At 36.1% G+C, this 60,948-nt stretch overlaps 1 protein-coding gene across 1 annotated transcript; it reads right to left on the bottom strand.

Annotated features, from left to right (window-relative positions):
* Positions 1–10,746: 10,746 nt before the first annotated feature.
* ATG7 (autophagy related 7) lies at positions 10,747–58,682 on the bottom strand. The gene is made up of 18 exons (XM_086470068.1): positions 58,505–58,682; positions 58,246–58,300; positions 55,872–55,989; positions 54,459–54,536; positions 53,735–53,851; positions 52,488–52,637; positions 51,514–51,602; positions 50,276–50,397; positions 49,186–49,276; positions 46,687–46,831; positions 45,908–46,066; positions 40,002–40,196; positions 35,495–35,698; positions 35,127–35,242; positions 34,317–34,392; positions 31,279–31,359; positions 14,880–15,002; positions 10,747–10,788 (listed from the first exon to the last, which is right to left on the bottom strand). The coding sequence occupies exons 1-18, from the start codon at positions 58,680–58,682 to the stop codon at positions 10,747–10,749; spliced, it is 2,139 nt and encodes a 712-aa protein (XP_086326194.1).
* Between the last annotated feature and the right edge of the window lie 2,266 nt (positions 58,683–60,948).

Here is a 60,948-nt window from a genome sequence, read left to right as displayed (position 1 = left end):
CTTTAGAATACCGCCATGACTGCCTATAATGATAAAGCTAAACTAGACCACCCAGCAGCCATTCACATACGAAAGCTACAACAGATGTTCTCTAATTCTTTATCTGAATGAACCTCAGTTATTTAGCTTTCACAGTTCTTTCTAGTATTTCTTATAGTGAGCCAAAGTCATGCAAAGAGGCTTCTTTTGGAGGCTGGAAAGAAAATCTTACTTTGCATTTGCCCCTTCTTTGTCCATTATCTTTTTTAATTCTACTGAGAATTAAAATCAAGCCTCAATTTCATGATTGTCTGTCCCCGAAAACATGTACAAGATACCAGAATTTATTAGATTTAAGACTATTGCCTGTGGAGAAAGAGATTAAACTAGTTTCAGTGACTGATACACTCTACCTGCCAACTCTATTCTTCCAAAAATGTGAGCACAGTAAGCATAGGTATAGCAGTATTACAAGTATTTTGGTATGCACCATATGTGGCAAAAGGCAGATCCAGAGATTAGTAGACATAAATCACTCACCCAGGAAGAAAAATTGCCAGCTAAGACAACCAATATGAAACGCATGTTTTTATAAGGGGTATTCAAAAAAATAGTATTTGTGGGAAGAATGAGCCATAGTATAGCAAACTGCAAATACTACAGTTACTCAAAGTGAGAAGGCAAACGGAATCAGAATTTAGATGATTTTTTTTTAAATAATCAAGAAACATTAGCAAAACCAGCTGTTGCACTGCAATAATTTTAAATAGCTTTGTTATGCCTTCATATTCTCTTCCAGCAGTAGTTTTCTCTTTTTCTTTTTAACTTGCATTTTGGGTTTGCTGTTGCTGGCACACTGTCTCAGTAGACATGAGATAAATAAACTTTTCAACAACATAAACCCTTTTAAAACTGTATCTCTTAACCCCTATCCCCTTGAGATGTTGGAAACTAATTACTTAATTCTCTACAGGTTTACTCATGCATCCCTTCTCTATTTCTGTGACTTTTCTTTCTACTTTAGTTAAAAGAAAATAAATAAGCACCTTAGTAGTTACCACCATCTAAATCACAGTTTGTATCTTTTCCTTAACAATGTGGGTTTTGTATTTATTGATTAACCTACATAATTTCACAACTTCCAGGGGATCAAATTCATTGTTAGATAGGCTTGAGTCACCACTTTAAAATTACAGAAATTTATTTCATGTATAGTAAGTACTTAAACAGAATCTGTATTTTAAGATGACAAAGTACTAATGTGCTTGCACATATAGAGTATTTCTCCATAATTATTTCATTAGTCTCACTGCTTTAAGTTAATTCCAAATAGACTAGTTTTATTATCTTTACTTTTTTGTTTTAACTGGAATAGAGTCAATTCACCTCTTGTCTTAATTTGCTAGGAAAGTTATGTGCCATTAAATAATCATTTTGCAACATTTTACACTTCCATATTAAGACAATATCTGCATGTATACTTTCATACACAGAGATTTCAGCGTAACTGCTACACACAGCCTGAGTCCCCTGGGCTCACGGAAGGACTGAAACACACACTGGTACACAGTGCTTCAGCTGAGGACAATGCTGACGCATATATCCGAGGCGCGTTTGAAAAGGATTTTCATAGGTAAGTTACGGACTATTTTTAATAAATTTATTTTATGAAAACTGAGTCTGATTTACTTTTCTTTTCCCGCATTACAGATTCACAGTTCTATTTCTTTTACAAGAATCTCTCAGATCCCTCCACTTGTTCTCAGGCTTTCTTTAACTGGGCACAGACCTGTGTGCTCCCCTTCTCCCTGTGATCTGCGAAGTGATTTCTCCAGTCCCCTCTTTTAGAGCTAATAATAATTGTTCCTTCCAGATCTCTGGAACCTGATATATCTGCTTATTTTGATTGCTCTATTTGTTTAAATAGCAGACATTTGGCTCTGTGAGACTAAAGATAGGCAGCTCACAGAATCACAGAATGACTAAGTCAGAAGGGACCTCTGGACGGCATCTTGTCCAACCTCCTGCTCGAGGCAAGATCACCTAGAGCACACTGGATCATGCCTAGACAGCTTTTGAGTATCTCTGAGGATGGAGAGTTCACAACCCCTCTGGGCAACCTGTGAATCTAATCTAAAGTCTCATATAGGTAACCATTTTCTACTGAAAACCAATGACTACATGCAAAATTTGATTTTCATTTTTCACATTGTCAAAGAGTATCAAAATCAAGAATAAGGTCTAAGGACTTGCATTTGGCCTTCCTGCCTTCGGTGACAAAGTGCTAGTACGCTGAGAAAGCTAGAGACAAAACTAGTAATATTTGCTTCATATATATTCTTACTCAATGTTTTAGCCATGATTCTCACTTCATTCAAAGGCTTGCAGCTCAACCTAACTTTTTTTAAGAGCACTTCAAGGTCTAGCATTTTCCCCTTATCAAAGTCATTCATATTTATCCAGTAACACTGCATTATTTTAAGGTTGTTGTATAACAACTAAACTACTTTTAAAATCATCATCACACCTGTAGAATGACAAAAGTTTCCCTGTATATGGAAACAATATAATAAACTCAGTAACTCACGAGCTGCTACGGACTCATGACCTTTGAAGTACAGTTTCAGTGTCCCAGACTCAATACCTAGTGACTGCAACAACTCATCCCTAGTTTGAAACACATTAATTAATACCTAGAGTGGAGTTTTTAAAGGTTGAGACACCAAGAAAACAGCCTCATCCTAATTTTATTTTTTTTAAATGTTACATTCTCCAAACCTAAAAATGAAACTTTTTTCTCTGGGCAAAAATTTTATTGCATACATAACACCATAGACTTTTTCTGATGCCTCTTCATGAGGTCAGTCACAACTTCCATTTACAAGGAAATGACTTTCCATCAGTTTGCTCTTAAATCAACTGAAAGAAATCACTGCTAAGGAAAAATTATCACTGAAGTGATAAGATAAGCAATCCTTATCTTCTCAGGCACAAATCGGCTAGTCTTGGAATCAAATCTGGGTTTTAACTATGGAATTGGTCATTAATTTTTATCACTCCTAAGCTGTGGTCTCTCCAGGACTCCAGCCAATTCCATAAAAACAAGTATGTTGCACAGCAGATTTCAGCTAGAAGCCGTTATAAAGTGTTCAAGGAAAAGATGTAAAAAAGAAGCTTCAGGAGAACCTGAACTTGAGTAAGGCAAAGGAAATATCAGCACTTCATAGAGATGTTTATTGAAGTGTAAATACCAGGAAAATATTCAGAATCAAATAGAAAGAAAATCCTGGCAAGTAAGAGCTAAGTTAGTCCTAACTTTAAAGGCTATTCAAATTTGCCTGTTTTATAAATCTCTGCAAAATTAGTGTCAACTTTAGCCAACAATATTTGCACTATAGTAGCAATATGGATTTAAATCTTTAAACAGTCATGCTTGTAAAATTATTCCATACTTCATAAAGAAAGAAACCCTAAGACACTGTGAAAAATTGAGAAGCAGTTTACAAAGGGTTTTCCACATGAGTTTCCATGTAGGAATAGGCCTTAATGTTGATGTTTTGTTATTAAAATTTGTGATGCTTAATTTCCTCTGATTGTCATGTGAAAGTGAATTAGCAATCACTGGCACTAAAGAAAAGTTGTGGTAAATCTGCATGATTTTTCAACAACTCTTTACATTGTAATCAACTTCATCTATTATCACTCACTAATTCCACTTGTATTTACAGGAAAATCAATAGTTTACAAAGTTGGAAAAGAAGCTGCTACTGTTTGTACAGAAAGCTCTCTTAGTCAAAACTACATCTTGACAATAATAGAATACCAATGCACTTGGTATATGTGATAATTGACAGCACAAGTTCTTTTGCACAACTCTAACATGAGTGCCTTAAGAGAAGTTTGAGACACATTTCCAGAGGAAATATAAATTGTCAGAAGAATGCAAACATAGTTAACAATTAAATACTCTTGTGGACAACATTTAATGGTCTACAAGATGAACAGAGCTCATTAAAAACTGGGGGGATGGAGCATATTCATACACAATACAGTAACTCAATTAACATTCAAACATTCAACAGTTTAGTGAATGCAGAGGCAGACTTGTCTCAAGAAATTCATAGCACCTTTGGGTAAGGCTACAACAGTATATGTTTATTGAAATTGGCATCTGGTAGTAATTTGTCCAGCAGCAAACTTTTTCTTTTTTTTACTCCAATGATCTACAGGGGCCCATACACTCTGCAACTGTTTGCTTGCACGAAGATGCACGTTGTATAATTTATGTTCTTAATTATAAAACAAAGTTTATCAGCATGTTTGTCTGTGTTGTGTCATTTCTTATTCTTCACATGAGAATAACAGAATGCATCTTGAACAGTCTATTAATTCTTCATTGTAACAAAATATATTGGAATGGAAGAGATTTAATCCCTAAATTATTTTACTTCTCCTTTCTTTATTGGAGATTTTTCTTTTAGAGAAAAAGGAATCAACATAGTTTGAAAGTCTTTCTAGATGAGAATGCAGGTTTTAATCCTAATTTGCCAAATATTGTTTTAGTAATAATACACCTCATTCAAAATTATTTTTGAATAATATTTTTTGAATAATTGAATTTTGAATAATATTTTTTGAACTGCCAAAAGGCAGTTTTATTTTTCTAACGTCTCCTCCGCATAAACTAGCAAGGTATTTTGGAAAATGCAACTCTTGTCCTCACCACCTATCTAAGCACAAATCCCACAAGGAAGGAAAAATGATTAGAGTTCAAATACACAGCAATTTTTAAAAGCACTTAGTCATTGTAAGGTGTGACACACTAGATGTATCATTTGCCTGGGTCTCAAATGTAAAGGAGACCTGGAACTTTTTGGTACACCTTGAGTAAAAGGAGTCAGGGACAGCTGACGTCCATAATCTCTATTCCCATAAAGCGGAAGTGCAAGAAGATTCAGAAGAACTGAATTTTTGCAGCAGAAAGGTTCATCATTAAGCTGCCTTAACTTTCCCTGCCCTTTACACAACTTGAATTAAGAAGCTTATGTCTCATTACTTTTTTTACTTGTGGGCGTAAAAATGCCCCATTGCAGTAACACTAGTATTTGGAGCAGCAAAGAAGCAGAGAGCAGAGGGACACATTAAGACATTCTTTCTACAGGAACAAGATCATAATCACTTGTTATTTCTCCTTTTGTTTATCACATACCAACAGTTAATGCTGCAGTTACAAAGAAAAATCAGATCCCAATCATAGTTAAACAATTACCTTTTTTTATGATAGAACCATAATATGAACCTCTAATCAGTGCAGATTACCAAAACGTTAGAAAGCTATTCCACAGAAATTTACTTCAGGGATTTTTGAAACTAATTACAATGAGACAGAGTTCTCTGACAAAGTTTTTATTTTTATCTATACGTTATTGTTACTGTCTTCACTAAACAATGTGACTTCAGTGGCATTTAATTTCATTAATCTTATCAGGATTACAGTCAGGTCTTGCTTATTCACTTTGCAAAGCAGGCACTGACAGGAATCAGAGACTATCTGAACCTTTGTAAACGGAATGTGAAAGGATTAGGTACAGTACATTCTGTACACTCCTATCAGCTTGCTGTTGCCTACACCCTTGGAGCTATGGAAAACCCAAATCCACTGAAAATACCAAACCATATTAGGATATTCAAAAGAGAAATATATGGTATCTTGATTTAACATAACAGGGATGTGATGATTTGACAGCAGCACTGCTCAAAGGCCATTTGAACCAGCTTTCAGACAGATGCAGAGCAATAACAAAGGCAGGTGATGGGAAGACAGGTTTGAGTGAACATTTAGATATAACAAAACTAGTATTTGTAAAGCGTTTTCTATGTCAAAGCAGCTGGACAACTCAATATTAGGATAATATAAATAAATACAAATACTGTAGAATAATGTCAACAAAGTACAATATATATTATGACCTCTTTTTCTACATATACTCTCTTCTGTATACATGTAGTAATTAAAGAGCAAAAGTGTGAGAGGTAGAGTTGCACACTATTATTCTTACTGTTACCAAATCTTTGATACTTTTTCTCTCCTACTATAAACTTTGACACTGTATTAAATATAAAAGTCATGAGCAGCACTCATTTCAACTACTTAGTGACAGACTGCTGCAAACTGACTGCTGAAGTACATAGCTGAGAACATGGAGAAGTTATTTTACCATTTTAAGCAAGAGAAGATTGAGTATTAAATCTATCAGTGGCTCTTATTAGCCAGGTAACAAGTACCTCTCTCAAACATGTGGTTTGTGTCTTAAAGTATTAGTCCTCTTCTAGATAGACAGAAGTGGAAATACAGTACAAGGAGATAAAAGAATAGAAGCCAAAACCATTTGGATCCAATTATGAAGAAAGATTTTAGGATCTCAGCATGTAACTCCCCACAAATTTCAAGGTGTGAGACTCCTAGAAAATTAGCCCAGAATTTACAGGAAATTCATGTTCATAGCTCCACTCTTTTGAAGTGATACATCATTGCAGTGTTTTAGGCATGATTGTTCAGCATTGCTTTACCTTAAAACTCTGGATAAGCATCAGAGAGGAGGAAAAACACTTTGCAAAAACTTCATCTCCATGCACAACCTAGTAGATTTTCTAACTTCTTTGATGACCTTTCTTTACCTTCAGATTATATAGGATTACATTTTGTGTCTATGCTTGCTGATGGAGCAGCCAAAACACTCAAGACGGTATTTCCTTACCTATATACAGCGCAGGTGAAACAGAAACTGGAAAATTACATCAAGATATTATGCAATAGAGATGAGCCGCACTTCTGTCTCACTCAAGTGTCAGAAGGGTGGGAATGCTCCTGGAGAAACAGTTTTATCTTTGTTACATTGGGAAAAATGCACTTACTGTCCAATGCAGGAAAAAAAAAAAGGAATGATAGGCAATACCCAACATGGTGATAGCATGGTGCTGCATTTGCACCTGCTTCATGCCCTATCTTTAGTTAACTCCAAGAAAACACTCTTTTTCAGTCCTCCCCTACCACATCTGACAGTTGAATCCTCACTGCTTTCTCATGAACTTCTTAAGTGTTGTTAATAATTTTTATGAATCCCTCACAAACTTCAGATTGCTGAAGTCTTCAATGCCATAGAATGGTGTGCATAGATTGTGGAGGCGCTACACTAGCCATTTCAGTTACACAAATCATTTCTAACTTCTTCACCTTGTAATGTCAGACACTGGCAAAGAAGTTATGCCAGAATGTCAAACCTCTTCAATCATACTAATACTGATTCATTCTGATGGATCATTATATGTGAAAATCAGGGGTATGTCCTCTTCTGCCTTATGGAAGACAATAGTAAAAAATGTAATTAAGTGTACTAAGTTCCTTAGAGGCATGATTAGTTTCTAAAGACAGCAATAAATCCATTTGTCAGATTCTACAGCTTTAGTATAGCAGTTCACTTCAAAATTTTGGGTACTATGTTCATCATTAAGATTTTAGAATATTTTTAGTTAAAGTACAATATCATTTACTATCACAGCACAAATTGAAGCATTACTTTATCAGTTCAAATACTCCTTGTTTAGATACTGATCTAATGAGAGCAATTAAAATAATTCATAAAAAAGGAAACTAGGATACCTTTGCAACTGTACTTGAGGTGCTGTTATTGTTAAAATGGGAAACATTAGAAAGCACAGACACTTTGAGCCTTCTTGGTAGAGAATGTCTTGATATTGAACAGTACTAACCTCCACTGATCAATACTATTTATAAAGAGGACAAACAATCCTGAATTATTATTTAAACAAGCCAGTACCCAAAGTTGCACAGGCATTATGAAGAACGCAGACTAAATATCAACACTACAGCAGTTTCACAGCACCTGGAAAGGTGCTATAGCACTAAGGCTAATTTTTTTTTTTTTTTTTATAGCTGACTATTTGTTGCATAGCTTTTCCCTTCACATAAAAACCAGAATTTATAAGTTTATTCATAGCAGTACTTTCCAGCTTATAGCTGTGCAAGATTTACTGTGAAATTTTATAGAGAGATCGATTTAAACTCTATCAGTGTTTTGGCACTATGACAGCAATTCACAGTCTAATACATGAAAAAAAAATTACCATCTGTTGCTAACCCAAATGCCATTATTCCATGTCTTTCAGTGGCTTTAGTCTAAATTTTTTTTACATACCTGAGATTTAAAACAAAAAAAGACAGCTTGGTATCAACAGCAGTTTAAATATTAAAAAAAAAAAAAATCTTTAAACTCAATAGTCATAATTTCCTCTATCTCTGCCCCCAAGTATTAATTTTTACATCTACATTTTCAGAGTTTCATTTAATTTGACTAACAACTAAACAAGTTTAATAAATCTATCAATCTATGCAGCTCATCAGTAGCACTTGTTATTGAAGGATGCCAGCATGTACAAGTCAAAACTTGCAAGAAAAAATATTTTATAAGGTTGTTTCATGTTTTTGAAACCAGGTCACACAGCATGTTTATGACAATGTACACTTAGTCATTTGAAGCGATATGGGTAGCATTTCTATAGCTGTCCTCACTTTTAAAATCTCTTTTTGGTATTCAAACACTAACAAGGGTTGACTGATGGAAATATGTCTGTAACTGTAACACTCCAAGCTCTGGTCTTACAGGACTCTCAGCTCAGAAGACTGGCAGGCTCTCATCCATGAGCTCTTCCTTGAAGCATTCCTGTGGCACGGTACACTCAAAGAAATCTTTCCATTCTGTACAACCCTGCAATCAACTGTCTTCTCCCGTCTTTCCCTTGGCTTCAACTAAGTAAAAATATATCCAAATATATCACGAAACATGAGTATCTGTGCACACTGGTTGCTGATGTAAGTCCTAGGAAGAGCATTTGAGCATTAGTAGTAATAATAATTGAAGTTATCGGTAAAAGTTATCAGAAGAAAGACAAAGAAATCATGTTTTGGTATGAAACAGAAGAAACACTTCACGGATATTTCTCAATTCTTCAAAGAGCAGCATAATGTATCAGCATAAAGACCATTCTTGGGCTTGTTCAAAGGCTCAACTCTGAGCTATTTTGTGTTGATGTAACAATTACCTCTCCTTGGCAAAATTTCAACAGCAGAAATACCATAGATTCAGCAGAACTTTGTCTGGAAGACAGAACTACTAAATCTATTTTAGGCATGTAACAGCAAAACATAATAACCAAAATGCACTGGAAATTTACATACATTTTAAAATTCACCATAACAGAGACTCATTTCTCATTTGGACTGTGTTCACCAGGAATTTTTTTTTTTCAGAAAAAAAGGTACCGTTATTTGAACATCTGGGAAATCGTGCTTGATGAATGAAGAAAAATGATGACACTCATTGACATCATGAGAAAAGTCAAAAAGAAAAAAACAACCCACCTCCTGAAAGAAAACAGATTAATCTCTTAAATTCTTAAGAAAGAGATTCTAGGGCAGGGCTGAATCTGTCAAAGTGAATTTCTCCTGAAAAACACCAGATTAAAAACAGGAAGGAAAACAAAAAAGCTCACAGACACAGAAAAGTCGCAAATATTAATTTTAGTCTATCCATCAGCAGTCTTTTTTTGTAGGAAATTTTCAGAACATCAGGTAAAATTCTGTTCTGCATACTGCTTAGCTAACAGCAAAAAAATCGTTCAATTAGAGAACTATTATAATATTGTTGAAGTGGGGTTTTTCTGTTTTGTTTGGGATTTTTTTTTTTTTGGCTATTCATATGTTATTGTTTCAGCATCAAATATGTTGCATAATATAATGCAGAATCAAAACCAAGCATGATATTTTTAATAGCAAAGCACATCGGAAATTCTGAATTTTCTTCCAAATTCGGATAAGCACAAAGTTCTCTTAATACCAGCTGCCTATTATACAGTTAAGCCCTGTTCCCCAAGAAACAACTGAAAAAATGGTCAGGCACAAACTTCAAGTAAGTGCAGAATCAGAATAAAAAAGGGTTTTCTATATTTTCTCCTATTCAAAGAGCTCACTAGCATGATTTTTTTTTAAAAAAAGTAATCCTACCCTTCTATAGGATAAGAGTTCTAATCTGTATTGTTTGGGATATAGTAAACCAGCACAGCAAGAGGATTTGGCAAATACCAAATAGGATTCATTTATTGACCACAAGAACTTGTCACAGAAACTACAGATACTACGGAGCACATAGCAAGAGACAAAAAACTTGAAGTACAAAATTACTGGAGTAAAATAACACAGACATCATGACCTGCTGGCACCAACACTGACCTTTACAATCACATTCAGAAATACAAGTTCTGGTCTAGATTTGACTTTTTCCAAAATTCTTTATGACCTCTTACATTGCAAGTTCCACCACTTTGGGTTTTAATCAGTCATAAAACAAAGTGAAAATTCTATTTCTTTAATGTATTTTATGATTTTCTTTCATCCTGATTAAAGCAGAAAGTATAGTAAAGCTTCCTAAAGTATCCAAGTAATTTAGGAATTGAAATCCAAAGTAAGAATACGTATTTATTCTTGGGTCTTATTAAGAACACAGAGAAATTAAGTTTCTGTACTTCGGAAAAAGTCTTGTGCAGAAATTCAACTACACATACTACAGTAAATTCATGCAAAAATTGCATTTTACCACTATTATTGCTCCTTCTATCAATGCATTTCAATAGATGCTTCACTCCCAGTGATTTCAAGAGCACTTGCATACATTCAAGTAAGGATAAGCCTCGTTACTTTGTTAATTTGGTCTTGGAGAACAGTGGCAGCTGTTTCTGAAGAAAAAGGGCAACAATAAAATGTGTACCTTAAAGTTTCTCAGAAAAATCTTAGATGGGAATGGTTCTTCCACACTAGCTTACTCCACTATAGAATCATCTTGATTATGGGTTTTATTAATGAGTCAGTTTTCACTTTCAGAAGTGTGCCACATCAGTAAAAATTAACCTTTAACACACAGTGGTCGAGTGCATATCAGGAAAGCTTAATTTTAGACTACATTAAACACAAAGAGATCTCTACACCAGCAAAACCCAATACACTTTTCAGGGTTAAGTCTGGTGTATGTGTCAAGCAAACCAGCTTAGAGATGCACTGGGATATGCAACCATCATTAGGCAGCCCAGCCAAGTTCTGAACTGGAAGCCATTCCAGTTGTCCTGTCTCCAAATCAATGCCTCCAATTTCTGATTAAGAATTCAAGAGATGCAGAGGCTTTCTCTATTTTAAGCCCACCTATTAAACACAACTACACACCGACCAAGTTAAAAAGTTTAGGTTAGGAGTAAGGAGAGAAAGTGATCTGGAAAACAGCAGTGCAATTCTTACATGAGCTTAGGCAGCTCCTAAAGTGAACTGTATCCAGTGGAAACAAGGTCTAAGTGCTGACATAGGAGTTTCCCACAGCTTCTATTGGCCTTCAAAGCCATGCGTGTCATTAGAGTCTCTTGCTGAAGCTGTATATAAATATCTAACTGGTATTAAAAAAAAAAAAAACAAAAAACAAAAAACCAAAAAATGTTCCACAGAACCTAAATTAAAGCCAGATGTGGTAAAACCAGATGCTTGAAAGTTACTGTCATTTCAAGACAGAATAGAAACACTTACTCATTTTATTATTTACTGAGTAAATTGTCATGTTAAGTGAGTCTTGTAGAAGACTGATAATTTCTTCATGCTTCTCATGTTAAAGAAACAGGTGCTCTATTGACTAAAACTCCTGCAATGAGTATCAAATTTGAACCACAAACTAAATCTGTGTTATGATTCCTACTCTGGTTGCACATTCTTATCAGTCATTTTAAAAAGATAAAGTATGCTGGGATGGTATTAATACTTAGGTCAACAGCACAGCACTGGAACAGGAAATTGAACAATGCAAGTTGTAAAGATATTCAGTAAGTGAAATGTCTTCCATATCTTACTGCAAATTGTATTGCTTTAACCTGGGCAAACACAGTCTGTGCTAGCATGTAGGGAGCTAAGGTTTTCATGGAAACTTCAGGCCATCCAAAAATGTTTTATTTAATGTAGTCAGTCACTCCTACAGGATACGTATGGCTTACCTAGAATCTCTAAGCAACCCAAAACATAGAAGCAATTCTTCAAAATTAGTTTAGTATTTAGCTCATTAAAGCACTTAGACGCACACATCATAAAAGCAGCTAAGCATTTGTTAAGTGAACTAAAAAAAAAAGAAAGAGGTTAAACGTGTGATTTAACTTAAATGCAATATACTGAAGCGTAGGACCAGCATGACGAAACCTCCAGTTCTTCTGACCACAACAAAACATTCTGAGCAAAACATTCAATTAAACGCTCTTAATGAAGCAACATTTTGAGACCAATTTTTTTTTTAAAAAAATAACTGTGTAGTTTCCCTATCAGATGCAAGTGTATTAGCCTAATATCCGTGATTCTATCTATGGAATTCCAACATAATTATGACATGCCTGCAGTAAATTTAAGGTTGGATCACATGTAACTTTGCAAGACTATTTTCTTCACAGTGGAGCAAGGGCACTGGTCAAATTTTAACAGATAGGAGGACAAGAATATCTTCAGTTACTAGAAGCCATTTTTATGGTCTCTGAACCCAACAATCATCTACAAAATCTCTTCAAAGAGTCTGAATGCAGAAAGGCAAGTAAATTCTCAACAGAACAATCAAATATTCTAATAACCACAATAGGCCATACATGTCTTATGAAACCTCTCTCACTACTTTTGTTGCAGTTTTTAATACCATGTATCAAGAATATCTTAAATCAATCCAAAGAGCACTGATCTTAATATAATGCCTCAATTTTAGAGAATACATTCTGCCAACAGCAGCTCAAAAGTAGCCAGAAACCTGAAAAAAATATTTTCAAGTCTTCAAATTCAGCAATATTAATTTATAAATTGCACCAACTGCACTGTATGAGAAAAGACAGTTCAAAATACAAGAACAATTCAGCAGAAAATACACTAACAGCACTCTCCCATGCACCTAAAAATTTTAAAAACTGCCCCAGACTACATACTGAGGGGGCAGCTGAGGACAAAAAAAACACCTCTACTTTTCACTCTCAACAGCAGCAACATGTCTTCTAATCCGAAGAAAGCAAACATGCCGCAGAATCTGCAAATAATCTGTCTGATGGACTTTATCATTGATATTAAAACAGTTAATCCCGATAAAACAGATAGAGTTTTTGCAAAAATACAGCAGTGCTACGGGGAAGCAATCAAGAAAAGTCACTAGCTCTGTGGTAGTTGGGCTAATTTGGAGGCATTAGCTCTGCAAATATTTTGTATGTCAGTTTTTTCACCTGTGAGCAATGATTTCAATGCATAAACCTCACTGTTGAGCCCAAAGATTTTTGAAAGAACACTAATTCCATTTCGCATGTTAAACTTTGAACCTCAGTAACTTGCAACAAACTTACACCAGACTCTACATTTTGTAAAGAATATCTAAAACTTTATAAACAAACACCCGTATACATTCTGAAGCTGTAAAAGAAATTTATTAATTAATATCTACAAAATAATGCATTACTAACTAGGGCAATTATAACTGTTTTGAATGCTATCATTAGCAGCCTAAAAGTCAGGTTTGGAATCAGATTACACTCACTCTTATTGTTAATGAGTAGCACCTGTTAAATGGTATTTGTTTTCCTTTCTTGGATCCATCTCATATATATTTAAATTTTTCCTAGGTATCACAAAGCTGGTTTAAGAATGCATCAGCTATTTCACAGTTTAATGTCTCCAGCATCTGCACCAATTATTTAAAAAAGGTTAAAACATGAAACAGAAAGCCACGTCGTTGTTATCCCCCACAAACCTTATTAAGCAACACTGTGAGCCACTTCCAGCTGAAAAAACAGCTATACCCATTTACACAGGCTACAGTAACTGAATAATCACTTCTCAAAGCCAGCTTTGGAAACGTCCATGTGATATGACAACACCAAAATCAAATTATAGATGTAGAAAGTACAGACATTTGCAGACGGAGTAAGGATTATAAACCCTTATTAAAAAACCTCTCAAAGTATTAAGACAGATACCTGTTTAATTTTTGATGGGACAAACTCAACAGCACAACTCTTTAGACAGGGTTATTGCCCGTGATAACAAAACATACCCTAATTTCATTCCACATTACAACTTTAGTCGCTAGACAAATAAACATCATTGTTTCCCCATATTATAATCCATCAAGCTGTATAACAATTTATTTCCTTACACCACATAACACAAGTCACCTGTTTTCTTTAAAAGCAATACTTGAAAACTCAGATATAAAAAGTTATGATTAATTCAAGAGAATGCCTAAGCTACCTAGGAACCTGTGTAAATACCTTGGTTCTGGGCTATGTGCTATCATACTGCCTATTATCAGCCCTGGTATATAGTACTTCTAATGCTTGCACAAACGGCAGTTTACAACTGCCAGTGAAACAGACTCTAAAAGATGACAGGAACTTTCCTGATATAAATTCAGAACTGTCAAACAACAACTGTTACATAAAATATTTCTGTAATTTCACAAAAATATGACAAGAATAAAATGAATAATAATAGTACTACACATTTCTAACTGGCCTTCTAACATGCACCCCGTCATCTATTCTTAAAAAAGGATGGTCTTTCACATCCAACAATATTTCTTATTCTATAACATTAAGAGGACACCTCTTATCTCACTGGATGGAATATGCACATGGCTTGTATAAATCACTGTGTAAATCAAATACCTCTGCTCGATTCTATCGGTGATTCATTCAGTCACATGGTTATAAAGCAGAACATAAAACCAAGCACCCTTTACTGCCAGCTGTTCATTCTTAACATCCACATTGTGTTTTCTTACCTCAGCAGCCTGTGTCTCCTGGTGTAATAAAGTTAGACCTGTCAAGTCTTCTAAGAAGGAATGTGAAGAATTAAAAACTTTAGCTAGGAAATTAAACCCGTCTCGTTCATACTGGTTGAGGACCTGTCAAACAAACAAACAAACAGAAAAGTATTTAAAATATAATGCCCATAATGTGATTCATCATGATATTTTGCTCACAAAACACAAGTACAATCTTTCTGAACACTGAGAAAATGACTGTATATTGTAAACAGGTAAAAATTACAGAGAAAAGAGCGATCATTTCTCCCATCTCAGTTTCTAAAGTGGGGAAAGGTAGAGGTAAGAGGGAAGTGAGGTTTAAATTTTCCTTGTTTCAATGTATTTTTAAGATTATAAGAAGATGGATGATATTGCAACTAAGTTTTTCTTCTTGCTAAGTCATGAAAGGAATATTTGAGTTACACAAAACACAGTAAAACACACTGTTCCAATGTATCAGTTAAGGGAAAGAAGCATGCTGGGATAAACTGAAAAATTGTCCGAGTCAGTGTCGAAGTCCAACATCCTCCCAGTCTCCAGAGATTCATGGTTCTGAGAATATTGTATCTTAAAGCACTCTATTTTCCTACTCTAATTTTCCCCGTTTATTTTGAGACCTTATAGACTCCTACAAGAATTGTGAGGAAGGTTTTAGCCTATGCTCTTCTCCAACCCCTGACCATATAGAATTTTATTTCATGCAGCTTTAGCTTAAATAGCTATTTGTCACGCTGATTCCATCAAGTACAATGGAGATTGAGGATAGAAAAGGTAAATGACGAAAGATGAACAAGAATCTGCAAGTTTTGTGAAAGCAGGCAGCAAGAAAATGGAAGGAACTTATGATCAAGCATCGTCAGTATCCATTGTTTTCCTATTTTCATTCTGAGTTCTACCACTAATCATTTAATATCCTGCTATGCTGTCACCAGTCTCACAGATGAAGCAGCTGAGCTTAACTAACTGCAAAGCCACTTTTCCTATAGAAATTCACATAGCAGAGCAGGATGCATGCAGGGACTTCAGAAACACACAATGTTTTAATACAAAGAAGCAGTATATACAACATCAGAGATAGAGAGGTAGGGGAAGGATCACCAGGATCATGCCATACAGAGAAGATGCAAGCTTTTCAGAAGAGTCCATGGAATAGCTTTACCTATGAAATGGAATGCCTGCCAAAATCCTTTTACTGTGAGAGCTTTTCTCAACGGTTACATCTTCATGTCAATTATCATCTTCCTCAGAGAAATCCACATCAGTTCAGGAGTGAAGAACAGAGAAAGGGGCTAATGATCAGGCAGTTTCACAGATGGCTGTTATTTTTTAGAATGATGATCCTTTCCAAAACCCACCATGTGTAAAAGTCAGCACCTCTTCCAGTTCTGATTCTGATAATCTACTCCTGCCTCTCACTGTCCCAAACACATACGCTGTTCCTGTATATTTAAACCCTGTGTATGTCTTATATGTCTTATGTCCCTGCACGAGTCCCTCTTTACCTTTTTTTTTTTTTTTTACAAGCAACATTGCATTGCTGTCATATCACGCTTTTCAGAAAGTGTCCTCTGCAGACAGTGGGGTATAGCTGTACTTGAAAAAAGCTCCAGCATAAACCCAACACTTATTAAATGCCAGAGAATCCACAAACAACTGCATCTCTAACTGATTAGTCATGGGAAAAGCACTATAATCAGCCATTAAGACAGGACTCCTGTGCTCAAAGAAATACCTTATTTTTCATTCTCTGATGTATAAATTGCCAAACAAATCACAATATTGTGCCCATCGACATCCTCTTACAGTTTATCTGTGCAAATCATATATCTCTTTTTAACTTATCTCATTTTGGTATATTTTTGCAGAATGATCCTAAGTAGAAGATAGAAAACAATGCAAAGCAGAGAATGGGACAACTTCACCGTTCTGTCTGAGATGTGTCCTCTCAATATTATCCATTATATATAGTGAAATCGCTCTGTGGATGCGCACATTTAATGACTACTCTGCGTTTCAAAATTGTAGTAAAACCACCGTATGTGCAAGAGTCTCTTGCATCTGGCTCTTTGTGTAACACTATATACAGACATCAACTCACAAACTTGGATCGCATTCACAGCCCTGCCTGTATGATAATCCTCAAAGCAGCATTATCAAATGTGTCGCTGTTGCTTTAATTTGTTGGAGCCACAACGCAGAGCTTACAAGACATCTTTTTGGTGTTGTAGGCCAACTACAGTTCATAGTACATCAAAACAATATACAGCCTATACACAATGAAACTGTAGCCTTATTCTAAAATATTACAGCATATCAAAGAAATGCAGGGACAACAACAACAAGATATTTTGGTGTCTTCCCACAGATAAAAATTGCTAAAAGTTGTATACTACCTTAGGATATGCAAATATTATAAATAGAGCAGGAAACCAAGTACAACCCTTCTATATATGAGAATCAAATAGCTTTCAAATCTAGTTGATTTTGCTACTCAGCTAACTATGCCTTGATCCTCATTTCTAAAGAACTCTGACTCAAGCCTGAAGTGAAAATTTCCAGGTATTGCTTCCTCAGTAAGTAGGTTACTTCAGTGTGCCAGGGTGCTCTGTATAAACTCCCTGTTTTATTTCAGAGATGTACTAAACCTTTCTATATTCCCTGCCATAGCAATAAATGAATTCTTATGTACTGACAGAAAGCAGACTACACCGACACCCACAATGTCTAGCATTAGCTTTTGATGAACCACCTGGAAGAATTTTTATTAAATCCAAGTGCCCTTTGTATTGCAATTAGCATGGAAGAGACTAGGAAGCTTCTCATTAAGTGTCTTTCACAATATTAATAAGCACTAATATTAATAAAATAAGATCATAGAACCATGAGTTGAAGGTGTATTATTTTTGGATCTAGAAACTGTAGTGCCTTTTTTTTTTTTTTTAAAGTTGGGGAGGAATGATACACACTAATACAACCAAATCTGTTATTGTTGTGGAAGGATTTTAAAATTTATTTTCCCTCTGTAGAAACTCCATCATATCACACTGCTAGACTTTCCATGGCACTACAATGGCAATCTAGTTTAGGGTAACAAATTTGACTATAGACACAGCATCTTAAAAACCTAAACCTAAAGTACACCACCACAAAATATTTTTCTTGTATTAGCACTTGCAGAAGCCTGAAAACTTTATCAAAAAGTGTACTTACTGATTATAATTATTTGCTTTTTATAATGGGAACAGCCTACTTAATAGAAATATCTATTAAATAGTTTTAAAACAGACATTCCAGCCACGTGGCCCAGAGAACAACATATCAGGAAGCCAAAGAATGACCTGGCAGCATCACTCAGTTTGCCACCTGAGCAGTGGCAGTACTGTTAAAGAAGGTATACGCTATAATGAAATCCTTTTAACACAGGCAGCAATTGAAAGAACATTTTGTCACCTACAGGGACTTTATTTCCCAATTCAGATGATTAAGACTTTACAATAAATACCATGAAAGGGATAAATACGATTAACTTGCCCACATCTATCACTTACTACACAAATTCAGTAACAGCTGACCGACAAATCCAATGTGGCACATATTTGTTCAATAGCCACTAAACGTACCTCAAAGAAAAAACAATGAGGCAAAATAAAACTCATCTCAAACTCCTGTGCCAGGAGACCACACAGGAATACCCTGCAGGTCATCAGGAATAAAGCCAGCCTAGACATCAGATAGGCATAAAACAATTCTAAAAAATGCTTCCAGATTTAATAAGTGCCTAATTTGCTGCTGTGTGGAAAGGAAATTTTCTCCTTTTCAGTCATGTCCGGCAGAGTCTGAAGGCCCATGGCTGGCAAGAGTTTGCTTTTCAGTTCTTAACAGCTCTCTTTGCTGCTAACACCATATTTGATACCAATGGGATTATTCTGAATAATAGCTTTACAGGATGAAAACACTTAAGAGATGTTACAATTTTTGTTGTTACTGATCTCAAAATAGTTACTATCTGACTGCAGATGTAAAAAAAAAAAAAAGTCACTCACAAACCTTTTCTGGGAATAAACGTGTCACCATCCAGTCATTCAGTGACTCAAGCAGAAAAAACTGCAAAGCAGCAACAAAAAGAACCAGAAGGATCTAACTCTGCTGCCTAGCAAGACAAGCTGAAGCAATACAGATTTATTAAGGAACTCTTATCTTTTTCTCACTTGCAGGTCAATTTTCAGAGCTTAAGAGAAGTAGAAAGTAGCATGCCTTCTATATTTCATGTCTGCTGCACATGCTGTCAGGAGAAAACACATTTCAAAACCACACTGCTTCCTGACACATGTAAATCTCCTCTGAGGTTGATGCTATAACCTCAGTTCCAGTCTCCATTTCACAGAGCCAGAGCTACAATGGATTCTTCACATGATGGCTTTTTAATAGAACAAATGAGTCTGTGGATGCAGATTATCACAACAGGGACAAATTAATGTATTGCTAAACCTTTTTGTGTAAATCATACACAGTAACCCATTTTATTAGCAATGTTTTTATTCTTGTCTGTTTATTGAAGGAAAAAAAAAATCTCATGGTAGGAGGAAAAAAATAGGGGCTTAAAGAACTTGTTTTGAAATGAGAAACAGATGTGCAGCCTTGGTGTTATACTCTTTTTAATAGCACTCTTTACAAAGAAGTCTCAACTGCTGGGTAGAAAGACAATCTGGCTCGACGATTGCTTTATAGCATAAAAGCTAGTATCTGGTTAAGTACAAGACCCTGGTCACCGATGTAAAATTGGCTCACATCTTATGCCTCGTTTCTGTCACATAATTTTTAAACTTTTTACCAGTATTTACACTTGGTTTCACTTTTTTGTTTTCTAAGTAGTTAGCATCTGTAGAGCTTGAAACAGTGTTTGTTTTCCAGGAAAAATAAAATAGGAAATTAATGCCACCAGATTTATTGTTTACACTAAATAAGATATATGGGTAGCCTACCTCCAAAACAATACGGGTGCTGTGTTTTACACTCTTCCTGGCTTTAAACACTTTCCACTCAAAAAAGACAGCACGCTCCCCCTTCCCCACCCTGCCTCCCCTCAAAGGGAACAGATGCTTCACTAAATATTTTAGAGTCAAAAAAAAAAAAATCACAAAATTCAGTGTTATATTCAGAAATTTTACATGCTTAGATATATTTTTGCACACTGCTAACTATCCAGTTATCACAGGCAATGCAGAATGAAAAGGAAACTACTGTGAGTGTTAGCATGCTGAAAAGAGACATTTCCGTTTCAACCACTGCTTAGGAAATAAAGAAGTCATGTAAAAGTCTTACCAGTTAAACTCTTCAAAACTTGGTGTATCTGCTATTGAAATAGGAAAGTTAGTAAAAGACTACAGTGCTGTGAAGAAGCATCCTAAGCGAGAAGGGAATAAGATGAGGCACACAAGCCATTGGGATCTTGTGTGTAGGCAGTTGCACAGGCAGTACTTTTAGTGTTCAAAATATTATGAGACCCATAATTTCCTTAAAAAAATCCTCATCTCCTAGACTCTTGCCTTTTCATGAAGTTCTCAATTTCTGTTGCCATTTAGTCCTAAAAAGTTGTAAAAAAAAAAAACCCACACCAAAACCAAACAAACAAAAAAAAGGCCTACTAAGTTGATCCTGTAGTACATCTATGAAACAAAAAGCAACAAAACTTCTCTGAATATCACATAATAACTTTTCAGGAACTCAGTTCATGCTACTGGAACAGAAAAGTCTGCCAATGTTACATGACTCTTAAGACACTTCACCTTTTATTAATGCTTCATGTATTATGCAAAAGATTCATATGAACAGCCACACACACTTGTGCATTCACAAACAATTAAGTTTTAAGAACAAGATCATAAAACAAAGTTCTGAAGAAGGCTGTACTCCAGATGCATGCTGAAGAACGCTATTCTGAAAATACTGGAAGGTCATAAATCACAAGGCAAAAATGGCATCACTTTTGGCTCATGTCCAAGTAATTATAATGCTCTCTGCATACACAATTTTCTCCTTACCTTCCCATAATCAGTATTAAACATGAAAGCAAATCAATGTAAAACCTCAACTAATCCAAGTCAATATGATAAAAATTAATTTAAGAAAGAGATTGCTCTTTTAATTTTGAGTAAGAATGTAGCGATATAAATTTTTTCTCTGTTCCTACTACCTGCACTAATTTTGAACTGCAATGGACAGAAAACGGAATATTAACTTAGTGAAGAACAGGCCCTGAAAGGTCTCAGCAAGATTTTGTTTTAGCTTAGGACTTTTCAGTTTCTTCTTTTGAATAATGAAAAGGAAGAAAGTAGAGTTCTTAGACATTTAAGAGACGACAGTTTAAGCACAGTCTTGTCAACATTAAGTTCTCGGGAACTGCATGCATTCTGAGCTTTTCTGAAACAAGCTTGATGTGTTTTATACACAAGTAACTTTTTCCTACTATGAATTGACAGAATAATAATACAGACAAAACAGATTCTTATTTTAGCTACTTTCTCTTTTCTGAAATATTTCTCACAAATTATTTTAAGCATAATGGCATCTTCAGTTTACAGCGAATATAAGGACTGGACATACTGGACAGCATACAAGTCTAAGGCATTCCCTGCCTGAAAGCATTAGTAAAAAAGTGAAAAGAAAGAAAGGGATAAAGAGAGAGGGAGAGTAGAAGAACATAAACATCTCCATTTTAGAGACCAAGAATAGAGCAACAGAAGAGTTTTCAAGTAGACAATATCATTAAATCACCTATTCTGACCTCTGAATACACGGGTATATCCTCCCATCACGTAACAGCCATCTCTGGCTTGTTCCACATTTTACACTGGACAGACGTTTACGCAGTTACAACGTTTACGCAGTTACAACGTTTACGCAGTTACAACGTTTACGCAGTTACAACGTTTACGCAGTTACAACGTTTACGCAGTTACAACGTTTACGCAGTTACAACGTTTACGCAGTTACAACGTTTACGCAGTTACAACGTTTACGCAGTTACAACGTTTACGCAGTTACAACGTTTACGCAGTTACAACGTTTACGCAGTTACAACGTTTACGCAGTTACAACGTTTACGCAGTTACAACGTTTACGCAGTTACAACGTTTACGCAGTTACAACGTTTACGCAGTTACAACGTTTACGCAGTTACAACGTTTACGCAGTTACAACGTTTACGCAGTTACAACGTTTACGCAGTTACAACGTTTACGCAGTTACAACGTTTACGCAGTTACAACGTTTACGCAGTTACAACGTTTACGCAGTTACAACGTTTACGCAGTTACAACGTTTACGCAGTTACAACGTTTACGCAGTTACAACGTTTACGGCTCCAGTTCATACTGGCATTAGTCACTATCCATTGAATAGCAGCTGCAGAAAGCCCTTTTTCCCCAGTCACATCTGAAGTTATTGGCAATTTGTGGCTGGATAATCTGTTTATTACCCACATATAGGGGCAAGCATCTATAGTACAATTCTCATTTTTGCCTTGAAGAAACAATCCAGAAACAGCATCCATTTTCCAGAGACAATCCCTAATGCTGGGAGCAAAGAAAGGTCACTTCCCCAAACATCTAAGAAAATTATTCTCACAGAAAAGCGACTGTCTTACGTTGAATACTCTTTTGGCTGTCTATACAATTTGATTCTATAAAGACTGGAGTGGTCCATCTTTGATGGGTTGACATAAGCAAGTAAAAAGCCTGTAATGAGCGGGTACTGCATATGACGTCATTTATCCCATCCAGCTCTCCCCTGCCATCAGCAGTTTCAACAGTAAGGCGTGATCAGTCAGACAGTAAGCACCCAAAACTACCACTACCTTAAACAGAAATTGCAGCTGCTCAGTAGTTCCCAAATCCGGAACCTAGTTTAAAAATCTGTATTTTGTAAACTATTTTATTATACATTTTATTATCTGGATGCTCTACAACACCTATGCAAAACAGCACTGGAAGAACAATAGCATTTTCTCCAAAACCACACATATTTCCTGTACTTCATCAGTTTCAGTTATTTTACCATCTTTTTAAATTCAATTTCCTTCACTTTTTTCCAGTTTCAAAGAAAACAGAAGCACTTCTGCAAAGACAAAGATATAGGCAACCCTGTAAAAATATGGAAAAATTGAATAAATGAATAAGGGTTAAACTTAAACTGTTCAAAAATCCCTACGTAGGCATTTGCTAACAAAAGAACAGTTTCCCAATAAAGCGAGGCTGATGATTTGTAAAGTTTAACAAAAGAAAATAGGTATAGATGCAGACAGACTCTTGTCAAAGACTGCAATGAGAAGGCGGCAGAAAAGCATGCAAGAAAAAGTGCTACAATAGTTAAAAATAGGATGGGAAAGATGTAGTACCCATCCCTTCAATCTCACAAGTTTAAAAAAAAACGTAATTCAAATACAATTATCTAGCATGTTATTACAATATTACAATCTAACATTTTAGAATAATTTACATATGAGATTATAATAAAGCAAGTTCTATTTGCAGAAAGTGTAGAGAAAAAAACCCACCAGACTCACATCATCACCCAATTCCTCGAGACAACTGTCACAAGATCTAACCACAGAAAAGAAAAACATGGATACATTGCCATTCTTTCACTCCTGCATGTTGGCATTACTTTTTAATATGTAGAGGCAGAATTACAGCTGGAATTGTCAAATGCATACTGTGCTGCACTGTATAAACCTGAAGTACTTGTCTATCAAAATTATCACTGCAAAGAGTGTTTTGAACCATAACCCTGTACGTCTGAACATTTTCATTCATGTGATTTAGACTTGAACCTTTACGTAACCCTGCCAATTCTTCAAATTAGCTCAAGTTTTTCTTATATACACTTTAACAATTGACAATTAGCACTCTTTGCACATAACAGATATGAGCAAGTATTTTGTCTCACTTATTGCACTAAATATGTTAATGTGTTAAGTGACTTTTTTCATAGTTGCTACTATTAAAGGTCTGATATGTTCCAGCCAGGAACAGGTGGGTTTTTTTTACTTAGTGACTCCTCAGCTCACAAATAAAAAAATCTAGGCATAAATGGCAGACATGAAGCATACAGAGTCTGTATTTTCTTTGATGACTATGTATTGAATCTTTGGAATAACTGAACAATAAATAAGGGAATAGAGGGCATTAGGTTGCAAGTATGCAAAAACACTTATGGAAGTAAAAAGAACAATTACTCATATCCAGCAAAATGAACAACTGATCTTTTGAGTTCCAGATGGAAACCTACAGAATAAGGTTTGAACTGTTTCTACCTTCAGCAACAGTAGGATGAACATCATCACTGTACCATCACTACACATTGTTCGTTCCTAGTTTTTATCCAGTTTAGTATTCTCTAGCTTTATTTTTGAAATTCTTAAAATACGTACTCGCTGACAGATTCTCATATAAGTCAAAGTATTTTAGTTCGGTTTTGCTTTTACTGACACAAAAGGAATTCTGTAACAGCTTCACCGAGAGATGACAAGACAGCATGAAGTTGCCCTTAGAACATATAATTAAAAATGGTGTTCTAGACACAGATATTGAATACGTCAATACCACAAAACTGTGGTGATGCTATCTCTTTCCTACTGATTGATAGGCCTTTACTTTGCGGTAATCATAGTTAAAATGTAACTGAATTGGAGGAAGAAGAAATATTAAAAAAACAAACAAATAAACCCTTTAAGACCCATAGAATTTAATTTAAATGCAACAACTTGTCAGAAATATGAATCAATTGATTTAATGGCATGTTTCTTCTTCCCCTTAAAACTAGTATTTTAAAGTTAGTTACATATAAAAATGAAATTAATTTTATTCACGGTGCAGAAACGATATTATATGAGTATTTTCACTTAAAGACTTCAACTAATTCTGTTTTTTCCATTAGTTCAGATAATAGACATTTCTATTTAAGATGGACTTCATAAAACATACTTTCTCCCTCTTACAACTGCTTAGAATAATATCTTACATCCATTTAAAATCACTGAACAATTACTGGAACATATTTTTACTTCTTTTAATGCTATTTAACTTGGAGACAAGTAAGCTAGTTAGTACCATGGACCAATCACTCATATAAGCTGCTTCTTGGACCAAATTCTGGGATTCTCTGCAACATCGCTTTTATTCTACTATCTAATAGGGTACGCTGCCACATCAGCATAGATCAACATGCTATTTCACTTAAACATCAGGAAACACTTAAATTCACTAAATAAAAGAAATACAGAATAACAAAATAAATTTGTTTACTTCTCTGAAGGGCAAAAGTATGTTGCTTATTACTAGAAAGGGATTCTTAACGTAGCAACTTTACTATTCTAAAACCAGAAGTAGTAACAACAGAATTGCTGATTTTCTGGAGCAAAAGAGGGAATAAAACAAGTTTCAGAGTTGTATGCTCTCTTTTTTTCCTCCCTTTTTCTCTCCCTCTCAAGAAACCTTCTTAATCATTTAATCAGAGGAGTTCAAAACTTCCACTGCAAAGAACACAATACTGAAGAATGGCTCCTAAAACCACTTTGCAGTAAACCTTAGCTATCTGTTCCCTTGTCCCATGAAGATAAGACCCCAAACCATAATTATCTGGGGAGGAATATCATTTTACTTTGTTAAAACACATTTTCTATGCCAAGTTGTATTTAAACTCCCTAAGATATCTAATGGTTGCATCTGTCATGCAGGAAGAAGTCATTTTACATGATGAAGACAAACGGATCGGCTGGAATAAAGACAATTATCTCAGGATAGGGGGCTGGGTAGCAAAAACTGGTTTTGCTCAACAAAACATGAAAGACACAAACCCCTAGTTTTCAACATTTAAATGCAGTTGCAAACACCCACACTCAAAACAAACATTTTGACACTGCACGTACAGCTGCTTGCTCCTGAGAGGCTAAGATTTACTTATCCTGAAGTCAGAAGTTTTGAAAATGCATCCTTCTCTCAGAGTTCAGAGCCCTGAACTCAAAACAAATCCTCACCCATGTGAAAATATTTGGGTGGGTGGTTTAGTCTCACAAGACAGAAACTGATCTTTAACTTTTCATAAACCATCTCAGTTCTTAATACAGATAAACACATTAACAACATAAGCTAAAATAAAATCATGTCTTACTGATTTGTTGTGGAGAAGCACACTAATTTCTTCTCCTTAAGAGAAATAGTAAGTAACAACAGCAAGAAAATAGTCCCAGCTGTAACTCTAACTAAATTACAACACAAAGTAAGAAAGTGGTCAAAAAGAAAAAAAAAAAATTAAATGTCCTGTATACTTTTATACTTGCTACGTTTATCTTAGTGGAAGAAAACATAATGAAACAATAAATTGATTAAGAAGCGATTTCACAGATACGTTAAAAGTTGAAATGAAGACACAACAGAATGACTAAGAGCAAGCGTTTATTAAAGATTTCTAGCATCATATCAGAGGAAGAGGAGAAGAGACAAGTAAACACTGCCAGCAGCATTGCTTAAAGTTTTGAACTGTCCTTGTGATCTGACTGAATTTTTAAAACAACTTTACTTCTCTTCACTACCATAAGATAACCTATGACACCTATTAAGTGTCAATAAACCTGCATCCCTCAACTCTGAATAACTGGTGCAAAATATTAATCATTTTTAACTCTTACAACCTAGCCATAACAGTGCTAACCCACGGGAATGTCAACCTGCTTTCTGAATTTTTGGTAAATAGTATGATGTAAGATTGAACATAAACATGTTCTATCTTTCCCCGTGTTCCTTCCGTTTACAACCTTTATTGTGGAGCTGTCATGTGCAAGGCAGTTTATTTGGCACTACTGCCTTCACGTAGGACTAGCTATGATGTTTCCAGTCATTGTGATGGACTTTCAACTTCCATTTTTCAATTATCAGCCATGCTGTCTGTACAGACACTTCCCTACCTTCTCCAGTGCATGAAACTGAATACACAGATTCCACACTCTTTTCTTTGATCATGAAACAGGGTAATGCTTAAAGTTAATGTCACTTTTAAGATTTCTGGGGTTCTTAATCACATTTGCTCTCCTCTAAGGGGACAAAATTCCATTGTAAGGGTCACATTACCATGGTCATCATTTCTTAGTGCGTGATGCAGCATTCTTGGTACACATCACAGCTTCCTTCCGTAGTATCCTTTTACTTGGGATAACCTACATTATATTGTGTTGACCTTATAATAAAAATTCAGTATTTTTGAAATAGTAAGACCAGGCATTATTTTCAAGAATGCGCGTCTTTCAGGCAACCAGCAGTAAAATCATCCTTACCATGACTGATTTTTGAAAATACCTATTATCTCAATTCCCTCTCTGAATATAAATTTTAAATTTAGTGAGAGAAAGACTGACAGAGATTTAAAAAGTTATGGGCAAGACAATACCACCTCCTGCTCCCCCCAGTTAAAATGACATTTCTTTAAAGAGGAAAAACAAAAGGGTAAGCCACTCATCATAAAGCAAATTTCTATGCTACCTTAAGAGTAAGAAGAATATTACATTTAACACAGCATGCTGAAAACATGCCTAGGTATATTAATGATGCATTCTTTAAGTCTGAATGAAATCTGTCCAATATTAATACAGAGGCTGCACTGTACATAGAAGTGTCAATTGTTAACATATGTAAATTAAAGAAATAAGGAAAGTTATAAACTGACTCAGTTACACAGCCTTAATGTTACAGCACAGGTAGAGAAATAACTTTTTAAATATTCTTTTAAATTTTTTCAGTGTTCGTTCCTGAAGGGCAAACATTTATCCCCATTTCCTCCATCATTTCCGCAAGCCATGCAAGAGTTAGCTTCTCGTACAGTAAAGATCAAGGCTTTTTTCTCCCCCATGACTTACCTACATCAACAGAATATTTGAATTGAAAAACGTATAATATAAAAAGATTAACAAGAGTTTTACTGACAGTTCATACAATATGCTGTCACTGGGAGAAGGCAAATATGAATTTTTTTCTCAATGCAGCTAGGGTAAATATGAAGGCATTATCTTAACTGAAAAAGATCAGTAAGTTACTGAATAGTGCAGCTTACCCTCAGAACTGATCAGAACCATTTAAAGTAAAAATGCATGTCAAGCAGTGAACAGACGAGAACAATAAAACCATTGTTACGTCCACATGATGACAGATTTCAAAACTGAAACACTCATAAATAACTTACGCGACACAAGCACTTAGTGAATGTCACAGCAAAAGCGTTCAAGGTATTCCTGGGATGTTAAAAAGGGAAAACATCTGCAAGGGCAGGGAAATATCTTGACTGAAAACAGAAATTGTAGCATGGTGCCTAGAATACCATTGCTGATCCTACTGTCCACCCTTCATGAAATGCAATGACATTGAAAAACATTTAAAGGTAAGTCAGTTAAATTACTCAGTGGGTAGAAAACTACAACTTAAGCAGTTCAATTTTTCAGCATACTGAATAGAAAGTTGAGAAAGAACTTGAAAATTGGTAGAGATACTTATGCTGTGCTTCTTTTTTTTTTTAATTTGCTAGTAGAGATAATTACACATCAGAACAATTTTAGTAGGGGAAGGAGAGAAATATCTTTAAGGAAAATAAGTTAGCTTTCTAGCACATGGACAATAAATCCAAACTCTGGAAAATAAGATCTGTAAGCTATATGTAAAAGCAGAGGGGCCATCTGTATATCCAAGTTGGTTAGTAGCAATAACATTTTCTGATGTTAAACTCTGAATCTATGAGGTCTGTTTCATTCCATGAGGCACAGGAGGAGGGAGGAATATTAACAGGAAAATTGTTGTTACCCTCACTAAAATATAAACACTGGCAGTTTTCCATTAAGAGAGATACATATTTTAACAGCCATGTTTCAAGGCCTTAGCCAGTTGCCTGTAAGGATCAGATAGTACAGGACCACGACTGCTCTACTTTTTTATGGGATTGTGATGCTTCTTACCATAACGTTATGAGAAAATATCCTCATATTGCTCCCAACAGTGTAAAAGAACAGTTTCAATAGCGCAGTAATTAATAAGCTTAATATTCTCATTCTGTAAGTAAAGCAGTTATTACAAATAACTGTCTATACTAAAGAACTCCAAATTCTCCCTTCTCAGCAACAGAACATGTTTGCCATGGAAGAGGAAGTGCATCACAAGACCTGACGCTGCTCCTCAGACCTACCACTCAACTGGCAGTGCAGTGCCCTTAGCTCTAAAAGAGGGTACCTCCCATTCTAACACATGCTTCTGCAGAACCAGAATAAGACAGAGGGAAATCATACAAGGCAAACTTGGCCCAGAATAAAAATAGATTGGTTTCCTGCTGCAGCCATCCCAAAATTCCTGAACAATTGCCTGTGGGAAGCTTCTTTGGCACACAGCCTGTTTAGGACAACTCTGGGTAAGGAATAGCTGGCTGCTTGGACGTCTGGTCTCTTCGGCTTCAAAAACAAATGGAATCTAATCTCTAAACATCCAGATCATTAGCAGATTCTAAGTCATCCAGCTGTACTGGATGGCTTAAGAATGTACTGGAGGGTTTTTTTTAATTCTTAATTCATTAGTTTTATGTTTTAAGAGTTACAGAGTGACGAGACCTCAAGAAAGAGAATGCTGATATCAAACAAGAAAATACAGTATCAGCAAATTCAATTACATCAGAAAAGCCACTTCTCTCCTGTGCTAAAAGTTTGAATCTACAGTAAATATGACATAGATCACAATGGAATTATGCTAAATCGCTGCATTAAAAAACCCAAAGTCCAACATATAGACTGCAATTAAATTGTAATTGGATTTGTCATTTCAAAGTATTAGCATCAGATTTCCAGATAATAAAGGGTGACATACTCTTATGCTAACAAATAGAAAGTTCACAAAGTAAACAAATGCTGCGTTTCTACTGTAAGGAAATACGTGCACCAGTGAAGTAACCTTTTCAGCACAGAAGTAATTTAATACCCAAAACACACGAAAAGTGATCTCTCTGGGAATAGCACAGCTGCTAAAATCCAAGGCAGTTTTTATTAAATCATCAAGTCTGTTTACGTAAAACAGGGCTCTCTTAAAATGACCTCCAAGAGGAAACAATTTGCTAACAAAAAATTGATACCTGCATTTAATTTATCTAAACTGATGTATGTTTTTATTGCTTTATATATCAATATATCCTGGATCAGAGATAAAATTTAAAAAAAAAGCTTATTCTAATAGTTTAAGTTCTCAGGCTCCACCATCATAAAGTTTTAGCTACTGCTGAGCTTTCAGCTATTCCAGAGGGTAGATACATGTTTCTAAAAATAACAGCAGTTTTAAGCTTAGTGCTCCAACTTTTGAGGAGAAAATGGACATTAATAGTCCTTCAGAACTTGTCAAATGTATCCAGATATCCTAGAGAAATAAGAAGAATACTGTAGAAGAAGAAATTGTGCAACTTCTCAAAAAAATGATAGTGCCTCCAGAGTTTTTGATAGCCGTTTGAAAGAAGGACAAGTATGGAAAGAATTTCTTGCAGTAAGTCTCAAGGTACATACAAGTGAACTAGATTAATGGCACTCCCAAGCAGCCCAAATCATGAGTCAAAACCTCTGAATCTTCATATCGAGATACCCCAGTCAAAACTTCTTGAACTTGTACTACACGGCCAGAAAAAAAAAAAAAAAGCTTTTCAAGGCCACAGTACAGGAAAACAATCCAAGACTGAAGAGGAGGCCTCACACACGCACATTAGTGGGCTGCCCTAGTGTTCTGGCAACACACAGCTCAGACCCAAGCAATAGCCTAAATCTATTAGGTGACTCAGGACTGTCAACACCAGCACCAAAATGAAACAGTCTTTTCAATAAAGAAATGTTATGGAAGTAATTATTTTCTTAAGTGTTCTTTATATGTTTGTTTTGTAACATAAAACAGAAATTTAGACAACTTCGTATATTTCTAACGACACTAAGTTCAAGAAAGCTAAAGAGATACATTTAATCATTTGACATCAGAAATAATTTCTTAAACAACTAAAAACAATACCAATTTTATTTCTTCATACAAAGCTGAAAGATATTCACAGTATTTATGCGATATACTACTCAGAAATGTGTTGGCCCTAATCTCTGCTTTAGCTGACTAGAATGTTTATGTGGAGATAACATGCTAATAGGTGATGCCACAGAAATTCGAAAAACAGCTAAAAAGGAAAGGTATGAGGGCAAAGGAACTTTAGCTGAAGTAAGAACACAGCCCTAAGGAAATAAATGTCAAATACAATTCAGTCCTTGGCACCCCAAGACCTACCTAGAGGAAGAACATTCTTTACATATACCTACAGACAAGCTCAGACTTACTTTGGCTGAACAGGCTGTGCACTTATCAAACGCCAGGCTGACTGGAAGAACATTGTCAAACCTTGATAAAAATCCACGGATCTGGAAGATGAAAAAAATTACAATAATACTTAACAAATAGAAAAAATATTTCCAAAATTTGACATAAACTGGACGTTCAATAAAAAGCTAAAACCAGCTATAACTAGGGTAACACTGTTCTAACACAGTAACCCCAAATAACACCTGTAGTAAATTTATGCTCAGTATTTATTACTGTTTCTCTGCCATTATAGCAATAATGGCACAACTGTCTAAATTCAACACTATTTAAACACAAATAGAGGCACAGCACCACCTGGAGTTTGACTTTTCTGACTGCAAAGTTTGATCAAAAATATAAGTCATGGCACAACCAGTTAAACACAATTTTTTTCCCATCTCTGTAACATATAATCTGAAAACTCAAGTGTTGTGCACTCCTAAACTATGTCGTTAATGTGATGGTACCGACACGTAATTTTAAAATTCTAGACCACTGTTTCTGGTAACAGAGATAATATTGAAAACACTTTACGGCAGGGTTTGATCATTTAAACAGTATTAACCCTAAGGTATTTTTGCAGAAACATCAAGGCATACATAACGTTAGAACACAAAAATATAGTCATTTTTAAACAAAACTCACACCCTGGAAAAGAAAGGAAAATTACAAAATCAAGTCTTTCTGATACCACATTGCTTTATATTTCAAGACACTTCCTGGAAATAAATTCAGTTCATTTATGGCACACTAAGACTATATGTGTGTAACATGTATTACCCACAAAGGAATACCTTCTTAATAAAGAGGCTTCCTGCATTAATTAATTACTATTGTTCTTTTTCCACACAAGTGGGCTAACAAAATGAACAAGGACCACCACAAAAAAGCACATCAGAAAGTAACAGTTAATTCTAGACCCCTGGAGAAAATATTGCACTCACCGAGTTAATTAGATGGGTAACTGCTAAGAGAAACCAGCAGTTTATAAAAGGATTAGATGTCACAATGTTTGAGAAAAAAAAAAAAGTCTATTTTCATTTTATACCTACTGAAGTTATATTTGCACTAGAATTCTAAAAGAGGAGACATTCACAATAGTCACTAAACGTAAATGTGAAAACAGATACAGGGTTGACAGGAGTTATAATTCAATGTTTCCCCATTAAAATCTGTATTTGATATGGGTCATATCTCAAAGCATAGCCCAAAACAAAACAATAAACATAAGTAATATCATACAGGTCTACAAAACACACCAGACAGGACTGACTGAACAGTTAACACTCATCATCAGGAAATATATGAACTGTGAGATCATTATTTTTCCAGTAGAAACAGTAAACTTTCTGAAGTTTACTAGGAAATATTAAAAAAAAAAATATTACTACCTAATGTAACGTTTGTAGCTTTTTGTTGGGGAACAAAAAAGAGAATCACTTCTTCACTATCCCTTTTCAGATGTTAAGAGAAAGTTCAAATTACAGATCTGTTTGGAGGTCTGGAGCACAGTCACCACTTTGAAATAAAGTCATTGTGTATGTATGAGACTCTCAAAGATTCAACTGTCAAAATTACTGAAGTTATTTTTCAAAACAAACTGACCTAGCATAAGTAAAATCTCTTTCATATTACCATTACATATGGTCACAGGAAACATTCAGATAATTACAGAAAACTAGGTAGAAATTATAACATTCATTTTTCAACTATGAAAGTAATTTATCTTTGGAGAAGTTTTTGCAAGGGAGTACCTGGATCATCAAATGAACAAGATTTAGATCTGGCTTTTTCTTCCTATTAAGATACAAGAGCTCAAAAAATCTCCCTCAGATGGCAGCAGTTGGCATAGGGTGGGCCTGGCTGACAACAGCACTACATTTTAACTACAGATAACCCCATAGAATAAGAAAGTAACCTAGTTATAGTAAAGTCACCTGTCAGTCATTGCAAAAGTTACAAACTTATCTATTATTGCCAAAGTTGGAAACTGTAGAGAACCTTCCAGATGAGCAGATTATGAGTGTCAGCAAGGACAAGAGCCTCGTACTGAGAGCATCTGAACAAGCCAATCGAGAACTGGGTATATCCCCTACTAATCCTGCAGCTGACAGTGTCCACAGTAACTTCAGGGGTACAGGAGAGAGAGTCCTGAGAGAGAACTAGAGATGCTCCAGAATTACTGAAGAGAGAGAACATAGGCAGAACCTAGGGGTATGCCACTGCATAAAAGGGCCCATGTGTAAACATTGGTTACTACACAAAATTAGACTCATTTTAGATAGGCCAGACCCTGTGATTTGTGAACAAAACATACTAGTAGCTTCATTTTTTTCTGAATCAAGATTCATTCTTAGCACCACAAAAAAATTAATGTAAATAGAATCTAAAAATACCACTCGGAAACCAATAAATTATTTATTTACACAATGGAAGCATCTAAATAGAGTCACTCAGCAACATAAAGAAAGAGGGACAGAATACTTTTAATCCCCAATAATATCATCACAGGGGATACGTCTATGGCGAAAAGATCAGCAGGCAGTTTTTTGAAGGACTGTATCAATATAACAAATAAAAACAAGTTTATCCAGCAATTTGAACAATGGTATCCTTAACACATTTGTAATTAGAGCTTGGGTTGAGTGGAAGATTTAAAAAGTGAACAAATGTAACTTTGAGATGCTCACATTGTCAGCTCTGGTGGGGAAAAGAAAAGTCAAAGGTTGCCTTATTCACATACTGTCTGCTCCAAACAAACTCCTGCTAAGTAGGCAGCAGGAATCCTGTGTCCACAAAGCAGGACAGACACAATGCCAGGAACACAACTACCTTGGCCTGTATGATGGATTTATTTTTGGTTTATATATACTTTTTTTAACAAACATGAAGAGTCAGTCCTTCGGGAATGGAATCAGCATACAGTATGTTTTTGTTAAGGAGGCAAAGTCTGTGATGGTTGCCTTATATCAGTTCCCAGCTTTTAAACAAAAGCATTTACTCACAAATTATTTACCTGATGAGGAACAAGTCCAAGAGAAGTAGGCGGCTCATTCATTCTATCATCACTACTGCTAGCCACAGCATAACCACTGCCAAAAATCCAAGAAGGAAAATTACAACAACACAACACTCAACAGTCAAAATTTCCAGTAAGCTTCAAAACATTTTGTTACAGCTTACAGCGTAGAATCTGGAAAGGAACCTATCTGGAAAGTCTGTTTCACAGTAACTAAGATTCAGCATGGGAATATAAAAACCCTTTTTCCAAATCAGTCTCAGTCTCACACTCATGTCTGACTCCTAACTTACTTTTTCTTTCACAGATTTTGAAGACAGAAAACAAGCCTAAATTCAGATTGCAGAAAATCAGAGTAATTTCTGTATCAAACCCACTTAATTTTAAATAAGATTTTGCAATACTTGGCTTATCTCAAAGTCCCTCACATGATATACATAGATATGATAGCACCTCATTACATTCTAACACTCTCTTGAGCAAAGGAATGCCAAGATCCACTAACAGGAATACTTTCTTCTTTTGAAATATTCTCAGTAATTTTCTACATTTAAACTCAGAGAGAAAATTGCCAATTTCCAGTATAAAAACTAAAGAATTGATGAATCTGTTCTCTCAAACACTGTTACATTACACTGATATAGCAGACATGACCTACACATTTTACGTTAATTTAAAGGCAACATTATACCTTACAGAATTGTCCTACTTCGTGTGCACTTAATCCTCCTTCCCCCAAAAGATTATAGTAAATAAATCTTATTTCTCAGAGAACACCTTTTGAACACCAATCCAGAAGTGACTCACCCTTCTGGATGCTGTAAAACAGAAACCATTAATTCCACTGCAAGCGCTCCAGCTACCATAGCTAATCCAGGTCGACTGACTGTGCACTGCTGATCCAGTGTCCGATCCCTGGTGGACTACAAAAACAGACAATTCTAAAGGAAAGAAAAGCGTAACTCAAAAGTCACTAGCTGCCCTACTACACAAAACCTCTTTAGTTCTGTGCAATTAATTTTTTTGATCTTCCAAAGAAAAGATGAGCTATTTCTTAATCCTGCGTACATCAATATAAAACAAATCACTTTATGAAACACCATTTAAAGGAAATAAAAAATTCCAGTCACAACAAGAGAGCTATATAATCACCATTTGCATAAGGTTCTACTCACATCCCCTGGTGCCACAACATCATTGCAGAAGTAGCAACCCAGTTTATAGCCAGGAATATTTGAAAAGAGTGATGATCCCAAAAGGTCATAAGAACCAGAGGCATTGTTCAAACATGAATCACCAGATTCTTGCCCTTTTGGTTTCTTTAGTCCGTGTCTCATAACAACAAATGTGTCAAATCCCAATGCAGCATTGATGACCAACTGTGAACAATGAAGAGAGAACAACAGATTTTAAGTGAGCCAAAAGGGGGAAGGGGGGAAAGGCCCCAAGGTTTTATTCACTCAATGTCAAAAAAATCCCACATGCTGTAGATGGACGAACAACTCATTAACTGCATATCTGTCACTTGAGCCATAAACAACAGATTTTCTGATAGCTGCAAAATTCCAGTTGTCAAACATCTAGAAAAAACAAAACCAAACAAAAGTCTGTTTCAGAAATCCACAAACCATTACCTTTTCCTCTGTCTTTCAGGGAAATTTGATACAAATTAACAACTCTGTTATACAAACCTATGCATACTCCCTGGGAAAGAAAAAAAAAAAGCCCACAAAAAACAAAGGAACAGGAATTCCATCAGTGTGTTGTGCTAGTTTACATCTGAAGATAGGTTTTTCACACCAGCTAACATTCAGTGTCTCACTAAAGTTGCTGAAGCTGCTATGCACTAATATGAATTAACATCCATATATCCAAATTTGGCCCAACATTCATACAATTATATCATTACTGGAAAAAATCATTTTGGTTCCAGCTCAGAATTTATTTTCAAGTTTGCTGCACGTTCTGTATATTCATATTCTCTACGTGCTAAAATATTCCAAGTGCCATTTAAGTACAACAGTGGCCAGCAATAACAAGTTTTCATGTCATTTGAAATTCTACCTGTAGTCTTTCCAGTTTGCTGTGGTCTGAAATGTAACTCATTAAACACTCCTGTGTAATAATGCAATGAAACACATTGTTATCCAAAAAAGAGTTCTGCACAGTAAGGAAGGCAATTAACAATTACTTAAGCTCTTCATATGCATCTGTTTAGTCACATTTGGAGCACAAGCAGCCGCAGTACACAGTTACACTGTCATCATTTTTCCCTTTCTCTTCACTTTGTGACAAGTGCTTGGAGTAATCTGAAGCTATACACAACATGACCAAAACATAACACTTAAACTAGCAGATTTTACTAAACTCGCAAGCAATGATTCAGATATAGCAAAAAGCAAAACCAATTATACCATAATGACTGTAGCCAGTAAAATATAAACGAAGATATTACACTGCTTCATATGCAGATATTTTAGATAGAAATTCTAGTACAGTAGTTTGTCATTTTTCACTCTTACAGCTAGGAATTATTTAAAAGAGGGACTTTGAGGGAAGCTGTCAAGAATGAGCCATCTTAACTAGTAAGCTTGTGAGATTCATCATCATGCTTTGCATTTCAAACAATTTCTAGATATTCACTTTCAACCACACTGTTCAATCTGTGGTAGCAGAGCCTGGTCTACAGCAAACAATTAAAAGACTGCATCTTCTCACTCTATCTACCTGTAAAACCTGAAGATAGTACTCCATTTTCAAAAGATGAATAACATGGCACGGCTGGTATTATCAGAAGTTAATAATATTGCTAAACACTTCCCACTGCAATAAAAAGTTTCTTTCTCTTCAGTTTACTGCTCAGCAATTATTTGAATCCTAATTCATTGACTCTTAATTAAAAAGAAATAAAAATAAAAATCTGGTTTTGACAAAGAGACTATGGAAAAGTGTATCTTTTGGCATGTATTTAAAAAAAAACCCAGCAAAATTTTAAAAGTTCCAGTGCTCCGCAGCAACAGGGATTTAACATCTGACACAAGGATTTAACATTTGAGTTTTCTGTTTGTCTAAGATACTTGTTTTGGGTGGAAGGACTAGAGGAATGAAGATCATCAAGGCAACTGAATGATTACGCAGGGAAGCCACTCTTACTTCTACCCTGCCCATGTACCCCTTAGAGAGAACTTTACCCAGATTATCACTCACTATGTTCTTCATTTTCTGTGTGCCTGTTTTGAGACCTTGGGGTCCAAACTGCAGCAGTACTGCAGACTTACAGTTGCCATACAAATTCAGATTTGAAGTAGAGACCTCATTAAATGTTTATGAACATGAAGTACATTGAAAAACTAATACTGAGCATTTCAGTTTGGACGCCTTGAGATTTCACTGCTGTGCTTATTCAGTGACAGAGAATTCCATCTCCTTGCATCGAAGTGATCTTATGAAAATGAAATCACTGTGGTGCAGTCAGACACACCATGCCACTAAATATCAGAGAACTGTCACAAAGTAATCACAAAGTTTGCCCGCAAAGTGTGATTTGAAAACTGTAAGGCAAATACAGTGGGGGACTGCTAGCTAAGCAAATGTGTGGGGCAAAGTTTTGGAGATCACCAATTCTACCTGACTGAACCAGACACAGGGGGCTGAATATAAAACTGCACATACTGTTTACAACCACCAACCATCATACATATGGAAGAGTAGGCTGGCACTTTCCAATTTCAACACCCAGCTTTGCAAACTTACTGTTTTTATGTCGTTTCTGTGCTGTTTTTAAACAGCTAAAGATTGCTCTAAGACCACAGGTGCAAACTGCAGAAAGGATAGTAGGATTAAGTAGGAATTAAGTTATCAAGTTACATACATGGAGTTACACCTGAAGTTATACTTCAGTGAAGTTCACACTAAAGGGGCACACTGATCTTTCAACTGGCAGTGTAGTTCACTGGCAAAGGGAAGTTCATTTGAACTACAAAGACACACAAGTCTACTGCTAGCGATCAGAAATATATTTAAAATAAGGAAAGAAAAGAAAATTTAAGATTTAGACTTAGAAAAAAAGAGAACCATTTGATTTGGAAAAAACCTGTTTGCAAAGCAGGTGCAGAGGACATTCAGTTAAGTTCAGATGAACACAAACTTCAGGAGAAAGGGGAACATAATTCAAATTTGTAAGATAAAACTAGTTTGCAAATACCACAAATCCGCACTGTCCCTCCTTTCTACTGTCCAGTTTTTTGGAAATAAATATAAACACAAACAAAAGAAACCATGAACAGCTAACAACTATTAGGAAACTAGAGTCAACATAGCTGAAAAATCACAGAAGTCAGGAATCACAAAAAATCAAAGATCAAGTAACAACATTGACTCAACACCAAGCTGTGTGGTGCAGTGGACACACTGGAGGGAAGGGAGGCCATCCAGAGGGACCTTGACAGGCTGGAGAGGTGGGCCTGTGCAAACCTCATGAAGTTCAACAAGGCCAAGTACAAGGTCCTGCACCTGGGTTAGGGCAATCTCAAGCACAAACGCAGGCTGGGTCATGAGCAGATTGAGAGCAGCCCTGCAGAGGAGGGGTGCTGGCGGACAAAAAGCTGGACATGAATCAGCACTGTGCACTCACACCCCAGAAGGCCAACCGTGTCCTGCATCAAAAGCAGCATCGCCAGCAGGTCGAGGAAGGTGATTCTGCCCCCTCTACTGTGCCCTGGTGAGACCCCACCTGCAGTGCTGTGTCCAGCTCTAGAGCCCCCAGCCCAAAAAGGACATGGACCTATTGCAGCAGGTCCAGAGGAGGGCCACAAAAATGATCAGGGGGCTGGAGCACCTCCCTTATGAGGACAGGCAGAGAGAGTTGGGGTTGTTCAGCCTAAAGAAGAGAAGGCTCCAGGGAGACCTTATAGTGGCCTTCCAGTACTTAAAGGTAGCCTGCAGGAAAGGTGGGGAGGGACTGCTTATTAGGGGGTGTGGTGATAGGACTAGGGGTAACAGTTTCAAACCAAAGGAGGGGACATTTAGATGAGATATTAGGAAGAAATTCTTTACTGTGAGGGCAGTGAGGCACAGGAACAGGTTGCCCAAAGAAGCTGTGGCTGCCCCCTCCCTGGAAGTGTTCAAGGCCAGGTTAACTTTTCACCAAAAAAAGTGCTGGCAGACTTTTTAAGTTCAGAATTCACTTTCCAATCTTTCACTTCCGAGATGTATTTTGAAAACGTGGTTTCAGACAAGTTTCCACAATTCACATGCCCTATCAGTCACTCATTACTATAATGTCTTTAGTTCTCATTACTATGATTCTCTTACTATGAAATTATTTCTCTTGGTATTAGTATGAAATATGTACCCTTGGAGATGCTCAAAAGACACTGACTAGACAAGATCCTGAGTAACATGCTGTAAGTTGGCCCTATTTAGAACAGGGAGTTGGACCAGATCACCTCCAGAGGTCTCTTTCAACCTATATCATTCTGCAATACAAGTTTCTATTTTGTCTTTTCAACATTCTTTTTGTCTTATACAGGCTATGGAAAAAAAGAAAAAATTTCTGCACAATCACAAAAGATTGGTCAAATATTTCAATTTCCCATGAAGTTCTTTTAGATATGCATAGCTGGTTGATATGCAGGAGCTGAAATACAGTGACAAGGATATTAGCAAGATATGGTATAATACCTTCCTCTGGCTGGCCGCAATGACAGCAGGAAGCCATCGACTCTCTCTAGTGTCCATTAGTAGGAAAACAACATCATGCGCATCAATAAGCTCTTCAAGTTTAGCCACGTCCTTCTGAGCCTGTGCCATTGTTACCTCAGAAAAATTCACTGGGTGGCCTGGCATAGGGATGCTCATGTTATAACCTTCTGAACTCTAGATAGAAACAGACAGAAAACAACATATTAAGACAGCCTTGTGACTGAATAGAACTATTACAAAGTTTAATACAAAATTGTAAAGTACAAATTTGATTACTGTTTGGCAGAATAGCAACTTTATTCTCCACATCTCTCTGTACATCAGTGCTGTGCACTAAAGCACAGTGCTAAAGCTTCTGAGGGAATGGCAGTCTCAGCTGCTATATTTATCCAGAACAGCAGCTCAATATAAACACATTAGTTTGTGTCCTGAGAGCAGGCCAACCATGTTCAGGTGGCTCAGTGCCTGAACTAATAAGCCCAGTCTCTCAGAAGGTCTTACTAAGTCTGGCAAATTCCTACAAAAAGATAGCTGAACTGCTCCTAATCCCAGAGATTACAGACATCACTACAAAAGCAAGCAGACAGGTCCTACATATCACTATGATCATGTTGTTAAACTTACATAAAACCTTTGTCCTGGATTATCTTTGCAGCCACTTCACACACCATGTTAAATGGGATGTAGTTTGTATTTCTGATATTGAATATTGACTCAATTACAGTAAGACAGATGCGAAATATCACACATTCTCCTCCTTGTTTTAAATTCTTTACAAGAAAAACAATAGTCTCAAATGATTTTCATGTAATTCAACCACCCATATGTGAATTTGCTATAGGAGAAAATCACTTCTGAGAGTTGTTACTGCAGCACTTGGATGTCTGGAGGCTTGCAGTATGCAGATACTGAAAGAGCTTGTTCCTATTGAAGAAACATATTCCTCTTCCAACCCCATATTTGGGCAAGGAATATTGAGCAGAAAATGGCTAAAGCACCAAATAAGCATATACACAATGCAAACAATTAACTCGCTCATTTGGAAATAGGTTAACACAATCTGTCAGCCATCTGCTATAAGAGAATAATGGATCCTTCATATATGTTCCAGAAGAATAGCCTTTGCAAAGCCTCCTTGCTTGTCACTGTGCTGTAAGCAACTAACGATTTAAAAGCTAAATGAACCAAATATAAAATTGCATGGGAAGAGAGGAAAGGAAGGTTGGTGGAATGTGCTTTTGTATACCATTTACATGCACAACTCAAATCCAGGTGAGCCAAATAACCAGAAGGGTGAAGTATACATTCTAAACATCATAAACATCCCTGAAGATAAAAAGAAATAGACACAGATAGTAGCATGGGGAAATGAGTTTGGGTAATAGCTACATTAACCATGCCAAAGGATGCACCTTCCCCATCCCTCACCCCCAACTCCAAGGGGAAAAGAGTCCACAGTGATTTAGTATGCTGTTAACAGGGCAGCTCCCTGTTTCCCAGTGAGGACAGCTCTGCATTACCAGCACAGCACTGGGTAATGATTGGAGGAGATTTTAATTTCACTGTCATTATCTCCTCCAAAAGGCTGTGACAGGAACACAAAACTTAATCCACGCTGTATATGAGCAACGTATTTAAGAATAACTTGTCAAACCCCTGTACAGCCTACAAGTGCTGATTTATTAGATAGGTATAACTGACACTGTTGGTGACTTAGGAGGTCGATTTTTGTTCAAAAAATAAAACAAACAAGTAAATAAGTTGAACACTAGCTGCATAGAAATATGGTAACAAGGTTTGTGAAATACTAAAAATCTTACCAGAATTCAGAAAAAAAAACCCAAACCTCTATCCAGTGACTGTAGCTGCAGGAATACATACAAGTCTAGCAGTTTCAATAGCTTCAACTCTATTTGAATAACTGTCCCTTGAAAAGAAGGGAACAGTCACCAGCAAAAGTTGTTGAGGTACGCTTTTGCAGCCAAATGCTAGCAAAATGAGCTAAAAGGGTGCCTTATGATGGCACAAGCATATTATCTTGAGGAGGAGTAAACGTGCATATGTGCCCAAAGACCCATCTCATTCATTCCACAGAATTACAAAATCTCAGGGCATCTCTACAAGGCAAAAAGAATTTTGCTTGACTGCTCACAAAAAGGCTTAGATTTTAAGACCAGGACCTTAGTACTAGCAAAAGACTTAAAATGCCTCCAAATTATCCAAAATAAAATAATACTTAGTTACCATGCCATAAAATATTAGAATCATGTACTTATTAAAAAAAACAGAGGGACTGTATGTTGACGTGCAAAATCATAGAAGATAATGCACTTTTCAAGACTTTTATTAACAGCCGACCAAAGCTGTGCTTGAGGCTCTGGTGCTTTTGTTTTGTTTTGGAGTTTTTGTGTTTTAATTTTTGGTTTGTTTTTTTTTTTTTTTTAAGCAAACAGACATCAAAATACTTCAATTTGAGGTGCTAGCATAACCTTCCCTCTCATTTTTAGTCACATTTCTATTAACGCTCTGCATTTTTTGTTAAACCGCGGCTCAGATCACTTAGAAGATATCTGTGCTCAATATGTAAAACCTGACCAGAAGTGTGCTGTGGAGAGGTACATAGAAAATGAAGAAATGTGATGCTGCTGCTGCCATTAAATAGTTCTACTGGAAATACCTACATAAAGCATCTCCCTATGCAGTACAGCACAAATGATGATAAAACGCTGACTACACTGGAGTTCTGTGCCTGAATACTTCAGAAAATGATTTGTATAAGAAAGTCAATAAAGTTAAATTCCACAGGAGCTATATGAATGACTGTGTGCATTACCTACTTGTAATGAAAGGCTGTGAATCTGTAAATTCTGCTATTTCCAAGTCCTTCCTTCTTTTTTTATTGTAAAACCCTAAGCTACAGCTAATGATAATCTTAGAAGTGGAATGAAACAAATCAAAGCTCCTTGCCAAAGCATTCCTTCTTGTTTCACCTGCAATGATGAGGCGGCTACTCTTCCAACTAGGAAGGTTGTAAAATTAAAAAAAATAAAAAAGAAGTCACCTAGAGCAGCCAAGCATTTCAAAGTCAACCAGCAGAAACCACATTTTGTGTGCAAAATATTACTCATATTGAAACCAAAGAAGTAAATTACACTGCACATAGATTGCACAGAAACGTAAAACCAAATTTTCAGAAATGCCTTCAGAACTAGCATTTCTGCTTGGATTCCCAGTGGCTTGAAAGGACTGTGCAGGTTTCCAAACAGCAAGTGACAGCTTTGGCTACTCCTTCAGTACGAGAAAAATGAGCAGGCTCAAAATCCAGGACAACTAATCTTTTTATTCAAAGACATTTATACTGATAAATATGGGTTTTGCTAACAAGCAACAGTGCAGTCTGCAGTAACAGATGCAGCTCCATTTTGAGAAGTCTGGCAAAGTCAGGTGGGTTATAAAAGTCTCTAGCTACGGTAGCTTCACTGGCCAGACTGTTTCAAAGCACCAGGACTTTACCCAGGCTAATTAAAGACTTACTGTTAGTTCATGTGCTTGGCCTGCTGCTTATACCTCACCACTCTCACATGCTGTCATGTTAATCGTTTGATATGAACCATTTGAACCAGAGTTTTTACTGTTAAGCCCTGTTAATTCTTATTAATGCTAGCATGTTGTTTCTCTGTGTATTTACTGATGGTCAAGCATGATACCTATTCTCCACAAATTCTACTGAGGAAATAGTTTGACCGGAAAATATATAAGAACATTCTATCATCAGGGTACAACAGATTCGTGCAACTGCTTTTTCCCTCATTTGTGCCACAAAGCTGTGAAACTAGGTTTGAGTCCCACTGAAGGCTGATCAGATGTGACCCATCTATGGCACTAGGAAACAACAGAGAACGCATTACACTGATGTGGATAGTGTGCTAAGAAAACCATGGTAGATGCAGAACATTTGAGGCATATGGTAGAGGAAAAATTCCCTACTTACAGCACAGGTTGCACATTGTATACGCTATTACTGACCAGAAAAATTGGGGGTTTCCTATGTATACCAAATGTCCTAATGCTTATTGATACAGGCTCACTAAAGCATTGTTATCGGTTCCCCCTTATTACTGGAAGCTCCTCTCCAGGTTATATTTAACTGTTTCTTTTTTTTAAGCCTCATCACAATCTCAAGATTCCACAGCACACCCTAGTCTTTTGCTTTCTTGGTTATTTCTAACAAGAAAACTCATAACACTAACTTTTCACCTTCATCTCTACAAGTAAAACTGAATAATTCAGGAGTTCAAAAATTGAGAAATCATGTGATGTGAATCCTAGTTAGCATCACGTTGGTGCTCTGTGTGACACCATGCAGATGCTTTCTTTTCTGCACTTGTTCTACTATTTAATATTTCTATAACTAAACGAATATCACAGTAACAGTGCAGCAAGGTTAAAATAAAATTCTAGGAACTTTCAAGGAGTCTTCCAATTTACTTATCAAAAGTTCTGAAAGTGAAACACTTAGCATTTTTTTGTGCAGGGGATCACTGGTATTCAAATATACATTGACTTTCTACTGATTTCATAAGCAATGACAATAATAGGATCAACATAGATAAAGACAGAACAAAGCACAGAGCAATCCTTGGGTCAAACTAAACAAACCTAGAAACTTTTAGAAACGATCTTCTGTAAAGCTTGTTCACAATACTGATCATCAACACCACCACAACCTATATTCCACTTTTATAACTCTTAATAATATTATGACTAGTAACATAATCAGTAGCATTTTAAATACAGAATTGCATAGTAAGTATACATAACTCATTCTTACTACACTAAGTGGTTAATTGTTTGCCAGCTGAGCTTTGGTAACTATAGCTACCAATTGACAGTACCAATTCCAAAACAAAAACTATAAACAATTGAGTGACTTCTGTCACATGCCAAATGAGTATAAAAAATTTTGTTCATGATAGAGCAAGCAGAGAGCATGTCTATTCTGAAATTATAGGCCATATCAATTCTTCCCCAAATGAAGACTGACACTAAGAGAACTGCAAATATTTGTAAGGTGTTTTTTTTAAATCTCCTCTTTTTTTTTTTTTCAGTATTGAAAATTACGTGTGTTTGAACACATGCACTGAATAATGTTCATATGATGCACACCCCTGGAGTCAAAGAGGATAAAGGCTGCCATTAGTGGATCTTTGATCATAAAGCTTCCAAAACAACATAAAAATTCATGCTTGTCTTTCGCTCCCTTTTGACTACTTCATTTTGATATTAAGTTACTATCACCAGGCTCCCCAAAAGAGGAGTATTTCTGGTCAAAGGCCAATATTGATATCTTCTCCAGGCTACTACGAACTACCTCCCTTTTCTGGAAGTTAAGGATTACTTAAGATTTGCCTCTAACGTAGAGAAATAAATAAGATTGCAAATTTTGGGTGTAAAACATAATAGGAAATCTCAACAACACATTTATTACTGTCTTTAAGACCTACTGCTCCCATAACAGACAACTAATGTGTCTAAAATCACATTTAAGAGCAGAGTGGTAAAACACAATACTAAAAACAGTCATTACTGAAAATTCCTTAGGTCATACTAGACAGGAAAAAAGTTTTACTTCACCATCAATGAGCTACAAGGTAATTCAGATGATCCTTAATTATTTTTCATTATTACAAATATTTATTATCTAAACTTTAACAGGTAGCCAGTACTTCAAGTAAAATGCCTATAGAATTGTCAGTAACCAACACCTGCGTAGCATTTTTCCCCACTCATAATAATGCTTAAGTATTAGAACTTGGAATAGTTATTTAAAGTTGCTGGTTCTCTTCCAAGCAATGTTACTAAGACATTTTAAATACCGATCTTACCACTCCTGGGAAGATTTTCTGTAGCCTGTCTGCTGCTGCAAGTGCCTTTGGCTTCCCCCCGCTAAGACAGTCTTCAAACTCATACAGTGGCTGTCGTACTGGGTTGGAGTAGGAGATCTTTGCATTGTCCACAAACGTAATCTTCCTGACTCCCCAACCCTAAACAAGAAAGTAATTTAAATAATAAGTGCAACGGGCTTAACCATATACTTTTGAGCAATGCCAGAAACTCAAAAGGAGTTCTGTGCTGTTTTTCTAGAAAGATCAAGCTACAAAAGCTTTTGAGGCTATTCACAGCAACAACCTTGTACTTGGACTGAAATAAGAGAACGGAAAATTTGGTCATTTCAAACATATCATTTTACACTAATCCCTCAAAACCCTACTGAATTCAGTGGGATGTGGTAAACATCCCTGAAAGTAAGTATCAGCAGTTACTTCAAGTGCTTCACTGTGAATTGGATCTTGTTAGCTCATTAATTGTTCCAAAATTTCTTGTTCAACCTTCTTTAATGTAAATTCAAAACAAATTACTATTCTACTAAGGTTCTCTTAGTATCTACTATGCTACTGTTAGCAGTACTTCAGGTTATCTCCATTGGCTACAGATCTTACCTCTTCCCTGTAATTCATAATATCAGCTAATATGCATTATGTGTACTTTAATACAGAGGAATACAACCTTTCTCTTACGTGCCATGGCAGCCACTCAAAAAAAAAAAATCATATATAATTTACAAGAAACAGCAGGTTATTTTTAAGATTAACTCAGGACTTACCATCAAGGTCCTTGCAACACTACAACCCAGCGTACCAGCTCCTAGCAGCAGACACTTGGCAGACACAATTTTTTCCAAATCAAGAGTAGGCACCAGCCGCCAGCACATCAATTTCAAATTAAGATCCACTGATGATTCTGCTAACCTGTACCATGAAATAATTAGCAACACACTTCTGAATGTTCTTGTGTTTCTCCAACAAAGCAATTACTTTTACTTCCACTGAAGAAGTCCAATACTTTTTTTTTAAAGGATAGAAAGAATTCAACAATTCAACATATAGGTAATACGAAAAACAAAGTCCCCCAAGCGTACTTCCACCTAATATAAGGTGCATGTCAAGGAGATCAGAAAAAAAAAAAACCAACCAACTTTGTTTATGCTGCTTGTTTGCTTGTGACACATGCAGTATGTTCTTAAGGGTCCTAACCATAATTTTTTAACCATTCTGCCAGTCAGACACACAGGAAAAACATGCAAATAGAAGATGCCAAAAGTCATTCTATATAATACACATACAGTTCCTGATACTCAGTTTCCTTGGAATCTCCTCTTGTAACCTACATGTTGGCCAAACACCACTAATCAACATTCTTATAAAAGCTGTAACTGCGCTGCTTAAAAACAGAAGAGTAAATCACTACGGAAACAAGAGTAGAAAGACAGCTAGTAAAGCAGAAGTTTAAAAAAAAAAAAAAGCTTGTAGACATTTGACAATATGGTTATCAACCATGAAAGACTGCTAGGAAAGTGCTCTCTTTCAAAAGCTAGGATATACAAAGGTGTCAGCCAGTCACTCTGGACTTGCTGGAAAAAATCTACTAAAGCCACATACTTCCTTTAGGAATTGGAACAAGTCTCTAAGGGCTTCTGAAAAAGGTAACAATCCAAAATTAAAATTCTAGTAACGTAATTGATGCAAGCATGAAAATAAAAATAGTGTCTCAGCCAAAATCCTTGTTAAGCTGAGTGGTAAGACACGGACCTTTTGTCCATAAATTCTGGTTTCTTTTTTAAACTAACTGGTTTCCTGTATACAGTCACATCTGTCCGTAACATGAAATATTACGCTTGCCCCCTAAACAATGTGGTCAGTTCTGTGTTGAAGTTTTAGAAGGAAAATGAGGTAGGAAATCTATCCTCAACCTAGCACCAGATTTTTGTATTCATCAGAACAGAGTGTGTTAAAACTCTCATCGAGTTAGGGCATTACAGTTCTCAGTTTCCCGACAGTTTCATTCCCTTATATATCATAAACATAATTTTTGCAGTACCTAGTAAATTATTTGTTCAATAAGGATTTAAGATCACAATTGCCAAGGCTGGCATAATACCAACAGTCTCTGTGGGAATTAAAAGAAGTGAGCATGCATACAAGTCAAGAAGGTTAAGGTACATTTACTTAAAGAATAAAGAGGGCACAGATGAACCTTCTCTATCCCTATGAACATACTGTGAATTGCCACAACTGCAAGACAAAAATGGCTTAGCTTGATAGGTACAATATGTTAACCTAAATTGTTAGATCAACACACTCCTGCAGTGTTTCAAAGTCAAGAATACACACATAGTCCGTGAAAGCAGAAGAGCCAACAGGCTGTGTAACGAGACCCTTCTCAATCCATTGCCCATACATTATGTGCAGAATGATAAAAATTACTGAGACCATGTTTTATGTGCTCTTTCCTGTCACACACTAACAATTCCAAAAGGCTGAACTTCCCTCCATGCTTATTTGCATTATATTTAAAACCCTGCAGGTTACAGAATTCAATAAAAATCAGCCCATAACACTATGACCTACCTTCCACTCAGTTTTAAATAGAACACATTTGAAATTTTAAATTAGAGTCAAAAATTGTAAATATTTCTGCTGCTTGCAGCTCTATTAAGGTCCTTACCTCCATCTACATTTAGCCTGTACCCAGGGCTAAACTTTAACAGCCTCTCTATCACCCCACAACCCCTCACCAGCCAGGGAGGAGAATCGGGAAAAGGAGAGCAGACCCATGGGTAGAAGCGAGACCAGATTTTAATGAGATAACACCAATGCCACAGAGATACACAGAGTTATACTCAGCCAAATGAATACCCAGTTATCACAATCAACCGGAGAGCGGTCCTCAGGAGAAGCCAGAGGAGGAGAAGAAGGAACCCTAGCAGTAACCTCACAGGAGCACTCCCTCTCTCCTCAGCAAACCTTCCCCTTTTATAATGACCCTGACATTATGGGATGGGCTACACCTGTAGCTAACTCAGGTCAGCTGCCCTGGCTGGCTTGAGCCTGCTAATGGTCTGTCTAGCACAGCTGGGCTGTGATTCTGTCCCAGCCAAACCAGGACAACATCCACTAGGACTGTCCAAACAATATACAGTATATGTGTTACCGTATATTCTTACCTAAAAGAGACAGACAGTCCTTGCATTTCACATTTCAACTTGTTATGGCTTAAGCCAAAGTAAAGAAAAGTATAGAAATTTAAAAGATAATAAACAAACCTTTTTGGATCCATGCATTCACTGAGATTCACCATCCTTGGACCCATGCCTCCCTTTTCATTTTTCTCCCACCCAACAGCTTTTGGACAATCTGTTTGACATATTAAAAAAAAAAAAAAAATGAAAGAAGGAAAGAAACAATGAAAGCCTTAATACCACAGGACAGAAATAAGAAATTGTGTTGGATTTAACCTTGTTGGAAAAAAAACCCCAACAAATAAATTCTAAACTTGGAAGTAAATAACCTGTATCTTAACCACCTAATATACATTGCTAAACGAATTTCACTGTTTTACACCAACTGAAAAGCGCTGCTTCTTGGAGAAGTGCTTTACTCTCAGGTGCCCAATGTGCTGCTTTTGCCTGTTTCGCTTGCTTCTAAACCTAGAACAGAAATGGCATTGCTCCTCATCAAGCCTCTGGATCTTTAATGTCAAACAGACTGCTATGTTCAGAACCCAGTAAATTTTGCCAAGGTCAATCATCTTGTCACATTCCCTGTAAATTCAGTAGGGAATTATATATCCTAATTATATAATAATTAAGCAATTCACACCAATGATACATAAGGCATTTACAATGTCTTGGTAAGGTATAGAAATTTTGTAAAATTGTCCTGTACACAGAAATTAAGTCTGAGATTATATTCTAACGTTACAAGTTTATTGCTTTAAAATACATCTGCCTACCTCACTATGAGATTGAAGAAGCAATTTCACTCTGCAGCAGACAGAAAGTTTGCATCCCATAAATTCACTATCATATGCATTTTTTCTAGCTGAGGGTGTGCATACAGATTTAACAAGGAAAAAAGGGACTAATTGCCTAGGGTAAGTATTTCATATGACACCAGGAGGACTTTTCTCCTTTTTTAAATTAGAAAAACAATTTAAGGAGGAAAAAAATTAAAAGAGAATATGCTCTCTTCTTTCTTTTTTGAAGAAGGAACCATTTCCTTTATAGACATTTAACAGAAATGCAAACAATTTAAAATCCATTTGAAATAACTTCGCATAAGCAATGACTTAGTAGTATTAATTTATTTTTTCCATTTTCCAATGGGAAAGAATTTTTTTTTTAAAGGGATTACCTGGGCCAAGAGCTCTCTCTGGAAGTTTTATTTCAAAGATAATGCTGTGTGTTATGTCTCTCATCCCTTGCATGGTCCTATCTCTGAAGCAGAGCACTTCAACTGACTGGAGAATGCTGCCCCTGCCATTTAAAAAAAAGATAGAGACAGACATGCAACTTCTTTAATAGGAAAGGGATTCCTTTTAAGCACTATCAGTCTCTTGCTGATTCTGAACAAGGCTTTTTCTGTTAGTACTGGAACACTGTTGTTCTTATCAGGTACAAATAAAAACAATCACTTAGTATATGTAAATTGACTACTTTGTTGTGAAACAGCTCTAAAGAAATGACACTGTCAGCCCGTCCTCTGTCATTTATATAATGCTGCTGGACAAATGGCATACTTAGAGGAATAAAAAGCAGGTAAGCACTAAAGCACACATCAGGTCACATGATATACTTTGCCATGGCACAAGCAAGATTCTCTTAGTTCTCAATATAGTATCTTTTTCCCTTCTTATGATTCAAATCCCCAAATCAAACAATTAGAACTTTAGTGCCTAAAACCTGCTGAATCTCCGAATGTGTAAAGCTCTCTGGGTACCTACACATCCTCCTACGCTACAGTTCAGCTAGCAGCCCAGAAAACACCACACCTCCGCATTTCTTCTCCGTGCTGTGTGCTTTGTACTAAAATGCAAACCTCAAAACTATGAAAATGCAACTTAATTACATTTTTGTTATAGCAATCCAAATGTGAGACTTTAAACGATAGTTTTACAGTCTGGTATTTGAAAAAAAAAAAAAAAAAAAAAAAAAAAAAAAGTATGTCCTACGTTCCCAACTTCTGTCCAATAAAAAAATCAAGAAGGTTCACTGCAAGAAAACCTAAGAGTATCTGATTTTCAAAATTTAGTTCTACTATTACTTGGCACTACTTAATTATATAAACTCACAGAATACTTAAAACAAGATTTGAAGCAACTAGAAGGTACTGACACAATCTGAAGCATGTATTTCCTGGTACCTGCATGCATGTGAGGACTAGGAATAATAGAAACTTGTGACTGGCAGAAGTAAAAAACCAGAATAATAGGCAAAATCAGAATCATTGAATGTGAGTCATGTCAAGGTTAAAAGATAAATATCAGGCTGGCGATACGAGTAAAGGGCCATGGGGCTGGGGGGGGTGGGGTGGAATACCTAATTTGGTATCAACCAATAAATAACCTTTGTGGGAAACAATAAAATAGATACCATTTGTGGGCTGCCAGGATCAGGAAATTTCTCAGTGGCCATCCTGGATAGTGGGATAAGTTACATGGATCATAAACTCCAACTGTCACCTGCAAATAAAATTACTCTAAATGAGAAGTCATCTATTCATACTGATATTCAGTTCACAGTAAAAGTTATCTGGCATTGTAATGTAAAATTTCTGGACAGGAAGGCCTTCACACACATTTTAGGTATTTACAAATGTTTAATACATGGTCACACTAGATTTCAGTCAAGCATTTGCCACAGCTTTGAGATTTGTTCAGTTTAGCCTCTTTATGGACATTCACTTTCTCTACAGCACGTGCATCATTACCTTCCTTAAACACACCATTAGGGGAGAAGACAAACAACTGAAGCCTTGCTCTCAAAATAAAATTCTGTATTGATTTTGGGGTAATCAAAAAGTGAAAGGGAACAGGCCAGCAAGATGTCAAGTCAAAGGAAACACAGCATAAAAATCACCCTTAAAAGCCAACCTTCAAGATGGGATCTAAACAAAAGAACTGGACATTCTGTCTCATGTTCAACCAATGTAATACCATGCTCCTAATTGAGGCATCTAAACTAGAAGTTTACTTCGCAATCGATGCAGAACCCAAAAACATCCAGATGTTAGAAAGATGCCACTGCCAACCTTCAGATACGCTGAAAAAATGAACTCAGCCATCACAAGTGATACCTGTCTCTCACATCTACAGAGCTCTTCACTCCTGCTTCTTCGCCTATAGATGAACTTTGTGAGCGACTGCTCTCAACTCTATCACATCAGTGAGGTGTCCCTAGAACAGTCTGAAACGCAGACGAGCCAGTCTAATGGACACAGATGGGAGAAATTTACCCAGTCTATTCACTGGCCAATCATTGTGCCCAGCTCAGTATTATAGACACTTTTCAAACCATTTGGAAATTAAACATTTGTAGGTTATAAAAAGACATAAAATTCTCCTTACCTTTCCCCTTTGGTCCTGGAAGAAACCATCCCACTTCTTCAGCAGAGATATCATGACAGAATTGTCATGATACTTGACTAAAAAGTAAGGCAAGGCTGTAACCCCCTCTTTTTGGCAAAGTTCATCATATGCTTTCTGAAGTGCTTGAATCTAAAAGCAAAAAGCCAACTGCAACCAACAGTTTTAACAATCTTGTACAAAACCACAGAAAGTGTTTTAGCATCTGGGAAGGCTAGGTCACTCAATCTTAAGAACATAGCGTACTCAGAAGTTTTAAAGCCCGTTCCGATCACAGTAACTGAGGTCAAAAATTCAGTTGCAAAACCAGCATTTGTCAATGCAAATTTTAAACAGAGGCATTATTATTGTTGCCACAAACTGATCTACAATAGAAATTCAAAGATAAAAATCTCATTTTGATAGCCACAGTAGCTTTATAAGAAAGTTAATCTGTCCCTCTATTATTACAAAGAGAGTCTTGCTCAATTTATTTTATGAATTTTCAGTGTTTAGTTGAAACTCTGTCTTTGGATCATGACAGGTATTTTTACATGATTACTACAGAACAAATAAGCATCTCCTGAGAAGAAGGGAACTAAGTATTTTTCACTGAAAAAAACCAAACTGTTTCTCGTTGATTATTATGCCATTAAAAAGCCACTCAAGGTTTTGCATTAACCTCTACCAAAGCAAAAGGCATACATGGGCAACTTCATTATTTTTCATCCTTTTGCACTGTAATATGAAACTACAAAAAATTGTTTTCTCCTAGAAACAAAAATCTTCCCTATCCAGTTCTTTTTCTTGTGCAATCATGCATTTTATTAACAATGTTGTAATTGCTAATGACTTAGTTCTCCCAAGAGATGCCCCTTTAAAAGTGTTTCTTAAAAAAATAATGAGTTTCAAAAACATAGCTTTATATTCAATAACTTGTATATAAAAAATAAAATTAACATCAATGTCTCTTCAAGAATTGCTTGTCACATCGGCATCTAAATGAATAAAGCCAAGGTGATGTTAAGCTGAGAGATTTTATACTAACAAGAAAGAGGTAAACAAAAACCCCACAAGAAAAGTAAATGTTTTAAAATAAATTAGATTAATTAGATATTAAAACAAATTAGACTAAAATAATAAGATTAATTCTCAAATTAATTCAGTATGTGCTATCAAAAATATTAAGTTTTATGGCCTACAAAACTGCTTAGTGCTACAGACTTCATAACACCTACTATTTTGAATACCTGATTTAATGGGAATCGGTCACCAAGACACACCGGTTTCTGAATAATATGTATTCCATCAGGGAAGCAGAGAGCAGGGTAGCAAAACCAGTAATAGAAATGATACTTCTTTAAATCCTAGAAAAAAAAAAATTGTAAAATTAGATAATAAATGTATAAATCAAAGTAAACTACAATTTAGAATACTAATCATAATTGATGATTGATGATACTAACCATATTAACCACAGGGGTTTTTTTCTTTACTTTTCTTTACTTCACAAGGTACTGTGTCATGATTTTAAAAAAGAATAAAAAATACTAGAAGGCTTCCCTTCTCTGTAAATGTTTTCATTTAAGACTTAAACAGACAATGTATGTACAATAATTCAGGTTTTGTTAGCTGGAGCATTATTTATCAAAGCTTTCGATTTGTTAAACGTGAAACAGCTGCTCTACTTTTACTGATATCTAAGGCCATCAGATAATCTTACACACTTGTAGAAAAAAAACATGAGATGGCACCAGCATTTTTTAAAGCATACATCCTAAAATATTTTTTATATCTGTGCACGAGAATGGCTTATTACTTTTTTTAACAATGTTTTCAGATATTTTAAGACGTCTGAGAATGATCCTGATAACATTAATATGCTAACACTAATACAGCATTTCTCCTAAAAAGAAACTACTTCTCCGTTTTCACTACAATGCTCTAAGTACAAGACACATTATTGTCACTCACTGCGAATGTCAGCAGCAGGAACCTGTTCAAGAGCATGGGGTTTTCAAGGGCAGCTCCAGATTTTATTGATTCCCATATCTGTCATTGATTTGGGGACAAGAAAGAAGAGAAAGGGCAGAGAAACAAAATACCAAGGTAGGATGAGAACAGCTGCAGGAACATTTAATTCTTCCAGCTACCTTTAAAACACTGAAATTAACATTCCCAGTAATCCACTGTGATCTTTTCCTAACTAATCTCATCCACACTATTATCTGTGCTAAAAGGATTACAAAGGCAAGACACAGACATGCACTCTCTTAACAGAAAAAATTATGGAAGCTGGGGAACAAGAGAAGCATTAGTTCACGGATCAAGCACGGAGCATCAAACAAAAAAAAAAAACCAAACCTCATCAGGAACAGTCCCTCATGTATATGAGCTATTAACACTAGCACAATACAGAACATACTGTAATATTAATACAGCCTTTTATTGTACTCTCATCTTTTTCATTCATGAGATCTATAGATATTAGATATAGATATGTAAGCTACTAGGAAATTTGACCAAAAAAATGGAGACCTGCAAGAAGGCACTAGACTGCACGTTAGTGAGGCAAGAAGCTAGAATACTTGTACAAGGCAGCCCTGTTTGATCTAGGTCTTAAAAAAAACAAACAAACAAACAAAACAACCCCAAAGCATTCTGACCTTCCCAGTTTCCCTAACAAGAGAGAGATAGATATTGCATCACACCTATCACCGGCGGGTAAGTACTAAGCCACAGGAACACAAAAAAATTCATAGCCTTGAGTGAAGATATGCTTGAAAACTTTGCTAACTCAAGGCCAGCAGGCAGAAAAATCAATCTAATCAAAGGCATCAAGGACTAGCCAAAGTAAAGTGTCTCAAAAAGAAAAAGGATGCCTTAGTTTGTTTTTCACTTCTCCCCAAGTCATGACATTTAATTTTGTTACAGTACAAGCAGGCTAGCCCTTTCCTTTGAGAAAACATCTTTTTCTTGCTTTATCTGAGTCTTCTGGTTGTTCTGGAGCTTCCTATCACTTTGTCACACAGATGTATTGCAGTAATCTGATGTTAAAATCAGGCACTTGCTGGTTTCTGGGTGTCAAGAAAAGTTTTTAAAACATGCTCTACAGAATTCCAGTCACTGGCAGCTCCAATAGCACAGTTAAGCTTACAATGTGGCCTAGCAGAACACTGCACGAAATCCTCCAAGCATAATTAACTATCTTCTGCTCTCCTGTAAAGAACAGTAAAAAGCAAACATCAAACTATTCCTTCCAGAATCCTGAGACTACTATACAGGTAAGTACGGACAGTATCTCCAATATTTGGGGCAGAGACTATGAAGCACTTTACTGGCTATTTCCAAACACGTTCTACCAGTTGATTTCATTTTTAATCTTACCTCATTTGCTTCTTTTTCCAGAAGTGATTTCTTATCACAGGATTTGAAAGTCTCAAAAGTGTTGGTATTATACAATGTTCCGAAAGCAGGACAGCAATGTGCTGGTATTGAAGCATTCCTGAATAAAAGAAAGAAACCTCTGGGAACTGGATACTAACACCTTTAATGCAATCAGTGGTGGTAGCAGTACCTATCCTATGGTGTAAGGTTGCCCTGAAATTGTCAAATGACAAACAAGGCACAGTAATAGAAGTTAATGATAGTTCTAATGAAAACATTTTATGATCATAATGTGTTATTGAACACGGATTTGTGTAATAACCTGTGCAAATACACATCTACATTATGACTTCAAAAATGTATCAGGCATTTGTATTATCTCCAAGCAACATGGCATTAAATCACAGTGAAGATTTAAAAATTCTGCTCAAATATAAACTATCCATGACAAATGTGATTTTCACTATAAAAGGATAAAAAGAGTGATTATCACAAAAAAAATCATTGACCGAACTTTAGATGCCAGTATTTTATTCACACAGAGTTAATCAGTTAAAATTTTATGTTTAAAAAAACAATCCCAAAGGAAGCCTAAACCAGACAAAAGACTGAACAGCTTCTATAGTTTGTAACATCATCAGCTGGAGAAGCTGCTGTTTGCAAACACAGTATGTATTCTTCCCCTTTTTGAATGTAAATTAGATTTAAAAAGCCTACATTATTCCCTTAATTTACAGATCTGATTGATTTCATCAACTCCTTTAACATCGTCTTCCCAAACTGGTAAGTTTCTGACCACTGCTAAAACTCAAATACAGCAAATGTTTAAGTTACACAACAAATACATGATACAGTTTCCAAAAATTTTTAAAGCTAAAAGGCAACTCTTCATGATCATCTAAACTGACTACCTAAAGTACAGAAGTACAGAAAATTACTATAGTAGAAGGAATAATTAAACCGTACATAAATGGACCTTTCATAATTTTATTTTCCTCGTAACATTTGAGAGCTCAAGTACCATGGTACCACCCATTTTTTTCCTAATCTGAAATTCCTGTTCCAAATATCGCAGCTTTCTTCCAATTGCACTTTGCTGCATATGCTTTCGGTATTGTATCTAAAAGTTCTTACATAAGAATTGGCCACAAAAATTATCAGGAGCTGGAGCACCTCCCCTGTGAGGACAGGCTGAGAGAGTTGGGGTTGTTCAGCCTGGAGAAGAGAAGGCTCCAAGGAGACCTCATTGCAGCCTTTCGGTACTTACAGGGGCCTATAGGAAAGACAGGGGCAATCTTTTAGCAGGGCCTGTTGTGATAAGACAAGGAGTAATGGTTTTAAGCTAGAAGAATATAGATTTAGACTAGATATAAAGGAAGAAATTTTTTATAATGAGGGTGGTGAAACACTGGCACAGGCTGCCCAGAGAGGTGGTAGAAGCCCCATCCCTGGAAACATTCAAGGTTTTCAGCTTGGACAGGGCCCTGAGCAAACTCACGTAGCTAAAGATGTCCCTGTTCACTGCAGGGGGGTTGGACTAGATGGCCTCTAAAGGTCGTTCCAAACCAAACTATTCTGTGATTCCATGATTCTATGAATTAACGGAATAATATCGCCAAGAAATTATCTTAAGATGCACAAAGCCTCACTAGGCTCCTAATATCCCAACCAAGCAAGGCACAGAAAGTCACTTCTATGATTTACAACTTTATAATCCACCAAGATAAAACAAACAAGACAATAACGACAGAGACATCTGTTCCTATGTTAGTTATATTAACTTACGCACTTGCTGGAAGTGAAAATCATGTAGGAAAAATATTTCCCCTCTCATCTCATTTTTGCTGTGTACACTAAGCAGCTTTGGTTTACCTTTCACTTTGAGAATAAAGGCAAAAATACAAATTCCAGTCATAAAAGTTAAATACTCTGGAAGATACTACAGTGTATCAACTAGGCATTGTAAAAACTATTTTGAGATCCTAATTGTATGGATAAATCCTCTGTAAATAAAGATCTAAGGAAAAATTTGACTGCAAGTCAGATGACTGAAATATCCTCCCTTATGCAGAAGAGCTGAAGAAATGGGAAAAAATAGTATTTTATATAAACATATACAAGCAGTAAGTGAATTTGAGACTTATCAGCATATTTTAAACTTGGCCCTTCAAATGAATATACTGCTTCAGACACAGGGAGTCAATGTTTGTGACTCCAAGCAGTCTCTCCACTGTTATAAAGTTCATGAAAACGTGTATTTATTTTCATGTAGAATTTGTTCAATATATTTATCCAATATTATATATCAGTGCTAATGCTACGCAAGGAAAGCGTCTTCCCATACACATGAAGGTAAACTGCAGCACATACTTACGTATCAAAGGCACTAAACTCCAGTGTCAAGCGAGCTGGCAAACCCAAAGGATCACCTGGACAAAAAGCAGCAACATGCTTTTTTAAACAGAAACAGATAGATTAATTTTCCCCTTTTTGTTTCTGTAAGTTATAAATTACCCACAGACACCAGCCGTTTCTAATGTTTCAGCAAAATACCTAAAACATGTTACACAAATACTTAGAGGAGTCACAGGAGAAACCCAAACTACTAAGCAAGATGTTCAGTTTCTACCTACCATTGTAGTAGTATCCTTTGATAACTTTTGGGGTCTCATCCAAGCGGTACTCACTGAGTTTCTTCTGGGTTAATTCGTGCCAGAATCCCGCATCCAAGGCACTACTAAAGGGAGCAAACTGCAGCTTTGAGATTCCAGGACCTATAGGATGGTGCATCTCACTACTGGCAGTTGCCATGATCGTTGTTAAAACAGAATTCTGTAAAAGCAGATAAGCCTGATAAGTATATACTCAATCAACCACATTACTCATGACTACTCAAAACTTCTTTTTAATACATTTTATTGGGTTAAAGTGTAAAAATGCCTTACTCCTCCGAATGTCGAAGTAACTCCAACTTTTAAAATCACTGATCAGAGGTCTTTTCAGCCCAAGCAAAGTCCTTCCAATTTCTTGTATGTAAAATGATGAAAGACAGGTATATGTTCTGTTTCGCCAAGATGCTTAGAAGGATTCAGTTTCCTGATGGACATTCCATGATTTCTCCTATTACTTATGATACTACATCTGAACTATGTATTTCCAAGTTATATCTTGTATTGTGCTGCCAGAGATAAAAATAACAAAATGCTAAACACTGTATCTGCTTTCCTTCTGCTACCTAGATATCCTGCTAAAAGCCTATTAGCACTATTTAAGTTCTGATGGCATTTAAAATCCAAACTAACATTTCATTTAGCTAGGTCTTCACTCTCAGCCTGTGATAAGAGTCAAACACTCATAAAGCATTTATAAATTAACAAGCTAGCAAAGGGAAACTTTAAAAAAACCCTTGCAGCCAGTGAAGGGCAAAGCCGGAAAGAGAACCTAGAATCTCCTAAACATTTGCACACTAGCCATTAGAAAGTCAATGTGATGTACAAGTCTGGATGATTTCCTTACAGTTCTTCTCTCTAAAGGTCTTTGCATATGGGGAGCACTTTTTTTTTTTTTTTATAACCCAATTCACTATACTACATCAGCTGAACAGTATTCCTATAAGCACACAGTCTTCAATTCACAACACTTACAAATTTCAGAATTTTAGACTCTACCCTAGAATGAGTAAGATGTCTAACCTGGCCTATCATAAGCCTCTCCTTCAACTAGGCATATCAGACCCCTGGCTCACATTAGCAGCAGCATTCACTTCACTGAGAGGTGATTCAGCTCAATTTGCTTATTTTCTTGAAGGCTCATCAAACAAAAATGTTGCCCCCAAGAACCTCCTCTACTTATCGTTAGTATTCCTCTTCATGTCCATACCAATACATATTAAGATGTAAGTTTCAGAGACACAGTCCATAACACAACACTATTCAAATATATACCTGGGGGAGGGAAGGTACCTATTAGGCACTCCATTCTGTCCTTGACTATCTAGCTAAGATAAGCATAAATGTTGCAAAACAAGGATTTGTTACATATTAAAAATAAGATTTTAAAATACTAAGTTTTAAAACTCCTCACAAAGATATTAACATATGCTCATATCTATTTAGCACAACACATCCACCTACCAAGCTAGTAACTGCTGTTCTCTGTGTCCAGAAGGGAGATGAGCAGCTATCCATTTAGGTTTTGTTCACAATGCTCATGAAATCAACCACCTGAACTCAAACGATTTTGAAATGATTCCTTCAACTAAACGATTTTTAAAGACTAAATTTTTTAGTTTGCACAACATAATCCCGTATGATTGCCTTTTGTTACTGATCCTTCATAATACCTGTTACCTTTCCACACGAATCAGTGGGAGGATTTTACATGCAGGAAAGCCAAAGCCAGGCTCACAGGTTCAACAGCTGCCTAGTCAATGTATTAAATTCTCTGTCCCCTTTTTTTTCAGAAGCTTGGGAAGATATTATTTAACACCTTAAAAAAAAAAAAAAAAAAAAAAAGCAATGTAAAGTTGTTACTTTCCTTGCCAGACAAGCTCTATTGTAACTAGAGGTTTACTCACTGTGAATTTTCTTCAGGTTTTTTTTCAACTTTCTGAACAGGTAAAGTTTTCATTTTGCTTCCTCCCCATCCAATAAGCACATGACATACCCAACACTAAAGCGTATTGTCAAACGCTTTAAAAGACCAAGAAGCCAGCTGACAGAACCTAGCAGTACCTAACACACCCTGAAAATACCAGCCTAAAAGCATCCACTGGGAATGAATTTTAACAACCTACTTACTTTCATTGTTACTGTACCTAAAGAGTTCTTGTAAAACTAAAGGAATAAAACCAGGGGGCCTCACTATGCTATGCACATGCAAACAGAGAAGCACATACAAACCTGTGATGTGCTGACACTTCAGAAAATATTCTTTCATGTACTTTGATGTCAGTATTTACCTTTGTGCTTTCTTAACACAAGATCAGTAAAGCCAAGGTAAATTTGTGCAACAGATTTTAGAATACTGAAATAAAAGATGAAATGTGTACATTCTGTAGAACTTGCATACAGAAATT

This window comes from Leptosomus discolor, chromosome 9, assembly GCF_034619465.1.
Source record: "Leptosomus discolor isolate bLepDis1 chromosome 9, bLepDis1.hap2, whole genome shotgun sequence".
In the NCBI taxonomy this organism is placed as follows: Eukaryota; Metazoa; Chordata; class Aves; order Leptosomiformes; family Leptosomidae; genus Leptosomus; species Leptosomus discolor.
Note: the sequence above shows the minus strand (reverse complement) of the source record. Positions and strands in the feature narration are given on the sequence as shown.

What these genes read in the sequence shown, in the direction of transcription:
- ATG7 (XM_086470068.1), bottom strand. Translation starts at nt 58,682, where the DNA reads ATGGCAACTGCCAGTAGTGAGATGCACCATCCTATAGGTCCTGGAATC. An exon ending in TCCTGCTGCTGACATTCGCA is followed by an intron (nt 53,852 to 54,458) that starts GTGAGTGACAAT and finishes TTTTTTTTCTAG; the next exon opens with GATTTAAAGAAGTATCATTT. An exon ending in GAATGCATGGATCCAAAAAG is followed by an intron (nt 46,832 to 49,185) that starts GTTTGTTTATTA and finishes TTCATGGTACAG; the next exon opens with GTTAGCAGAATCATCAGTGG.